The sequence below is a fragment of the Mirounga angustirostris genome, unplaced genomic scaffold (assembly GCF_029215605.1).
Source record: "Mirounga angustirostris isolate CCGP_5_RB_7025 unplaced genomic scaffold, mMirAng1.0.hap1 SCAF_1, whole genome shotgun sequence".
Taxonomy (NCBI): Eukaryota; Metazoa; Chordata; class Mammalia; order Carnivora; family Phocidae; genus Mirounga; species Mirounga angustirostris.
Genome location: NW_026991709.1, coordinates 204,464,944 through 204,516,453, shown reverse-complemented (window position 1 = coordinate 204,516,453; position 51,510 = coordinate 204,464,944). Strand labels below are relative to the sequence as shown.

General features: G+C 49.8%; 2 protein-coding genes and 2 pseudogenes across 3 annotated transcripts; 3 read left to right on the top strand and 1 right to left on the bottom strand.

The window, feature by feature from the left end:
• The first annotated feature begins 14,911 nt into the window (after positions 1–14,911).
• LOC135362331 (olfactory receptor 1f45-like) lies at positions 14,912–15,859 on the top strand (annotated as a pseudogene).
• A 7,747-nt stretch (positions 15,860–23,606) lies between these two features.
• LOC123841580 (RNA-binding protein FUS-like) lies at positions 23,607–25,948 on the bottom strand (annotated as a pseudogene).
• Positions 25,949–28,470: 2,522 nt separating this feature from the next.
• Positions 28,471–34,566, top strand: LOC135365673 (tropomyosin alpha-1 chain-like). The gene is made up of 2 exons (XM_064598465.1): positions 28,471–28,784; positions 34,389–34,566. The coding sequence occupies exons 1-2, from the start codon at positions 28,671–28,673 to the stop codon at positions 34,527–34,529; spliced, it is 255 nt and encodes an 84-aa protein (XP_064454535.1). The 5' UTR covers positions 28,471–28,670; the 3' UTR covers positions 34,530–34,566.
• Positions 34,567–34,774: 208 nt separating this feature from the next.
• Positions 34,775–50,210, top strand: TPM4 (tropomyosin 4). Of its 2 annotated transcripts, none has more exons than XM_045862794.2 (8): positions 34,775–35,074; positions 38,852–38,985; positions 41,014–41,131; positions 41,611–41,681; positions 42,615–42,690; positions 44,322–44,384; positions 44,471–44,540; positions 48,796–50,210. In XM_045862794.2, exons 1-8 carry the CDS (start codon positions 34,943–34,945, stop codon positions 48,876–48,878), a joined length of 747 nt encoding a protein of 248 aa, XP_045718750.1. In that variant the 5' UTR covers positions 34,775–34,942; the 3' UTR covers positions 48,879–50,210. The 2 variants fall into 2 exon arrangements, with proteins under 2 accessions (XP_045718750.1, XP_045718751.1); XM_045862795.3 differs by lacking the exon at positions 48,796–50,210 and adding an exon at positions 45,575–46,460.
• The last annotated feature ends 1,300 nt before the right edge of the window (positions 50,211–51,510 follow it).

The window sequence follows — 51,510 nt, the reverse complement described above, 5'->3', positions numbered from 1 at the left end:
GGGCGTCATCTGGGTTCAGTAGTGAGCTCAGCCTGCACTCGGGGTACCGTGGAAATCTGGGCATTAACACCCCCAGGAGTGACTTTCCGCCGGCAGAGGACCTGTCCTTGGTGGGTGACTCCCCTGGCTTCATCACTCCTGAGTGAGGCAGTTCTGAGGTGTGTTCTCTTGGGGATCCCTAGAAGGATCGCCCCTCAGCTGCCCCAAGTGGGAATCTGCTCATCTGTGCCTCCCTTCCCCAAATGCTCTTTGGATCCCCTGGGATTACCTCTTAAACATAGGATTTGCACTCAAGTCCTTGACTCAGAACCTGCCTTCAGGAGAGTCCAAAGTAAGACTCGAGGATTTGAGAATTTCTTCCATCTTCGCGAGAATCACGTTCAGTTCATTTGGGGCTCAATAAAGAAAATTTATTAGTTAATGACAAAAGATGAAAAGAACGTCGTTATTAAGTGTCACACTAAAGAACACTGGAATAATAAAAAGTTCCGGGAAAAAATTGTTTTATGTCAAAGTAGTTGGTAAAGCAGACAGAAAGCATTTAGAAAGCAATATGGCTTTTAAAATACTCTGGTGTATGGTTAAAAGTCACTGAGACTTTTCAGATACAAAATAATTAATAAAACATCCAAAACCGTAATATCGATATGGGTATGAGAACTGCCATTCAGACTTGTGGATTCGTCTGTGGCAAAACCCATTTCCTGGAAAGAGAAAACAGCATTGTGAAAAATCACTCAAGTAAGGAAAACCTCAACCATGATCGGTGTCCCTAAAGTTGTTTCCGTAATTTATTTTAAAAGCGAAATTCACAGATGTAAGTCCAGAGTTTTGGGCAAAACTTGCAGAACTTTCCAGATGTTTTAATTTGGTATCATTCAAGTCTCTTGGTTCAGCTTTTGCTGGATGATTCAAAAAAGATACAACAAAAATGGAGCACTTGAAATATGCCTCTTAAAACCTTACATATGCCACCATGCGTCCAATAAACACAGAGATAATAAATCAATGTTCTGAAGAGCTGGGGATCGAAATAGAGAAAATTGGAAGTGTATTTGGACGCAAACCGATAAACCGAGGAGCTGAGGCTGCAAAGAACAGCCTGGAAATCCTGTCAGGTCTTGTAAATTTTTCTCAGTAATAATTGTGGGAAAGGAGTCAGCATTTAGAAAATAAGTGTGTATTTTTTGGTTTGTTTTTAGATTTTAAGAGTTGGCCTTAATAAGTGCAATTCTAGGGGCACCTGGGTGGTTCAGTCAGTAGGCATCTGACTTGGGTTCAGGTCATGATCTCAGGGTCCTGGGATCCAACCCCATGTGGGGGGGGCTCCTGGCTCTGCTGGAAGTCTGCTTCTCCCTCTCCCTCTGCCCCTCTCTCAATTAAATTAAATTAAATTAAATTAAATTAAATTAAATTAAATTAATAAAAGCAATTCTAACAGGGACATTAACACTTTATCGGGTTTTACAAGAAAAGAATAGTTGGGTTACTAAACCTGATGACAATTTAATATATAAAAAGAACTGAACACATGAAAATAAGTGAAAAGAACCTGACTGAAACAGAAGTGTGAGATATTAGAGGAATGGAGAAACGTGGGATGCTACCTGAAGTCCAACAAAATAAGTATCGATCCCCAGATGAGGGGCCTGGGAGACTATTTGGGGGTCCACGACTAAATTTCATGAAAATGAAATTGTTGTTTGATGACAAGAGTAAAAAGAAATCCCTTTATTGAATCCTATGAGTTGATCAAAGTATATCCGTGAAGCTCTGTGGGACAAATATTAATAAAATCAAGCTCTTCAAATAAATAGGACAATTAAATCATTGCTAGAGCTTCATCGAGTGGAAAGGTATCCAATATATAAAAATCTCAGACGGGACTACAAGAGCTAGGACGTTGCTTTCAATTTAAATTGTTTGTTCAAAAAAAAAGAGTTTGTTCAGGAGAAGGTGAGAGAGGACTTTAGCACCTTGAACAACAGTCTTGATGTTAAGAGGAAATCTTGCCCTTTGAAGTTGCAAGTGACCTAAAGGACATCACCTTGAACTGTCCCTCTCTCCATCTTTCCCTCCTCATCTCTGATCTCACCTCCTACTCTCCATTGCGCTCATTCTGGTGTCATTGATGGTCCTTGAACAAGCCAGGCATGCTCCTGCCTCAGGGCCTTTGTACTGTCTGTCCCTCTGCTTAGAACATTCTTCTCCCCAGATAGCCACGTGGCTCTGTTTTCCACCTTAAGCCCCTAAAATAACATCTTCACGAAGCAGGCAAGAGGAGCTTTTTACAGAAGTTAACTAGATCTTGTCCTTCACATAGCACCCTTCTCTCCATGACATGTAGAGGGTAATTCCAAAGCCTGGTGCGGCCACTATGGAAAACAACATGAAGATTCTCAAAAAAACAAAAAGGAAATGAAAACAGAATGTCTGAGAGCTATCTGCAATCCCACGCTCCTCGCTGCATTATTCGCAGTAGCTGAGCATGGAAACAACCCAAGTGTTTGTCAAGAAAATGGGGTGTATACACGATTAGAATATCGTTCAGCCATGGAAAAGAAGGAAATCCTGCCATTTGCGGCAACACGGACCTTGAGGGCCTGGGGCTAAGTGAGATAAGCCAGATGGAAAAAGACAAATACCGCATGCTTATCACTTACGTGTGGACTCTAAAACCAAACAAACAAAAAACAAATCTTACCGAGTCTAGCCCCTGCTGACCTCCCCGGTGTCTACTCATGTCACGGTCCTCCAGCCACACAGATGGTCCAAGACTGGCCCTTCCTCAAGGACTCGCTCTTTCCTCTGCCTCGAGCGCTCTGCCTTTAGGACCCCTTTGCAGATTTCAAGACCCACCCCAGATCCTTCCTTCTCCCCCAAAGCTCAGCCCACAGCGGCTGCCGTGTCCTCTGTCCTCCCGGGACTGTGTTCTCTGGACCTGAAGAGGAGCCTCCTCCCTGGGACCCTGTGCCCGCTGCCCCGTCTCTCTCCTCCCCTGCCCAGGAAGTGAACATGCCGTGTTCCACTTGCTTGTCGAGTCGTTGACCACCGACGCAGCATCTTCAGTGTGGCATTCCGCAAGCTGTGGATGGGAATTCTGAGATGAGGGCAAACACAGGGAGCCCCTCCTGACCCTGCAATTCACCACCGAGGAATTCTCTAGAAGGAGCGATGCGTTCAAGGACGTTTGGAACGAGTAGTGCTCATCCACAGTGTGGGTGCATACATCCATCGGGTCACCCTCACTCAGGGGACATTTCTGTGTCCCAGGAATGGTCGAAACGGGAAACTGCTCTCACCAACCTGGATGAATCTCAAAAGCAGGGGCAGAAGAAAACCACAGAAGGATGTGCAGAGAATCACGTTGCTCAGGGAAAGTTTAAAAACATGCAACAGGGTTCCATGGATCGTTCGTGGATACGTCCCAGCTAGTAAAGGTGCAAACATGTGTGGGAGTGATCGATAACTAGTGGTAGGATGTCGGTTATCTCAGAGCCAGGGGAGGGAGGGAGAGGGAGGGAGGGGTGCTACACACGCATATGGGAGTATGGGAACGGAGGGGGCCTGTACAGGGACGTTTTACTTCTTAATCTGGAAGATGAATGCAAGCCAGAATCCAGCTTGAAGCATGATCTATGCTTTTTTTTTTTTTTTAAGATTTTATTTATTTATTTGAGAGAGAGCTCAAAGCAAGAGAGAGCACAAGCAGGGGGAGGGGCAGAGGGAAAAGGACAATCAGACTCTGGGCCAAGCCTGGAGCCTGACACGGGGCTCAATCCCAGGACCCTAGGATCATGACCTGAGCTGAAGGCAGACGCTTAACCAACTGAGCCACCCAGGTGCCCCGATCTATGCTTTTTTGAATGCCTGCAATCTCTCTCTCTCTCTCTCTCTCTCTCTCTCTCTCTCTCACACACACACACACACACACACACACCATCTCCCCTCAAGGAACTCATAGGAGATAGAGACCCGGGTGGGTGCGTAAGAAAATGATGGATTCCATCTCATCCTCTGGCCAGGGTCACTGTGTCACCTGAGGTCCCATCCCAGGTTCCAGACGCCCCACCTTTGCTGAACTTGCCCTGGGTCCCACAGACCGTGTGTGAAGCCCAGCTCAACGTCCACCCCCAGGCCCGTTCTTCCTCTGTGCCCAGGCTGAGCGCTGGCCCCGCCGACCACCCAGGCACCTGGGTCAGAGATGCGGGCGGCAGCGCGGTCTCCTCCCACCCCCTCGCTGCATCCTGATGCTTCTACCTGAGCTTCCTCTTCTTCCTCTCCTCCCAGGGCCCCACCGGGTTCTCGTCTTGTCACTCTTCAACTTCAACCCTGCCCCTTCTCTGGGCTCTTTGGGGCCAGGCTTCTTCTTCTGGTTGAGCCTCCATAATGGCCACCACCACAGTGAAATGACCTCTCCCTTGCTTCGAAGGCTGCACTGGCTCCCCATGGCCCTGCTGCTAACGGTGAATGTGTCTTCCACACCTCCTGCGCACCTGACACCCGGCAAGGAGTTTGACGTGCTGTGTCTGACTCAACCCTCTAAGAGGGGCACTCTTACCTCCGTTTCTAGGATGGAGAAGCTTGGGGACCCTGTCTGCGTCCCTCTCCCCCACTCAGCTGTGGAAGGTGTCCCCTCTGCTGCCGAAATGCCCGGTCGGCGGAGAGCCGGCTTTTGCCGGGAGAGCCCTGCGGGCTGCAGGTGACATAGAGGCAAGTCTTGGCCTCTTTGGCCTCCCAGGAGGGAGCTGGAGGACCTGCCGGAGCCAAACTTACCCTCCATCCCACTCCTCGGGCCCAGTCCCTCGTGTCTTGTTAAGGCACCTGCTAATTGTCCACTGCACTCTCTGTCCCTGCTGGCCTGCCTCTTTGGGGAGGAGGCCGCCCGCAGCCTGCACCGGGCTTTCCCCTCTACCCCTGAGCTGGGAGGGGAGGGTGGTGCAGGGGCTCTGGGCCTGTTCGGGGGACCTTCCCCGTGGGGCCTGCGCCCAGCACATTCCCCAGCTCGGCTGGGGCTGCCTCACCGCTGGGCCAGGTCCATGGCTTCCCATCAGTGGGAGCAACAGCCTACTGACCTTTCTTTCTTCATTAAGGTGAAATTCACACGACACAGGATTAACCGTTTGAAAGTGGACGCTTCCACGGCCTGCAGCATATTCATGACTTCGTGCAACCACCACCTCTATCTCGTTCCAGAACATTTGTATCCCCCCAGAAGGAAACCCCGTCCCCGTGAGCAGTCACTCCCCACCCCCCTCCCCCAGCCCCTGGCAACCACCAGGCTGCTCTCTGTCTCTGTGGATTTACTCATTCTGGACACTCCCTAAACATGGGATCCTACGGTGTGTGGCCTTTTGTGTCTGGCTCCTTTCCCTTAGCGTGATATGTTCACCGTTCACCTGAGGTACAGCGTGAGTCAGAGCTTCATTCCTTTTTATGGCTGAGTAGTGTTCCGCTAACGGATGTCCCTCGAATGTTAAGGGAGTACTATTCCGTCGTAAGAATGAACCACGATCTGTTTATCCATTCGCCACGGACCTTTGGGGTGTAGCCCCCTTTGGGCTGTTGTGAATAGTGCTTCTGTGAACATCTGTGCACTGGCCTCTCTTCGGGTCCCTCTTTTCAGTTCTGTGGGGATTATCCCTCCGTGCAGAATGGCTGAGTCATGTAGCAGTTCTAGGTTTAACCTTCTGAGGAACTGCCAAACTGTTTTCCACAGCGGCTCCCCCATTTTGTGTTCCCCCCCGCCCCCTGCAGTGCACAAGGGCTCCGATTTCTCCACATCTCACCGACCCTTGTCCAACCTTCTTATGAGCGCCACTAAGCGGCGTGAAGCCTTATCTCATTATGGCTCTGACTTGCATTTCCTTGCATGAGTAATCAAGTTGAGCATCTTTTCATGTTCTAAATACTCTTGAGCTTGCACATGTACTGGTAAAATATATTTGGGCACATACTCCTGCTATAGGAATATTTATTTAAAAACTACGTATTGGGGGCGCCTGGGTGGCTCAGTCATTAAGCGTCTGCCTTCGGCTCAGGTCATGATCCCAGGTTCCTGGGATCGAGCCCCGCATCGGGCTCCTTGCTCCGCGGGAAGCCTGCTTCTTCCTCTCCCACTCCCCCTGCTTATGTTCCCTCTCTCGCTGTGTCTCTCTCTGTCAAATAAATAAATAAATAAATAAATAAATAAATAAATAAATAAATAAATAAAATCTTTAAAAACTAAGTATTGTACCACCATGGAATGCCATGAGCGTTGTGAAACACTCCTCCCAAACTGAAGTTAAAAAGAGAAGCTCTTAGGATGAAATAAACTCTTGGTTACTTCTAATCACCCTGACAGTAACCCTGACAAGAGCTAGCACTTCAGGTACGCTGGGGCCAAGTTCATGGCTAAGGTTATGGTAGAAACTCTTATCAGGAGATACCTGGGTGGCTCAGTTGGTTGAGCACCAGCTCTTGGTGTTGGCTCAGGTCATGATCGCAGGGTCCTGTGATCGAGGCCTGCATTGGGGTCTGCCACTCAGTGGGGAGGCTGCTTGAAGAGTGTCTCTCCCTCTGCCCCTCCCCCAACCCGTACTCGCTCTTGCTCTTTCTTTCCCTCTCTCCAAAATAAATAAATAAATCTTTAAAAAAAAGAAACCATTTCATGTGGGCTTTTTGACCATTGAAAAATGTTTGACTATTTCCAATCATAACTGATTTCTTTGTCATTGCCTTTCCCGGTCACAATGGGGCTGACAAGGAGTTCATTTTAGGGGTGGAAGTGATACCAGCAGCATTCTCTGGTTGGCATTGGGGTCCACGTGCACTCTTTAATGTCGTAAGCTCATTTTTGACGACTGGTTGATATAAAAATGGTTAATACAACCCGTAAATCTACTCATCGCACGGAAGTTGCATTCAAGCCGTCAAAATAGTTTGAGAGCTAAAGAGTCAAACTGGTGAAATAGAAAATATGAGCAAAGTACACTTCCCTTTTACTGTTAAACACTTTTTATTTCTTTTTTTTTTAACTTATTTATTTGTTAGATAGAGAGAGAGAGAGAACACAAGCAGGGGGAGTGGCAGGCAAAGGGAGAAGCAGGCGCCCTGCTGATGTGGGACTGATCCCAGGACCATGGAATCATGACCTGAGCCAAAGGCAGAAACTTAATGGACTGAGCCACCCAGGCATCCCAAACCCTTTTTATTTCTAAATAATCTTAGACTTACATAAAATTTGCAAACATAGATGAAGTGATCCTGTAGAGCGTTCACTCAGCTTCCCCCAAAGAAAGCATTTTATAATTATATGATTATATATAAAAACATATTAAAAATAATTATATATTACATAAAAATATATATAATTATAGATTTGTATATATTTATTAGTATATAATTATGGTAATTTTTAAAAACCAGGACAATGACAGTACCACAATACTATTAACTAAATATCTTTTTTTTTTTTAATTCATCACTTTTTATATGCACTCAGTTGCTTTGAAACGCTTCATGAAATTGCATAGATTCATGTAATTACCATGACAGTCAGGAAACAGAACTGTTTTATCATCCCAAAGACACCCCTGTGCCTCCGTTTTGTAGTCAACACTCTCCTCCCTAACCCTTGGCAACCATACTCTGGTCAATATAACTCCCCTAATTCTGATGTCTCAAGAAAGTCATGTATATAATATCATAGAATATGTGACCTTTTGAGATTGGCTTCTTTTACACAGCACAATACCGTTGAGAACCATCCTGGTCGTCACTTGTATCAATAGTCCATTCCTGGGGCACCTGGGTGGCTCAGTCGGTTGAGCGTCTGCCTTCAGCTCAGGTCATGATCTCAGGGTCCTGGGATCGAGTCCCGCGTCAGGCTCCCTGCTCAGTGGGGAGCCTGCTTCTCCCTCTCCCTCTGCCTCTCTCCCCAGATTGTACTCTCTCTCTCAAATAAATAAATAAAATCTTTAAAAAAAAAAGTCAAACATTTTTCAATGGTCAAAAAGCCCACATGAAATGGTTTCTTTTTTTAAAAGATTTATTTATTTATTTTGGAAGGAGGGAGAGAAAGAGCGAGAGCGAGTACGGGTTGGGGGAGGGGCAGAGGGAGAGACACTCTTCAAGCGGACTCCCCACTGAGTGGCAGACCCCAATGCAGGCCTCGATCACAGGACCCTGCGATCATGACCTGAGCCAACACCAAGAGCTGGTGCTCAACCAACTGAGCAACCCAGGTATCTCCTGATAAGAGTTTCTACCATAACCTTAGCCATGAACTTGGCCCCAGCGTACCTGAAGTGCAAGCTCTTGTCAGGGTTACTGTCAGGGTGATTAGAAGTAACCAAGAGTTTATTTCATCCTAAGAGCTTCTCTTTTTAACTTCAGTTTGGGAGGAGTGTTTCACAACGCTCATGGCATTCCATGGTGGTACAATACTTAGTTTTTAAAGATTTTATTTATTTATTTATTTATTTATTTATTTATTTATTTATTTATTTGACAGAGAGAGACACAGCGAGAGAGGGAACATAAGCAGGGGGAGTGGGAGAGGAAGAAGCAGGCTTCCCGCGGAGCAAGGAGCCCGATGCGGGGCTCGATCCCAGGAACCTGGGATCATGACCTGAGCCGAAGGCAGACGCTTAATGACTGAGCCACCCAGGCGCCCCCAATACGTAGTTTTTAAATAAATATTCCTATAGCAGGAGTATGTGCCCAAATATATTTTACCAGTACATGTGCAAGCTCAAGAGTATTTAGAACATGAAAAGATGCTCAACTTGATTACTCATGCAAGGAAATGCAAGTCAGAGCCATAATGAGATAAGGCTTCACGCCGCTTAGTGGCGCTCATAAGAAGGTTGGACAAGGGTCGGTGAGATGTGGAGAAATCGGAGCCCTTGTGCACTGCAGGGGGCGGGGGGGAACACAAAATGGGGGAGCCGCTGTGGAAAACAGTTTGGCAGTTCCTCAGAAGGTTAAACCTAGAACTGCTACATGACTCAGCCATTCTGCACGGAGGGATAATCCCCACAGAACTGAAAAGAGGGACCCGAAGAGAGGCCAGTGCACAGATGTTCACAGAAGCACTATTCACAACAGCCCAAAGGGGGCTACACCCCAAAGGTCCGTGGCGAATGGATAAACAGATCGTGGTTCATTCTTACGACGGAATAGTACTCCCTTAACATTCGAGGGACATCCGTTAGCGGAACACTACTCAGCCATAAAAAGGAATGAAGCTCTGACTCACGCTGTACCTCAGGTGAACGGTGAACATATCACGCTAAGGGAAAGGAGCCAGACACAAAAGGCCACACACCGTAGGATCCCATGTTTAGGGAGTGTCCAGAATGAGTAAATCCACAGAGACAGAGAGCAGCCTGGTGGTTGCCAGGGGCTGGGGGAGGGGGGTGGGGAGTGACTGCTCACGGGGACGGGGTTTCCTTCTGGGGGGATACAAATGTTCTGGAACGAGATAGAGGTGGTGGTTGCACGAAGTCATGAATATGCTGCAGGCCGTGGAAGCGTCCACTTTCAAACGGTTAATCCTGTGTCGTGTGAATTTCACCTTAATGAAGAAAGAAAGGTCAGTAGGCTGTTGCTCCCACTGATGGGAAGCCATGGACCTGGCCCAGCGGTGAGGCAGCCCCAGCCGAGCTGGGGAATGTGCTGGGCGCAGGCCCCACGGGGAAGGTCCCCCGAACAGGCCCAGAGCCCCTGCACCACCCTCCCCTCCCAGCTCAGGGGTAGAGGGGAAAGCCCGGTGCAGGCTGCGGGCGGCCTCCTCCCCAAAGAGGCAGGCCAGCAGGGACAGAGAGTGCAGTGGACAATTAGCAGGTGCCTTAACAAGACACGAGGGACTGGGCCCGAGGAGTGGGATGGAGGGTAAGTTTGGCTCCGGCAGGTCCTCCAGCTCCCTCCTGGGAGGCCAAAGAGGCCAAGACTTGCCTCTACGTCACCTGCGGCCCGCAGGGCTCTCCCGGCAAAAGCCGGCTCTCCGCCGACCGGGCATTTCGGCAGCAGAGGGGACACCTTCCACAGCTGAGTGGGGGAGAGGGACGCAGACAGGGTCCCCAAGCTTCTCCATCCTAGAAACGGAGGTAAGAGTGCCCCTCTTAGAGGGTTGAGTCAGACACAGCACGTCAAACTCCTTGCCGGGTGTCAGGTGCGCAGGAGGTGTGGAAGACACATTCACCGTTAGCAGCAGGGCCATGGGGAGCCAGTGCAGCCTTCGAAGCAAGGGAGAGGTCATTTCACTGTGGTGGTGGCCATTATGGAGGCTCACCCAGAAGAAGAAGCCTGGCCCCAAAGAGCCCAGAGAAGGGGCAGGGTTGAAGTTGAAGAGTGACAAGACGAGAACCCGGTGGGGCCCTGGGAGGAGAGGAAGAAGAGGAAGCTCAGGTAGAAGCATCAGGATGCAGCGAGGGGGTGGGAGGAGACCGCGCTGCCGCCCGCATCTCTGACCCAGGTGCCTGGGTGGTCGGCGGGGCCAGCGCTCAGCCTGGGCACAGAGGAAGAACGGGACTGGGGGCGGACGCTGAGCTGGGCTTCACACACGGTCTGTGGGACCCAGGGCAAGTTCAGCAAAGGTGGGGCGTCTGGAACCTGGGATGGGACCTCAGGTGACACAGTGACCCTGGCCAGAGGATGAGATGGAATCCATCATTTTCTTACGCACCCACCCGGGTCTCTGTCTCCTATGAGTTCCTTGAGGGGAGATGGTGTGTGTGTGTGTGTGTGTGTGTGTGTGTGTGAGAGAGAGAGAGAGAGAGAGAGAGATTGCAGGCATTCAAAAAAGCATAGATCGGGGCACCTGGGTGGCTCAGTTGGTTAAGCGTCTGCCTTCAGCTCAGGTCATGATCCTAGGGTCCTGGGATTGAGCCCCGTGTCAGGCTCCAGGCTTGGCCCAGAGTCTGATTGTCCTTTTCCCTCTGCCCCTCCCCCTGCTTGTGCTCTCTCTTGCTTTGAGCTCTGTCTCAAATAAATAAATAAAATCTTAAAAAAAAAAAAAAAAAAGCATAGATCATGCTTCAAGCTGGATTCCGGCTTGCATTCATCTTCCAGATTAAGAAGTAAAACGTCCCTGTACAGGCCCCCTCCGTTCCCATACTCCCATATGCGTGTGTAGCACCCCTCCCTCCCTCTCCCTCCCTCCCCTGGCTCTGAGATAACCGACATCCTACCACTAGTTATTGATCACTCCCACACATGTTTGCACCTTTACTAGCTGGGACGTATCCACGAACGATCCATGGAACCCTGTTGCGTGTTTTTAAACTTTCCCTGAGCAACGTGATTCTCTGCACATCCTTCTGTGGTTTTCTTCTGCCCCTGCTTTTGAGATTCATCCAGGTTGGTGAGAGCAGTTTCCCGTTTCGACCATTCCTGGGACACAGAAATGTCCCCTGAGTGAGGGTGACCCGATGGATGTATGCACCCACACTGTGGATGAGCACTACTCGTTCCAAACGTCCTTGAACGCATCGCTCCTTCTAGAGAATTCCTCGGTGGTGAATTGCAGGGTCGGGAGGGGCTCCCTGTGTTTGCCCTCATCTCAGAATTTCCATCCACAGCTTGCGGAAAGCCACACTGAAGATGCTGCGTCGGTGGTCAACGACTCGACAAGCAAGTGGAACACGGCATGTTCACTTCCTGGGCAGGGGAGGAGAGAGACGGGGCAGCGGGCACAGGGTCCCAGGGAGGAGGCTCCTCTTCAGGTCCAGAGAACACAGTCCCGGGAGGACAGAGGACACGGCAGCCGCTGTGGGCTGAGCTTTGGGGGAGAAGGAAGGATCTGGGGTGGGTCTTGAAATCTGCAAAGGGGTCCTAAAGGCAGAGCGCTCGAGGCAGAGGAAAGAGCGAGTCCTTGAGGAAGGGCCAGTCTTGGACCATCTGTGTGGCTGGAGGACCGTGACATGAGTAGACACCGGGGAGGTCAGCAGGGGCTAGACTCGGTAAGATTTGTTTTTTGTTTGTTTGGTTTTAGAGTCCACACGTAAGTGATAAGCATGCGGTATTTGCCTTTTTCCATCTGGCTTATCTCACTTAGCCCCAGGCCCTCAAGGTCCGTGTTGCCGCAAATGGCAGGATTTCCTTCTTTTCCATGGCTGAACGATATTCTAATCGTGTATACACCCCATTTTCTTGACAAACACTTGGGTTGTTTCCATGCTCAGCTACTGCGAATAATGCAGCGAGGAGCGTGGGATTGCAGATAGCTCTCAGACATTCTGTTTTCATTTCCTTTTTGTTTTTTTGAGAATCTTCATGTTGTTTTCCATAGTGGCCGCACCAGGCTTTGGAATTACCCTCTACATGTCATGGAGAGAAGGGTGCTATGTGAAGGACAAGATCTAGTTAACTTCTGTAAAAAGCTCCTCTTGCCTGCTTCATGAGGATGTTACTTTAGGGGCTTAAGGTGGAAAACAGAGCCACGTGGCTATCTGGGGAGAAGAATGTTCTAAGCAGAGGGACAGACAGTACAAAGGCCCTGAGGCAGGAGCATGCCTGGCTTGTTCAAGGACCATCAATGACACCAGAATGAGCGCAGTGGAGAGTAGGAGGTGAGATCAGAGATGAGGAGGGAAAGATGGAGAGAGGGACAGTTCAAGGTGATGTCCTTTAGGTCACTTACAACTTCAAAAAGGCAAGATTTCCTCTTAACATCAAGACTGTTGTTCAAGGTGCTAAAGTCCTCTCTCACCTTCTCCTGAACAAACTCTTTTTTTTTTGAACAAACAATTTAAATTGAAAGCAACGTCCTAGCTCTTGTAGTCCCGTCTGAGATTTTTATATATTGGATACCTTTCCACTCGATGAAGCTCTAGCAATGATTTAATTGTCCTATTTATTTGAAGAGCTTGATTTTATTAATATTTGTCCCACAGAGCTTCACGGATATACTTTGATCAACTCATAGGATTCAATAAAGGGATTTCTTTTTACTCTTGTCATCAAACAACAATTTCATTTTCATGAAATTTAGTTGTGGACCCCCAAATAGTCTCCCAGTCCCCTCACCTGGGGATCGATACTTATTTTGTTGGACTTCAGGTAGCATCCCACGTTTCTCCATTCCTCTAATATCTCACACTTCTGTTTCAGTCGGGTTCTTTTCACTTATTTTCTTGTGTTCAGTTCTTTTTATATATTAAATTGTCATCAGGTTTAGTAACCCAACTATTCTTTTCTTGTAAAACCCGATAAAGTGTTAATGTCCCTGTTAGAATTGCTTTTATTAATTTAATTTAATTTAATTTAATTGAGAGAGGGGCAGAGGGAGAGGGAGAAGCAGACTTCCAGCAGAGCCAGGAGCCCCCCCCACATGGGGTTGGATCCCAGGACCCTGAGATCATGACCTGAACCCAAGTCAGATGCCTACTGACTGAACCACCCAGGTGCCCCTAGAATTGCACTTATTAAGGCCAACTCTTAAAATCTAAAAACAAACCAAAAAATACACACTTATTTTCTAAATGCTGACTCCTTTCCCACAATTATTACTGAGAAAAATTTACAAGACCTGACAGGATTTCCAGGCTGTTCTTTGCAGCCTCAGCTCCTCGGTTTATCGGTTTGCGTCCAAATACACTTCCAATTTTCTCTATTTCGATCCCCAGCTCTTCAGAACATTGATTTATTATCTCTGTGTTTATTGGACGCATGGTGGCATATGTAAGGTTTTAAGAGGCATATTTCAAGTGCTCCATTTTTGTTGTATCTTTTTTGAATCATCCAGCAAAAGCTGAACCAAGAGACTTGAATGATACCAAATTAAAACATCTGGAAAGTTCTGCAAGTTTTGCCCAAAACTCTGGACTTACATCTGTGAATTTCGCTTTTAAAATAAATTACGGAAACAACTTTAGGGACACCGATCATGGTTGAGGTTTTCCTTACTTGAGTGATTTTTCACAATGCTGTTTTCTCTTTCCAGGAAATGGGTTTTGCCACAGACGAATCCACAAGTCTGAATGGCAGTTCTCATACCCATATCGATATTACGGTTTTGGATGTTTTATTAATTATTTTGTATCTGAAAAGTCTCAGTGACTTTTAACCATACACCAGAGTATTTTAAAAGCCATATTGCTTTCTAAATGCTTTCTGTCTGCTTTACCAACTACTTTGACATAAAACAATTTTTTCCCGGAACTTTTTATTATTCCAGTGTTCTTTAGTGTGACACTTAATAACAACGTTCTTTTCATCTTTTGTCATTAACTAATAAATTTTCTTTATTGAGCCCCAAATGAACTGAACGTGATTCTCGCGAAGATGGAAGAAATTCTCAAATCCTCGAGTCTTACTTTGGACTCTCCCGAAGGCAGGTTCTGAGTCAAGGACTTGAGTGCAAATCCTATGTTTAAGAGGTAATCCCAGGAGATCCAAAGAACATTTGGGGAAGGGAGGCACGGATGAGCAGATTCCCACTTGGGGCAGCTGAGGGGCGATCCTTCTAGGGATCCCCAAGAGAACACACCTCAGAACTGCCTCACTCAGGAGTGATGAAGCCAGGGGAGTCACCCAACAAGGACAGGTCCTCTGCCGGCTGAAAGTCACTCCTGGGGTGTTAATGCCCAGATTTCCACGGTACTCCGAGTACAGGCTGAGTTCACTACTGAACCCAGATGACGCCCTGGGGCACGGAGGTGTAGGGGGTGAGGTGAGAAATGGTCCACGTGCTTGGCAGCTGTCCACCCATCCTGCAGGTGGGTTGTGGGGAATGGATGGTGTGTCACTGATGGAAAGGATGCAGCAAACAGGTGGGTGGGTGGGGGGTCCTGTTGCAGGAGAGAGTGGGCAGAAGTGATGAATGACTGAACCAACGAGGGGAGATGAGATCAGGGTGCAGTAGAAGGGCTGGCCGTATCAGGACCCTGGACAACTCTTGGATGTCCTTTCTGATTGATCCAGGATGGCCATGGAAAAGGCAAATGTCACCTCGGTCTCTGAGTTCCCGCTCCTGGGCCTCTCAGAGAACCCCAAGCAACAGCAACCGCTGTTCATCCTCTTCCTGACTATGTACCTGGTCACGGGACTGGGGAACCTGCTCATCTTCCTGGCTATCGCCACTGACCCCCGACTCCACACTCCCATGTACTTCTTCCTGGCTAACTTGGCCTTTGTGGACATTTGCTTCACCTCTACCACCATTCCCAAGATGCTGGCCAACCACGTGTCAGGGCACAAAGGGATCCCTTACGCGGGCTGCCTGACCCAGATGTTCTTCTTCATCTGGTTTGCTGGCTTCGATAGCTTCCTGCTGACTGCCATGGCCTATGACCGCTATGTGGCCATCTGTCACCCTCTGCACTATGCCAGGTCTGTAAAACAGCACAACTCTGCGGCCTCTGGTGGCTGCATCCTGGTCTGCAGCCTTCGGGAATGCCCTGACCCACACCGTATTATTGACTCGCCTCTCCTTCTGCACCCACAACCGCGTGCCCCATTTCTTTTGTGACCTCAGCCCTCTGCTGAAGCTGGCCTGCTCTGACACCTTTCTCAATAATGCAATGGTATACACTGTGGGGGCCCTGCCCACTGTCACCGCCTTTGTGGGCATCTTGGTCTCCTACACACGCATCTTTGCCACGGTGCCGAGGATCCCCTCCACCAGAGGCAAGCAGAAGGCTTTCTCCACCTGTGGCTCTCATCTGTCTGTGGTGTCTCTGTTCTACGGGACACTCACTGAGGTTTATTTTAGCCCCACATCCTGCCACACAGCCCAGAAGGACACAGCCGCTGCGTGATGTACACCATGGTCACTCCCATGCTGAACCCTTTCATCTACAGCCTACGCAACAGTGACATGAAGGGGGCCTTGGGGGCTCTCGTCAATAGGAAGCCAGTTTTTATTCAGTGACCATAGCACTGGGATGTTTGAGTGCTCAAATCCAGTGCCCATCTGTACGAAATGTCCTCGTACGCTCCCAATGTTCCATGTTTCCTTCGTATCGCTCTTGGTTCTCTGTGTATTACTTTATTCTTCCAGCAACTATTTCTTGAACATCTATTATATTGTAGATACTCTTTGAAGGGCTGAAGTTCTAGCAGGGAACAAACAAAATCCCTGGCCACGTGGCGCTCACACTGCAGCCTGAAGAACACATCGCAGTTAAAAGGAAATGCTTGGGAAACTAGAGAGACCAGGACACAAGCACACTTTGCTTAAGGTTCAGGTTAATCTGTATAATAAAAAGATACAAATGCAGAGGCTCAAAAGTCATAAGATCTTGCTGTTTCTGTGACAACATAGTTCCTTCTAGAACCTTAGAGTAGACAACTGGTCTAGTTTTTTCTAGTAAGTTCCGTTGTGAGGCACCAGATCCGATGTGCTTTCCTAGCCAGAATTCTTATGTTTATTGATTTTGTAATATTTGTTTCCTTGAACTACCTACGTTTGGTCACTCTCAGTTAATGGTCATCTGAAACAATAACCTTGGGTAGGAGGCAAGATCCTTATTTATACTGTTTTGAAGAGCAGGAAGCTGTTGGCTCTTCTAACCTCATGATGTTTCTGGCCTTGAAAACTGGCCAATTCTTGTCTAGGACCATCTCTTTCTTGTGATTCCTTGCTGCCAAGCAGCGAGACGCAGCCAACTCACAGTGACATCATAGCTCTTTCCAATCACTTCTAGAAACACAGGCTCAGTGAACATATGATCCACCTTCCAGGTTATCACCGGTGACGGTATTAGCAGATGATGTTCTTTGGCATAACAAGGTTCTCCAGCTTTTCATCCTGCATTTTTTGTGTCCTCACCACCAGACCACTCAGCTCATGGCAACTAAATTTTCATTTTTGTGATATCAGCATCTCATTTCTGGTACCAGTTTCTGTATTAGTTTCCTGGGGATATTGTTAAAACAAAACAAAACCAAACCAAACCACAAAAGAGGTGACTTACACAGAAATTTGTTGTCTCACGGTTCTGGAGGCCAGAAGTAGAACATCAAGGTGTTGGCAGGTGGGTTCCTTCTGAGGCTGTGAGGGAGAATCCATCCCAAGCCTCTCTCCTAGCTGGTGGGAGCTGGTGCTTTGCTGGCCATCCCATTACTTGCAGATCATGCCTCATCTCTACATGGCATCCTCCTTGTGTGCATGTCTATCTCCAAATGTTCCTTTTTTAGAAGGACACCAGTTCTCTTGGATTAGGAGCCCACCCAACTCCAGTATGACATCATCCTAACTATTATATCTGCAAGAATCCTATTTCTAAATAAGCTCAAATTCAGAAATACTGGGGATTAGGACTTAAGATATGAATTGAGGAGGGGATGTAATCCAACCCTTAACGTTTGCTTAAGAAAAAAAAAAGGACTCAAAAAAAATATGGCTTGAGTAAGGTAAAAGTTTATTTTTCTCTCATGTGACAGTTGGTGTTCTAGGTCAGTGGGTGACTCTGCTTTAAATCATTCACAGACCCAAATTCCCCATGTCTTATTTCTGCCCCATTTCCCAGGTATTGCTATCACAATATTCTTACCAAAACATCTAATCAGAGAGCACAGGGGAGGCAAGTGCCTGCTCTCAAAGCACCACAAATGTCTCCCACCCCACTCCAGGCTACACGTAGCTGCAAGAGAGGCCAGGACACGTGGTGTAGCTGGCCAGCTGTGTTGCCAGGCTCTGATTCTGTTACTACAGAAGAGGGAGAGGGTAGAGTTTTGCAGAGAGCTAGCAGTCCACCTTCCATCCCTCTAGCCACCAATTACGTGAAAGCATGTTTCTGCCCCACTCAGAGAATCCACCCAACACCCCACCCTGAAGACATCTCGCTGATGCAGTCAACTCAGTTCAAAATCTCTGGCTGATACACAGCCTTCTTCATCATGGTGGAATGTTTCCTCCTGACCCAATAATTTGTAAACTCAAAGTCCATTGATCTGGCCCTCCCCTCACCCAGTGTGCAATGGGAGACCAGTTGCTACTGCATAATAATGATCAAATCTCATGGGGCAGGATTGATTTAAGAATGCCCTGCTTGTGAAGTGGAATACGTTTTTTGGCTGGCTGGGGGAGACTCTATTGTCTGTTGTTCACTGTGGTCACCTACTGATAGTGCTTCTCTGGCCTGAGGCCCTTGGGTATTTGTGGGAGTCCCCAAAGACATTTCCAGACCAAGTCAATATTGTGGTGGGACCAGCTCTCCTGGTGCTTCTCCTGGGGGCCACGCAGCAAGGCTGTGGGGAGACAGAGAGAGAGCACAGACCTCGGGCTCTGCGGTGGATGAGGTGTCTAGGGTTTCAGGGTTCACTCTATGTTGACTAATTTAAAGCATAAGAGCAGGGCTGCCTGGCTGGTTCAGTCAGTGGAGCATGCAACTCTTGATCTCAGGGTTGTGAATTCGGCCCCATGTTGGGTGCAGAGATTACTAAAAAAATAAACTTAAGATTTTTTTTTTTTTAAATGAAGCATAAGAGCAGGAATTTGGGAGTGGGAAGGGTAAGGCGGTGTCACTCAAGAGGTCAATACCTAGATTATCCAGAGCTTTCTAAAAGGGGAACTTCATGGTAAGGGTGGCCTAATTCCTTATCTGGTTATTCTGCTAGTAGCTGCAGATGGCAATAGGTTTATTGAATTATTTGGCCCTGAAAAAGAAGGAACTCTTGCCATTTGGGACTACATGGATGGCCCGTGGGCATTATACTAAGTGAAGTAAGTTAGGCAGAGAAAGACAAATACTGTTTGATCTCACTTGTAAGCAGAATCTGAAACAAAACAAACAAAAAAGGAACAAATTCCTAGATTGAGAGGACTGATGGATGGTTGCCAGAGGCGGATGGTGAGTGATAGGGAAAGTGGGTGAAGGGGGTCAGAAGCTACAAACTTCCAGCTATAAGTTAAATAAATCATCAGGGTGTAGTTTTCAACGTGGTGACTGTAGTTAACTATATTGTATATTTGAAAGTCGCTGAGAGAGTAGATCTTAAAAATTCTCTTCATAAGAGAAAGGAGAGTATACATTTATATGGTGATAGATGTTATCTAGACTTACTGTGGTCTTTCACAACATATACAAATATTGAATCATTATATTGTACACCTGAAACTACAAACAAACAAACAAGCAAGCAAACCCTACAATCTGAGTTAGGACAAGAGTCAGGAGGCTACAGCCTATGGGCCAAATTTGGCCCAACATGTGTTTGGTAATAAAGTTGGATTGAAATACATTTAAAAAATGGACGTATTTTGAAATGGATGCCTCAGTGCTTAAAAGCTTAGGGTCAGCACTTACCCTGCAGAAGGCAATGCCCTCCTTACCGCTGTTTCCAGAAATCAGGATCATGGGGCTTCTCCAGCCCTTTGAGGATTCTCAGCTGTAGACTTTTCTATCTCTCTAGGCCAACTCTTGTCCCACCGCTCCCCACCCCCTGAGTCCACATCTTTCTTGTAATACTTTGCACAGATTGGCAAGGAGCCACCAACTCACAATGATTTCTTGCTCCTTCTGATCACTTCCTCTAGAGATTGGGCTACATAACCACTTGAGCCATCTTCCAAGTTCTCAATGATTATAGTTGCACCTTGGCTTTGACCTAAAGAGGATATCCAGCTTTCTAGCCTGAAATACTGTGTCCTCACAACCCAGCCACTAAGATAATGCCATCTACTGTCATGGCAGCATCCTACTTCTAAAACAAATTAGTACCTCAAGTTTGCACTAAGATGAGGCCAAAGAAGTTATTTGAGTTTTTTTTAATAAAAACAATCCTACAGCATTTATTGTCATCTAGTAATAACGTAAGGGTAATCAAAACAATGTGAACAAATGTTTTAGAACCATACTCCCAACAAGGGATATCTAAAAAACCAAACTGTGTTGTCTTCTCAACAATGTCTCACTTCATTGTTCATTTCTTTTGTTTTTTTCAGTTTTATTTATTTAAGTTATCTCTACACAGAATGTGGGGCTCGAACTCATGACCCTGAGATCAAGAGTCTCATGTTCCACCTACCAAGCCAGCCAGGTGCCTCTGATCATTTCATCTGGAGCAGAATAATATCATCTTCTTTTAGCATGATCCGACCCAGTTGTTCTCTTGACTTTGCTTTGGAATGAATCTCTTTGCACTATCTAATACAAGGTCCCTATACTCATCAAAACCAATGATACCGCATATTCACTGGCTTGTAAAGCCACTCCTGAATCTGAGATCTCTCTCACAAATATCTGAAGGTGATGGGCTGCACTGTCACCTTCGGCATTTTTGGCTCACAAAGACCACACTAATCTGCCTGAGACTTTTTTAAATGATAGACTTAAAGAAAAAAAAATCAAGCAAATTGTAGTATCTTTGGTACACATGCCCTTAGCAGACTGGTGATGGCTCCTTCCCTGTATTCAACCCATGCATAGTTCACCTGCAGACGGTTCCCATTACATGCCTAGGATTTCCAACATGGAGTGTTCATGGCCCTGCATGGGGCAGACCAGAAGCACCAGGGCATTAATGCCTAGAGGGGAACCATCAACCAGTGATGGTCAACTGTTGGTAGGCAACTGCCCCTAGCTTCCTGACCTCCCGTTAGATAACTCTAAACTGTCTGTGGAGTGGAAGTCAGAAGTCGCTGAGAATATCCCAAGAGGAACCAACACCCAGTTGCCTGTAGCAGTAGCCTACTCATGAATGAAACTCCCCTCCCTGTCTCCTTTCTCCATTCTCTCACTGGGCTCCTACGACCATCTCCCACAAATCCTTTTTGGGGTCTACTTTTTGGGAAACCCAAAGTAAGACATGCACAAAAAGGTAGAGCTGATATAGGAATGACTGAAGTTTGTAAACCCTGAGATAATGTATCTAAAACACTCAGTGCCCGGCACACAGTAAGTACTCAACAGATGTTATTAATTGTTGTTGTCATTACTTTTAAAAATTGTAGTAAAATATACAAAACATGAAATTTACCATCTTTACCATTTTTAAGTGTTCAGTTCAGTGACATTAGCAGATTCACATGTTGTGCAACCATCTCCACCAGCCATCCCCAGAGCTTGTTCATTTTGCAAAACTGAAACTCTGTCCCCACTAAACGCTGACTCCTCACTCTGTCCTCCAGACCCTGGCACCCACCATCCTACTTCCTGTCTCTATGAATCTGACTCTTCTAGGGAGACCTCCTATAAGTGGGGTCAAACAGTATTTATGCTTTTGTGACTGGCTTCTTTCACTCAGCATGATGTTTTCAATGTTCATCCACATTGTAGCGTGTGAATTTCCTTCCTTTTGGAAGATTGAATAATCCATAGATATGCCATGTTTGTTTATCCATTCATCTGTCAATGGACACTCAAGGGTTGCTTCCAGCTGTTGGCTATTGTGAATGATGTTACTATGTACATGGGTACACAATGCTGTTGTTACTTTTTATCATTAATCCATTCATTCAAAGTCCCAGGAATTCTGATATGCCAATGTTCAAACTGAGGGTATTTCAGGAATCATTTCCATATAATGTGGGAGTATAGAGGGATTCCTCAAAAAAACAGACTTCCTAAGTCAAAGAAGGCAGCTTTGCTGGATGCCCAAGATGTTGGTTCTTCCTAGGAGTGGTTCTCAACAAGGAGGACAATTTAGACTGCCCCACAGGAGGTATTTGGTAATGTATGGGAACATTTTGGGGTTGTCATGACTGGGGGTGGGATGTTAATGGCATCTAATGGGTAGAGGCCAGGGATCCTGCTCCACATCCACTGCACAGGACAGCCTTGTAATATGAAGAATGATCTGGTCCCAAATGTCAATAGTGCCAAGGATGAGAAATAAGCCTTCAAAGGATGGCATTCTTTAACTCATCACCACCCCATTCTGCACCAGCTCAGAAAGGCAGCAGCAGAGGTGAGACTTCAACAGGTTATTCCAGGATCCCATGAGAGACACCTTGGTGACAGGTGGCATCAGAGAGAGCAAATAGGTATCAAGAACTATGAAGGGTCTGGGATTTCACTGTACTTGCAAGCTGACAATTTAACCTGCCACCGTTATGGATGCTGGCAGAAGACACAAGACTCCAGGGTCAGAGACAAAAGACTTTATTACTTGTGGTGCAGGCAGCATAAACTTCCTGTTTGTGCCAGTTCCTCCTAAGTCCCACAGAGACCATGCAGGTGAACGCAGATAGGCATTGGGTGAAAACTGTGTGCTACAGCCAAGGAATTCCAAGCTGAGAAATCCCAGTCTTTTCTAGTAGATTACAAACAAACCTGCTCTACGTTTATCTCAGAGGGAGGCATTATCTTTATTATATGGACAGCAAACAATCCTGCCCTTTGCTCTGCAGGAAGAAACTCTGTCTTCCATGGCTGTTTGCTATACAAACATCCTTGAAAAGATAGCCAGAAAAAAACACTGCCTACGCCACTGCCTGGGAGTTGTACAGAAATGCCGAAGTCTCAGAGAGTTGGTTTCTCAATAGCAGTAGCATGGACACTCAATGGGTGGTGGCCATCGTATGTAAGGGTAATTTGGGCTGGAGGTCAAGCACAGAAGGCTGCTCAGGATACAGTTTAGTGGCTCAATGGACAGACTCTAGAGCCAGACAGCCTGGATTCTGTTACTTTTTAGCTGGGTGGCCTTGAGCAAGTACTTGACCTCTCTGTGCTCCAGTTTCTTCTGCTATATAATGGAAATGGTAATAGCCTCTATCTCATAGGGTTATGTGAAAATTAATATATGAGCTTATATATATATGCAAGGCACTTAGAAGAGTGTGAGCAGATTGGTAGCCATGTCGGTGTTAACTATAATTATTATTATCATGACAATGTTGCAGAGCTTGTGGTCATGCCTGTTTTTCGGCATTTGTGGGCAAGCCCTGTAACCCACACAGTTCCCTTGGAGTATGTCTCAGAGATTTCTGGGAGGACACAAGGCTCTTTGCTCCCTTCTTCCCACATTGACTTAATAAACAGGGCAGGAGGGCTGGAGCGGTGGTGGTTTTAGGTCCCAGGGAATCAGACAGACTTAGGTTCAAATCCTGGCTTTGCCATGTGCCGGCTGTGTGACCATGGTGAGCAGCTTCCTTGTGGGGGGGGCCTCCAGGTTCTTACTACACAAGGATCTGGGTGAAGGGTCAGTGAATCTCCCCTCACACGGATACTACACACACATACACACACACACACTGCATGTGACCCACCCAGCACATACTCTGGGTCATCCTTAGCCAGTGCCACTTTGATTATCATTGTTGTCATATTATTATTCAACAAGCAAGTCTCCATAGGATGCAAGATGAGATCTTTGCTCTTTTCCACCAATATTAAGTTCATTCTGGCCTCCTCGCTCTCTCTGCATGCCTCAAACTCCAGAAGATACATCAGGGGCCCCCATTCTCTCCTCTGTCACCTGACTCTTGTGGGCTCATCTCCCACCAACCATGCTCTTCCCACCTGTCTCTCACAGTCAAGGCATACTCACCCCTTCTCAGACCCTGTCACCTGTGGTCTCCATATATGCAATACCTGTATCTACCAGCCCACCTTTCGGTCCTCCTTCTGACCTCACTTCAAATGCCACCTCCTCAGGGAAGGCTTTCCTGACTTCCATCCAAGTCCAACCAGGTCCCCATATTGTATATTCCATTAACATTTTTTTTTAACTAAAACGATGGTTTTTAATGGGAACCAGAGGTATGGTTACAATTACATAGTCTGACACAAAAAACCCATGAGTGATCAGCAGTTGAAAGATTACAAAATAATGAGGGTAACACTGGGTACAAGAAGAAAAGCTGTTGCAGAACCTCAGGAGCCAAGCTAATATGGCCTCTCCCTGCGATCCTGTCTGCGCTCACCCCTGGAGTCCATCTTGCCAGGGCCAAAGCCACCTCTGTCCCCACCACCCTGGCCCCCTCGGAAGCCCCCACGGTCCCCGCCTCGGCCTCAGTAGCTGCCCCAATCATAGCCTCCTCTGCCACCACAACGATCATCTCCATAGTTACCCCCATATGAGAGCCTCCTAGTCCCCCTTCCTGGGCCATCTGGTTTAGGGGCCTTACATTGGTTGCATTCATTCCTCCAAGAGAAGTTCATGTTCTCACATATAGGATTAGGACACTTCCAGTCACCAGCTCGCTGCTGGCCGCCACCACCACCCCCTCCACTGGGGAATCCTCCCCGGCCACCGCCACCACGGCCACCACCTCCATAGCCTCCACGGCCGATGGGTCCTCCTCGCCCTCAGCCTCCATGACCATTGCCACCGCCCCGGTTGAAGTCTGCTCACCGAGTAGCAAATGAGACCTTGATGGGATTCCCAGAGAATTCTTTACCATCAAACCAGTCAATAGCTGCTTTAGCAGAAGGTGGGTCATCAAACGACACTGTTGCCTCTCCCTTCAGCTTGCCCGTTTCCCTGTCTGTGTACAGATTAATCATGGGCTGTCCTGTTTTCTTATTTGTCTTAATAATACCAATCTGCTTGAAGTAATCAGCCACAGACTCAACTGTAACATTTTCACCCAAGCCTTGCACGAAGATGGTGGTGTTGTCTGGATTATCCTGTTCAGAGTCATGACGTGGTCCCTGGTCCCGAGGGCCACCAAATTTACTGAAGCCACCATGGTCACTTCCGCCCATGCCGCCTCTGCCTCCACGGCCACCTCCACGACCTCTGGGTTCATGGCCACCGCTGCTGCGGTCGTAACCACCGCCACCGCCCCGGCCGCGGCCCCCACGGTCCTGCTGGCCATAGCCTTGAGGGGGGTTATGGGAGCTTTGCTGCTGTCCACGATAGCCAGACTGCTGGCCATAGCCCCACTCTGGGGCTGCCCATAGCCGCTGCTCTGAGAAGCACTACCATAACTTCCCGAGGTGCTGCTAGGAGCTGGCTGCTGGCCATAGCCAGGGTAAGAGGACTGTTGCCCATAAGATGACTGAGAACTCTGGCTACCGCCATAGTCACCGGTTGAGCCATATCCCTGGGGACCTGACTGAGCGCCATAGCCTGTGTTCTGGGTCTGTTCGTAGGAAGAACCATAGCTGCTCTGGCCGTAGCCTGAAGTGTCTGCTGACTGGCCGTAACCACTGTAACTCTGCTGTCCATAGGGCTGATTGCTCTGCTGGGAATAGCCCTGCCCAGGCTGGGTGGGGTAGGCCCCATAGCTTCGGGTTGCTTGTTGGGTATAGTCGGTTGAGGCCACGTCCACACACACGCGCACAGGCCGGCAAGCAACAAGATTCCAACACCACAGAGCACTGACACCTCGAGGACTCTCTATATTCCATTAACATTTTATCTGAAATGCTCACTGCCTACCCAGGGGCCCTTGGCTCCCACTGTTCCCCCTGGCATGAAGGGCTTCCTTCTTCCTGAACCCACATGGGGGTGGGGTGGGAAGGGTGCCCCACACTGGAGCACCCCCCCCCCACACACAAGCAGCCTTCAACCGAGGAGGATAGGGATTGGTGGATAAATACCCCAGCTTCCCCGCCTCTCGGCCCTTACAACTCTGAGGAGTGTGTTCTCTGCTGCGCCCCCACAGGTCCCCAGTGGGACTGCGCCGCAGTTGTCAGGAGAGGTAACTGGCTTCAGTATGGCAGCCTTCCTTTACTGGCCTCCTTCCCTTCCCCGTCTAACTTTCTCACCCTCTACTTATGTCTCCTTGGGTGGCCTCCCAAATAAATAACTTGCCCTCAAATTCTTGCCTCAGCATCTCCTTCTGGAGGAGCCCAACCTAAGACAGCAGTTTGCCCTATTATAATGAATTCCCTGTTTGCAATTATTGGTCATCTCTCTCCCTGGGCTGAGTCAGGTCCACCACCATGTCTTCAAAGCCCATATGGTGCTTGGCATGTAGTAGATGCTCAATAATGACCCCAAGTCTCATGGCCGTGAGGTGGCCAGGATGGCAGTGGTCACTCTAGGCTCACCACCATCCTCCAAACCCACTGTTGGGACGGGAGTTCACTCCTTCTGAGCTATAAATGGCAACTTCCACCCCCATCATGCCCCACAGCCTGGACAGCTGGGACAGGGTCCCCAGGAGCCCTGGATGACCCTTCCAGCCCTGGTCAGCTCTCCTCAGGTGTCCCTGGGGCAGATACACAGAGAGGGCACCAGTCCCGAGGCTGCAGGGCAGGGGGCACAGCTGGACTCTAACGCCATTCCTAGCCTCCTTCTCCCCTCCCCAGCATCAGATTCCACCTCCGGGAGCTCCCTGAGCAAGAGGACATTCCAGTGACAAGGGTCTACCTTACAAGGCCACCGAGCTAGCCGGCAGCTCCTGGGGGAGGGATCCCTTTCCTGAGCTGGTGGTGTCAGGTCTGGAATTAGCCACACCACCTGCGGTAAGGCTGGTCCCAGGGACTCCCAGGAGGTGGTGGCGGGGGGAGCGCAGGGGGTGGAGGGAGATGACCTCTGATGACTCAGCCTGAGGCAGAGGATGGGAGAAAGAAGGCAGAAAGACATGGCAGGGTGTCTTAGGACCTCTCTCCAGCTCTGTCTAGAGGCAGCTGGGTCAGGTTCCAGTTCTGCCATTCACAAACTGGGTGACCCTGGGTGGGTGACTCTGGGCCTCTGCTTCCTTCTCTATAAATGGGAACAAATCCAGTCTTCTACCTCTTAGGGTTCAGGGAGGCGGAAGTGAGATGCTTTGAGTGGAGTGCTCAGCAGGGCACCAGGCACAGCACTTCATTATCTATCCCCAGTCTTTCAATCATCACTGACATTCTTCGAGATGCATGATGGTCTGCTTGTGTCCTAAGAGGAAACCGGGTCTTCGCAGCCAGGACTTGGGGAGGGGTGGGATAAGAGAGAGAAAGATGGAGACAGAGTTGGGGAGGGATCTGGGCCGAGTCCCCTTGATTCCTGAACATGGGGAGAAGCCAATATCCTTGGAGCATGAGAAAGTTTCCAGAATGTTCCGTTGCTACTTTTTGGGCTCCCATGCTGATGGGGGAGGGACAGGACTTCTCAATGTGACAAAGCAAAGGAAGCTGGTTTAAGGGGGTCAGAGGGAAGCAGGGACTCTATATCTGGGCCTGACCCCCGTGCTCCCCAGCGGTGCTGGCCACTGCCCAGACTCCTTCTGTGGTCTTGGGTAGGAAACACAGAAGCTTCACTCCTTATACTTCATCCCACATAGAAGCTTTGGTGCTGGGGCTGGGGGGCCAGGGCTCTGTCTAGGAACCCAGGAGGGCGTTCTGGAGGAGGAGCCATCTGATCTGGACTTTAAAGGATGAATAGAGTTTCCCAGTTGGAGAAGTGTGTGTGGGGGGGGGGTGAGGGGTGGTGTGAGAATGTGTGTGAGAGAGCGTGTGGATGTATAGGGGTAATGGTTCACTTTAATAAGGGTTCTCTGATCTTCTGGAGGCCAGGTACTGAGGGGCCACAGATAAGACTGAGGCACAGGCCTGCCCCAAAGCAGCTCAGGGTCCAAAACTGATGACCAAATAACAGTAATAGTAAAAGGTACCACGTTCTGAGCATGTGCTGCTGGGGCTCAGCACATGAAAGGCTCTCCGTGTTCATCACACGAAAGAATGAGTTTCTGAAGGCAGATTGCTGGAGGACAGAGGGGAAGCGTAACGGGGAGGCTGGGGGTACCCTACTTGGAAAGGCCTGGAGGTGGGGAGACCACAGCCCTGCCTGGGAAACACTGCTGTGGAGAGTTGGGGAGTGAGCAACGGGCAGGAGTCTGAATGACAAGCTGAGCTAAGGCCACCTCCTATTTCAGTGGTGCTGGGGAGCCACAGACGGATGCTGAGTGGGGAAGAGAGCGTATGCCATTTCAGGAGGGCATCAGGGCCTGGTCTGGGCCTGCCAAGAATTTCCAAGAGATGATCCAGGTCAATCTTGCCCTGGTGATGCTGGCCCGCGGGGGCAGGGGAGATGACAGAGAGACAGACATAGGAGGAGACAGATAGAAAGAAGGACAGGGGGAACCTGAAGGGATAGAGAGAGAGAGAGACAAAGCAATAGAGAGAGAGTCCAAGAGAACAAGACCAAAAGAGACAGGGAGACAGGGAAATGAACACACCAACTGAGAGGTGGGAAGACACAGACAGAGAGATGGAGAGAGACACAGACAGAGAGAGACACAAAGACACTCATCAGAAAGGAGACAGAGGGAGAAGATGATGAGTCAAAGATTTGCCAGAAAGAGGGGGGTAACGCAGGGAGCCCCTGGGGCAGAGCAGGAGATGGGATGGAGTCCTGACTCCCAATACCTGGAGGCAGGACCAGAGGGGAGGAGAAGGGAGGACAGGCGCCTCCCCACCCCACCTCGCCCCTACTCTGCACCCACACGCAAGCCCTCTCTGTGCTCCGCAGCACAGACAGGGAAATTGAGGCTGGCCCATGGTCCACCAGGGTCCTGCTGAGCCAGCGCTATGCCCGCACACCCACCAGGGACCTGTGTCACCAGGTTAAAAATGGAAACGGGTCGGGCTTTTTCTTTCCTTTTTTTTTTCCTTTGAGAAAATCCTAGGCCCAAATAAGGCGAGGGCTGTGGGGCGGCCGGTGAGCTGGCCAAGTCCTCCTGAGCAAGCGAGTGGTGGCTGGCCCGGCAGCCTGGGCTTGGGCCTCCTCCAGGTCTCGCCCGGCAGCGGGGCGGTGCGCCTGGGAGCCTATAAGGGCCTCGCCCCCGCCTGGCTGCTCACTCGGCCCCGGCCCGCAGCGCAGCCCCCTCCACAGAGTCCTCTGTGCCCGCGCCCCACCGCTCAGCCATGGAGGCCATCAAGAAGAAGATGCAGATGCTGAAGCTGGACAAGGAGAACGCCATTGACCGGGCGGAGCAGGCCGAGTCGGATAAGAAAGCCGCTGAGGAGAAGTGCAAGCAGGTGAGGTGCCCAGTGCCCTCTGTGGGGTGCTCCTGGCCGGGAGGCCAGGCTCTGGGACCTAAGGCGGGAGTTTCAGCAACCTCAGTGCCTGGAGTCAGGGCAAGGGACAGGGGGTGATGGCTGAGAGTGAGGGGACCATTGTCTTTCCAGGGTCCCTGAGCTGGGAGAGAGAGGTGACTATACCCCAGCAGGGCCAGGGTGAGCAAAGCGAGAGAGAGAGAGAGAGAGAGAGAGAGAGCGAGCATGCGCGCTTGGGCAAGGGAGGGGTGTTTGTGTGCACTGGATGTGTGTGCAAGCTGGAGTGTGTGTAGGGGTGTTGGGATGAGGGGATGAGCGTGGGGGGTGTGTACTAGATGGGGTGGTTGGTGGACACCGTGTGTGAGAGTGTATTTGTGTGTTTGGGCATTTCTGTGTGCGCACAGGTGGGGCGTGTGTGTGTGTGTGTGTGTGTGTGTATTAGTGTCCAGGTGAGGGTGGCGGCGCCCGGCTACGTGTGCACGTGTGTGCGTGTGCACACGCGTGTGTGTAGTGGTGAGGGTGGCGGTGCCGAGCTGTGTGTGAGGGTCACCCTGTACCCGTGCCAGGACACACCCAGGTGGGACTGTGCAGGAAGGGTGGCCGAGTGTGGGTGTGGCCGGGGCAGCTGGGTGAGAGTCAGGCCTGGGGCAGCTGGAGATTTGGGGGTGAACCTGAGGATCTCAGTGCATCTCTGCATGTCTCAGGTTCGCCCGCCGTCCCTGCTGGGAGCCTAGAGGGGAGCGGTGGGGGTGCCAGTGGCAGGCAGAGGCCTTGGACCTGGAGCTCTGGAGACAAGTTTCGCAGAAGGCTCCGGCACCAGGGTACACCAGGGGGCTAATGCAGCTGGTGGGCAGAGGCCCAGGCTGGACAGTCCCAAGGCCATGCTTTGGAGCAGAGCAGAAGTCAGCTGTCTGGGTCTGGGTGGCCAGATCAGCCAGTGGGAGGAGGGAAGGGGGTGCTGCTCTCTCCGTAGCACCCTGCCCCCCACAGGATTCAGCCGCACCGCTGGGGTTGACCACCCAGCCCTCAGAAGCATCAGGGTCTCAGATAAGCCCCGGGAGCTGCCCAGGACAGCAACACTCCGTGCCGAGCCCTGCTCAGCCCATACACCAGGCCAGCTTGGAAGGTAAAAAGGACAGGCTCTGAGCTCAGACTGGCTCTGTCCACGCTGGGTCACTGAGCGCCATGGAACAAAGGCCTGTGCCTCAGTGGCCCCAGGTTTGAGATAGGAAAGTGACACCATGGAAGGATTAGAGGTGACTGCAGGTGGAGCCCTTGTCCTGGTGCCTGGCACGGAGTAAGCACTCAATAAATGCAGGATTATTTCCTGCCCTGCCCTACGCCCTACTTCCTCTGTGGGCCTCCCCATCCCCCAGTATCCCGGGGCTTCCCTAAGAACCTGTGACACATTCTCAGAGGCCAGCCCCACCCCAGCACTCCCTGCCACATTCCCTTCCTCCTTCCTCCCTGGCAAACACAGACACCCATCTTGTGCTGGGTGCCAGGCACTGGCTGATCTGGCCACCCAGACCCAGACAGATGACTTCTGCTCTGCTCCAAAGCATGGCCTTGGGACTGCCCAGCCTGGGCCTCTGCCCACCAGCTGCATTAGCCCCCTGGTGTACCCTAGTGCCGGAGCCTTCTGCGAAACTTGTCTCCAGAGCTCCAGGTCCAAGGCCTCTGCCTGCCACTGGCACCCCCACCGCTCCCCTCTAGGCTCCCAGCAGGGACGGCGGGCGAACCTGAGACATGCAGAGATGCACTGAGATCCTCAGGTTCACCCCCAAATCTCCAATTTTATTGCCTGAAGGTCAAGATCAGGCCCTGTGGAGCTGCCCACTTCCATCCATTATTTAGCCCTTGCCATGAGAGGCTCGGCTAGGGATTCAGAGCAAAGCAAGTTTATGGCTCTAATTTTCACTAAGGTGTGAGTGACTGATACAGCATACTCTCCCAAGGCGACACACATTCAAAAGGGAAGGCTTCTCAAAGCCTTCAGCCATCGGTATGGCCAAAAAGGCAGGGACAGGTTTTCTGGCCTCCAGCTGGATATTCATTCTGTTCTTGGTTTTCCATGAAGCCACCCACTGGGTGGACTTGTACTTGAATCCAGGCTGGATCTTCTTCTAACTTTGACTCAGGACACATTGCTGCCCCTTTCTGAACCCTTAGTGTTCTTATCTGTGACATGGGGGCACGGGCCCCCCTCCTAATGGCCAGGTGTGGAACCCAAGATTCCAGAGGCCCAAAGCAGAGGCCACATTCTTAAGGGGCCGATGGCCTGTCCCACCTAGGAACGGAGGCAGGAGGCAATGAGGGACTTGACTTACCTGGAGTGCCTTACACTTCATGAGGCCAGAGTGTGGGTCCCGGGACCAGCCTGCCCCTTGGGGACCTTGCAGCAAAGTCTCAGTTCTAGGCCCTGTTTGTCCAGTGTGGGAACAGGATCGGGAGGCCCTGCCCTCCCAGCTTCCTGCCCACTCCCCTCCCAGGGCAGTGATATCCGCCACAACTGGACTTTGACCCCACATCCTGCCTCAGCCCTGTCCTAAGGCCCCATTTACAGGGACTAAGGTGTGCACTCCCTGACCTTCCCAGTCGTTTTACAGCAGGGAAACTGAGGCCCAGAGAAGGAAGTGACTTGTCAGAGACCATACAGAGCCAGGGCAAGGCTACCCTCCTCAGCAAGGTGTCATACACCAGCACACACTTTGTGCTTAGAAATTGGGCAGAGGGAAAGGAACCCGATTTGTGTCAGTCTTACTGATTTTTCCTACCTGGCTCCAACCACTGAAGCGTTGGGTGTGTCATTGATTCATTCTGCAAACCTCCCCTGGACTTCCTTGGTGAGGACCGGGCCTAGCCCCATGCTGAGTGATGCTGGGGCTTGGCTCAGGGTGACCTCAGCCCGGCCCTACTCCAGAGGAGTCAGGCTTGGAGAGACAGAGCCAGACATGGAGAGGGCTGGGCTGGAGGCGGGGACAGGGACTGGGAGGGCCCAAGGGGGTGGTGAGGCTCTGCCCGGGGCAGCAGGGTGGGCTTCCCAAGGGGAGGGGTACTGGTGCTGGGTGTGGAAGGTCAGTGGAAAGCGGGTGGGCAGTGGGCATGCATAACCTAGAAGTCAACCGAACCAGCTTTGGAATCAGTCTGACGAGGGTTCAAACCCCCTATCTGTATGGCCCGGGGCAAGTCCCTTCCTCCTGCTAGGACTCAGTTTACCCTTCTGACATGCAGCTTCAGTGAGACAGTATGTGTCGTGTGCCTGGCACTTTCTAAATGCTTCATAGCCCCCGACCCCAGTCCCGACCAATTGTTGTCCAAACCTTGCTGGAAGATGTCATGAAAAACCTAACCATCTTCACACCTGGATGAGCCCAAAGCTGCAGAACTTGCTCTCACTCTGTCATGTTAAGAGAGCGCTGTGCTGGGCATATAGTTGGCACCTAGTAAATGCTACACCCCACAGATCCTTCCAGAAGGAAGTCAGGTGAATGTTGGGTCACGCTGACCTGTCTTCAAGGAAACTGGATCATTTTCTCAGTCAAGGCAGAAGTTTCACAGCAGCTGCTGGGGCACCCAGAGACCACCACGACAAGGCTTCCATTTTGCAGATGAGAAGACTGAAGCCACAAAAGGGGACAGGGGTCACACAGCTGGGATTTGGAGCCAGGCATCTAGGCTTATTGCCCGAAGGTCAAGATCAGGCCCTGTGGAGCCTGACATAGGCCTGAGCTGCTGTCACCCTCCTCCTCCTCTGAGCCCCACCCCCTCCCCATTCCCTAGCTCAGCAGTAGGACACTCGGTGGCCTTGAAGATGGGACAGGAGACCTTTTAAGAATTTGCACGGGGGACGGGGGGTGGCGTACAGTTGGTTAAGCGTCAGACTCTTGGTTTTGGCTCAGGTTGTGTTCTCAGGGTCCTGAGATCGAGCCCCGTGTCGGGCTCTGCACTCAGTGTGGAATCTGCTTTGAATTCTCTCTCCTTCTCCCTCTACCCCTCCCGCTTGTGCGCGCACTCTCTCTCTCTCAAATAAATAAATAGATCTTAAAAAAAAAAAGAATTCGCACAGACATGCGCACACACACACACACACACACAGAGCATCTGGCACATTTTACACATCATCTCAGGGGTGAGTGTGTAACCCAGATCAGACTCAGAGCTTGACCTAGAAGCCACATCAGCTCTAATAACATACCTTCTTCCGGATGTTAAAGAAAAGAAGGAAGTCAGAAAGGGACGTAGGAAAGCAGGCCTGGCATAAGGGCCTGTTCAGAAGTGGGTTCAAACCCTGTGCTGGGTGACCTGGAGAAAGTCACTCCACCTCTCTGGGCTTCCTACTGGGAAGAGGAAGCAGGAGGATGAAGCAGGGCCCAGGGAGGGCTCCTTGCCCACCCTGGGAACACGGACTGGACCACAGCGTCAAACTATCAGAGACAGAAGTCAGATCAAAGCATGAGCTGGACTGACCAGAGGACCAGAGTTCAGGACAGGGGAGGGAGGTGCAGCCTGGAGGTGACAGAGAAGGCTTCCTGAACTGACTCTTGACTGGTGTGGTGGAGCGCAATGGAGATGGACCAGGTGAAGGGGTTTGTGGTTTGTATCCCATAGATCTGAGCTTTTCAAGCTGGGAGGGCCAAGAGAGGGGCAAGGCTCCCAGGATAAACAAAGAGAACTGAAAACTTGGGAACGTGGGGGACATTTTTATTAAAATGAACATAAGCCAGATGTGCAGTAATTTTAAAGATTTAACCTTAGCCTTCAAAGAAAGTGGTCTTTGAGGGGTATCTCTCTTCTAGCCAAGACCCCCAAGTACAGGAATAGGGTGGGCCTTCAGAGTATTTCATTTTATTTTTTGAGAGAGAGAGCATGGGGCGGGGGTGGGGGCAAGGGACAGAGGTACAGGGAGAGAGAGAATCTTAAGCAGGCTCTATACCCAGCACCAGCCGAACTAGGGGCTCAATCTCACCATCCTGAGGTCATGACCTGAGCCAAAATCAAGAATCTGAGGCTTAACCTACTGAGCCCCCCCAGGTGCCCCAACCTTTCAGAGTATTTTGTGGGAAAGTCAGAGACCCAATCTCTTGGGCAATGGGGAGCCAGGGCAGTTTTAGGCAGGAGGAGGGCAAACATACATTTAGAAAGTTTTTCTAGCTGCCAGTGCAGGAGGCAGGACTAGAGAGGGACAGCCTGGGGTTTGGGGGAGATCTGGGCCCAGAGGATGAGACTCCTATTTCTGCTTAACTCGGGATCACCAGCAGTCCGCACCCCTGAAACTGGGATGCAAGACTGAACGTGTTTCTGGGAAGTGTGTCGGGACTTGTTTCCCAAAAGCTGTAATCGATTCTGAAAGAGTATCCAGGACCCCCCCAAAGATAAGCACACACAGCTGGTCCCAAGAGATGGGAAGAAGGTGCAAATCATATTAACAGGTAGCATTTGAGTGGTGCACGGTATCGTTATCCCTGTTTTGCAGGTGAGGCAACTGAGGCCCGGAGAGACAGAGGACTCTTGTGAACGTGGGAGACGCCACTCCGCCACGGGTACGTGGTCCCCAGACTGACAGGTCCCCCCATCTGTCCCCAGGTGGAAGAGGAGCTGACACACCTCCAGAAGAAGCTGAAGGGGACGGAGGACGAGCTGGATAAATACTCCGAGAATCTGAAAGACGCCCAGGAGAAGCTGGAGCTGACGGAGAAGAAAGCCTCCGACGTACGTGCGCAGTAATGGGGGCGCCCGCGGCTGGGCCAGGCGGGAGCCCCGGGGCCGGGCAGGCGGGAGCCCCGGGGCCGGGCGGGGGGGCGGGCAGCGCCGGAGGAAGAGGAGGAGGAAGAGGAGAAGGCGGTGCCTCCCGGCGCTTTCTCCAAATAAGTCCCGAAAAGGGGCACTTTCCAGCAGCTGTGGCCAGCGGTGCCGACGTCAGGCCCTCCCCCAGCGGTGCTGACGTCGGCGGCCGGGCCCGGTGACCTCATCGCCCCGACGGCGGCCGGGCCGGGGGCGGGGAGAGGCGGGGGCGGCCCCGGCGCAAGCAAAGGCTCGGGGGCCGGGGCGCGGCTGGTGCAGCTTTCGCCGGAGCCGAGCCGAGCCGAGTGCCCGCCGCTGCCCGCCGCCCGCTGCGTGCGCCTCCGCGCCTCCGCGCCATGGCCGGCCTCAACTCCCTGGAGGCGGTGAAACGCAAGATCCAGGCCCTGCAGCAGCAGGCGGACGAGGCGGAGGACCGCGCGCAGGGCCTGCAGCGGGAGCTGGACGGCGAGCGGGAGCGGCGCGAGAAAGTGAGAGCCCGCGCCCTGGCCCCGCGCCCCGGCATCCCCCGGCCCAGGGCGCGCTCCTTTCTCCCCTTCTCCCCGCGCCGCCCGCTTCCCGCGCTCCCCGCCCGCCCTCGGCGGCCGCTACCCGCTTCTCCATCCCCCCCCCCCGCGCCCCTTGTTAGCCCGCCTTCGCGCCCTCTGGCCTGGCGGCTCCCGGATCGCGGACCCGCAGCCCCCTCCCCCGGGCGGGCTGCTGAGACCCCCCTTTCTCCGCGGTCATCCTCCTTCCCCAGCCTGGGACGGGGGAGGGGGCGCCGCATCCGGATCGGGCGTGGCCGGCCGAGCGGTAATGGGGGGATGGGGCCGAGGAGGACGCACGATCCTGGAGTGGGGAGGAGGTTGTGGGGGGCGCCGCACTGCCATCTGACTCTGGGCTGGCGCCGGGGTGCTGGGCGGGGGGTGGGGTGGGGGCCGGCCACTGGACCTTGGAGCGGGAAGTGAGAGTGGAAACATTGAGCTTCCATTGTCTGGGGTTGGACTAGCCAACTCGGACTCTGGGGGCGGGGGGGGCGCGTCGCACTTTCTCCCCTCTTACGCGGCTTCCCGGCTCCAGCTGAACTTTCCCAGCTGTTCCCAGGGGCGCGGCGGCGACGTGTCCGCCCCTGGCGGGGGGCGGAAGTTCAGCCCGGAGCCGCCGGCCTTGCCCTCCCCAGCTGGTCCCTTCGGGAGCGACCGGCGAGCGACGGCCGCGGGACCCCGCCTTTCTCCAAAAGAACTTAGGAATGTTAGCTCAGGGCCCTCGACCCAAGGTGGTTCGGTGTGCCTCCGCTCCATGCTGCGGGGCCTGAGACATATAATGGGGCCGACGGAGGAGGGCCCTCTTCGCCCTCCCTCAGTCCTCGGACTGCCCCTCGAGGCAGGACAGATGGTGGCAACCCCTGGGGCTGGGGAGAGATCCGGATTCTAACGCCATCTCCTACCACTTGGTACTTAACCCCTAGCAGCGTGTCTCCCCATCTGTAAAGCAGCCGTGACCATAATGCAGATCCCCTAGGATAGCTGGGAGGGTCCGGGGAGTAAGGGCACATAGTAGGTGCTCAGTTCCTGGGCTGTTTTTCCTCCCCTCCCAGTCACCTCAGAAGAGCTCACAGTCTGATGGGTGTGAGGGGTACAAATAAGGCTGGATAGCATTGCAGAGGGGGTCAGTGTTCTGTTGTGGGAGCAGGACAGGGGAGCAACCCCCCCACCCCCGTGGGGTAGGCTTCAAAATGGAAGTCGAGCAGTCATTATTATAGAATAAGAGTTTGCTGGGAGAAGAGCCCTAGGTGTGCAAGAAAGTTGGAGAGGGTGGAAGCCCAGGGCCTGGGAAAGCTGGAGTGTTGAGGCTGAGGGTGGGGACCCCAGAAATGGAAAAGATGCCCAAGGTGTTGACAAGTCTGGAGAAGAGCCCCACACTGTCCCAGTGTTGGCCTGAGTGGAAGCATTTAGTCTTCCACTAGGGTTGCTCTGGCGTGAAGAGGCCTCAGAAACCTGGTGCAAGCCTCAAACAGTAGCTGGTTTGGCCTCTTTCACACAAGGAACCGGCAGAACCCTCCCTCTGATCTCATCCCAAGTCATCTCGCTGGAGGACAATTACTTCTGCTTAAATATGGCCCTCAGCTTCGAGCCAAGACTTAGGAGTAGGACCATCCAGTTGGGAGGAAAGATGTTTTTGGAAAGTTGTGGATTTCTTAAAAAGTTTGCTTTTCAAAGCATTCTCCTCTTGGTCAGGATGGGGAAGTCTGAAGAAAGTGCTCGGAGAAAGGAACTGAGCCCTGGGTGGGGGGGCGGGGAAACCTTTCTCAAGTCTCTTGTGGAGAAAGCCAAGAGCCGGCGTGTGGCAGACTTCTGGGTCTGCCTCCCGACAGCTGGTTTCGTTTAGATTTTTGTGTGATTAACCGACATCTTCCTGTTCCTTTGCCACATGTATCTAGCAAGCCTCTTTTACCTTATAAGGGAAATCCTTTGTAGAGTGTAGAAGCTTTGATTGCAGGAAGGGGTGGAGCCCAAAATGACTAGCAGTGACTAGCAGTTTTTCAAAAATACATATATATGTATGCACGTCTATAGTCGTGTATATAAGCGTTCTTTCAATTCCAGACAGTTGAAAATGTGCCAAAAGCATGGTTATCAGGATTCAGAATTCCCCACAGAAGGAAAGTCCACTTTCGTTTTTTAAAGACAACTCATGAATAAAGCACCTTTGTATGATCTTAAAACTCAATACCTTGACTGCTAATGGGGATGGGGTTACTTTGGGGGGGGGGTGATGAAAATGTTCCAGAATTAGGTCATGGTGTTGGTTGTGCAGTTTTGCTAATGTACTAACTATTGGGGGGGGGGATCCATTCCTGCCCCTGTTGCTGAAGGAGTTAAAATTCACGTTATTAAAAAGAATAAAAGGCACCCACTCATTAGAAGGAGTGGGTGAGTTTCTTAAAATAGTTCATCGGTGGTTTTAATGTAGTCTCCAAATTGGTGTTTCAGAGGAAGTTGCGATCAGAAACACCTGGGGGAGTTTTCCCTCCATCTGCTGCTAAGACTCTGGAGCTGAGCAGTTTCCTGAGTCTCTGTTTTTCAGCATCTCTGGCCTCATTCTTCTACTCCATTTTTTTGCTGTATAAATTCAGGGGGTTGGGGGGAGGGGAGGAAGCAGTTTCCTACTAATTTTTATGGCCTTCCCCAATTCAGAGATTGACTTGATAGGAAGAAGCCAGTGTAGCTTTATACGTCTTCCCTCGGTTGAGTCAAATTTCACCAACTCTTCAGTATTTCTCAAAGCCTCCACAAGACTCAGCAGGGTACAGACTCAGCCAGGGAAGAGCCATGGGCTGGGTTTCCTGAGGCCAGTTCTGTTGACACTGGACAGAACCACTGCCCCTAGCTGGACCTTTCCATTTCCCCATCATAAAATACCGGAGGATTAAATGAGGTGAAATCCTGGGGCTTCCCGCATGCCAGGTGCAATGCCACACCCTCAGTTACAGTCTTCACGGTGCTGGGGCTGGGATGGGGAGGCCCAGAGCAGTGAAGCAGCCTGCCCGGTGCCACGCGGCTACAAATTGGCAAAACAGGGATTCTGACCGAGTGCTTTTTGAGCCCAAAGTTCCTGCTTTCATGTACACCGCCATATTGCCTTCCTTGTAGGTGCAAATACCTTGAAAAGCCAGTGTCACCATTCAGACATCCCTTCCGTGCCTGTAACCACGTTTTCTTTCCTTTCCTCACTTAGATATTTTTGTCCCATCCTCTCTGGGCCAGACTTAGTTCAGGGCTGTGTTCTGACAGGTGCTGCCCTCGCTTCCCCACGTTGTGCGGCCAACATTTAACTGAGGCTTCCATACTCTTACATTTATCTTACCATTGAGGTGACTGGGAGCAGAGCTTTCTATATGCCAGGGTGAGCCAGGGCACTGGTGGCCTTACCCTCTAGGAATCCCAGAGAGGCCAGCACTGTCTTCTCCCAGCATGTGGTGTGCTTGGCACTCGACCGTGTTGACTTGACTGCCTGTCCTGTACTGGGATACACACCTTTCTCATTGAGTGGTGGATGTTCTCGGACGTTTTCGGGGGAAGAACATATGGAAAATTCACATTCTCCAGATGAGAGTGTGAATTCCTTACTGCCTGCATTCCCAGGTGGGCTCTGTCGGGCAGGGGGAGAGAGGGAAGTGTGTTAATGGAAGGAAGAATGCCATGAGAGTTGGGGATGCTGGGCTGGCCTTTCACGTCTTAAGCCGGCTGCACCTCTGACCTCCCCAGGCCGAAGGGGATGTGGCAGCTCTCAATCGACGCATCCAGCTTGTGGAGGAGGAGCTGGACAGGGCTCAGGAGCGACTGGCCACAGCCCTGCAGAAGCTGGAGGAGGCAGAAAAGGCTGCCGATGAGAGCGAGAGGTAAGGATGACCTGGCGGCATCAGCGTGTGCTTCTCAGAAGTGGGGGTGGTGCTGTGCGGCTGACCTCCCAGAGCCGGGGTGCGACTGAAGGAGAACTCCCAACTGGCAGAGAAAAATGTAAAAATGGGTAGATGTAAGCCTGTGAGTATGACTTGTCACTGGCCACCAGTTTGCAGAAGGCTGCTTTGCAGGTTCTCTGAGAGCCACTCTGCATCTCGCTGGTGTTCTCACGATACCAAGTTCCTGGGGGATGGGAGAGGAGGATGGGAGATGAAAACTTGGAATGGACCATTTGCACAGACGATTGTTAAGCCTGCTGGTCAGTGACAACTGTATGTATGTCAGGGACACGTGCAAACCAGCACCATTAACAGACTTGAAACTGACAGCGCTCCTCACCTCGGTGGCATGCACTCCGCATTTGGGCCTCCAGCAGGATGCTCCGTCCTCCGGCGCAGGATAATTCATGCTTTGGCGCAGGCTCTGGAGGACTGAGGTCAGATTGTGTCATTCACAGAAGCAGCTGTCTCTGTGTGGTGGTAAATGGGCTCCTTGTGCGGTGATGGTGTGGGCTAGGCCAGTGGTCATTGTGTATCTACCCCACGATCACACCAGGACGCTTGTTTCACCCGTCCGCCATGGTTTCCTGGTATGAAGTCCTCCAAAGGATTAATTTCTGACTGTGCTGTTGTGAGATTAAAAACCAACCCTGGAGATGGACTTCGCCTGTTGCCCCTTTGGGAAATTTCTTCTGGTGCAGTGTAGAACAGCCTGTGCCATGGGGGGGGGCCACAGCCCAGCAGAGGCTCTGCTTCAGCCACCAGGAAGTGTGAGGGACCCAGTCACAAGTTGCTCATGGCTGTGCCTGGATTCGCTGCTGCCCATGTTCACGGGCAGACCGGGCTGGCCAGACGTCCCGTCTCACCTCCAGGACCTCGCCAAACCCAGAGAGCCTGGGAAGGCCCCTCACTTCTTTGTGTCATATCACCGGAGGCCTTTGGCGACACCCTTATTGGGAGACTGCTAGTTTTGGTAGAAAGAATTCTCTACTTGGGAACTGGAGAATCTAGATTCAAGTCCTTCCACAGCCGCTTACTTCACGTTGGGCAAGTCACTTGGATCTCTCCAGTGCTGCGAAGATTTCCCAAGCTTGCCTGGGTGCTGAGGTTAAGGCTTTGTACAGATGTGAAGGGGTCTTGACAGTGAGCTACGAACGCTAGTGACATATTTATTAAACAACAAGACATGTATGGTCCTCCACTCTGGGCAGACATGACACACATCAATACGTTATCCTTGGGAGGTATCTGGTCTTACCTAGGGCGTTCCAAGCAGTGCAGGCCAGGGTGAGCCAGCTGTGCTGTAGATATCCAGTCATTCCTCCCCCTCCCCCCCCCCCGGACACTTGTCCTTTCCAAACTAGACCTATCCAGTTCAGCTCCTCCTCACCCCTCACCTTGAGCATACATACCTGTCTCTTACCTGGTCTTCCCATGGCAGTCCCTTTGTCTTTCTGGTTTCTGTTCCCTCCTGTTTCTGAAACCCTCCTGTGGTTCCCTGTGTTCTCTTCTGGAAAGCCTCCCAGGACACATACACAGCTCCGCCCCCAGTGCAGTAGAATTCATCATTCCCACAGCCAGGCTGGCCCCGACCTCCATCACACTGTGGTCACTGTTGGCGTACAAGTACTTATTACTGGTCAGTGAGAGGCCGTATAGGATGGGAGCATGGGCCCTGGAGCCAGATCACCAGGGTTTGAACCCCAGCTCTGCCACTTACGAGCTACACAACTTTGAGCAAGTTACTTGGCCTCTCTGTGCTTCCATTTCTTCGTCTGTAAAGTGGGGATGGTGTACCTCATAGGGCAGTTGTGAAGTTTGAGGCAAAGGGGAAGTGAATGAGAACTGCTCTACAATTTCCTCTTTGGAGCATGGTTCTTGGAGAGGAGTTTGGATGAGCAGACGTGTGGAGGTGTATGATGAGCCGTAATCGGTGTGTGGAGATAATGACGAGGCTGCTCCTTGCAGAGGAATGAAGGTGATAGAAAACCGGGCCATGAAAGATGAGGAGAAGATGGAGATTCAGGAGATGCAGCTCAAAGAGGCCAAGCACATCGCCGAGGAGGCCGACCGCAAATATGAGGAGGTCAGTGGGGCTGGCGGAGGCCAGCAGCAGGAAGTGGGGAGGAAATGGATCTGTGATAGGGAGGGCCCTGGGGCTGCCTAAAGGAAGCTTTTGGTTAGTTCAGCTGTCCTTCTGCATCCCCATCTGTTCTTCCAGAGACGGCCACTTGGCTAGGAAACCATATCTTCCATGATGCCAGGAAGGCCTGGGGAATTCTGTGGCACTTGTCTAACTTAGGAGACCACATGATCAGATCACTTTTATGTCCCGTAGCTGGGTGTTTTGGCTAAAATTGGGAATCATGGGTCTTGAGACCATGAAAGGTCAGTTGCTCTTCTGCTGGCCTCAGTGGTCGGCTTCCCCTCCCGTCTGCCTCATTCCTGGGGCCCACGTCCTCGCGGATGGTCTGGGCAAGGCCTTGCCATCTACAAGGGTCGGGGGGGGGAGGCATCCTACTAGACATGGTTGTTGGGGTCTCAGTAGATCCTTTCCGTCTGCAGGTGGCTCGTAAATTGGTCATCCTGGAAGGCGAGCTGGAGAGGGCCGAGGAGCGTGCCGAGGTGTCTGAACTGTGAGTGGCAGAGCGGGACCGAGAGGGGGCCCAGCTCGGCTCCTGGGGCCAAGTTGGGGGGAGTTGATCGTGTAGGGAATTGACCCTCTTTAAGGCCTCTGCTCAAGTGGAATGAGCAGCTGGGACTCATAGCTCAGCCCTTCCTCCTTGCCTCCATGGCTGAGAGTCTTTGTTCTTTCTGCCCTGGGAAGCGCTGCCTACATGTTCGCTCTTCCCACAGAGGTGTTGGGAAGTAGACGTGAGACAGACCATAGCAGAGAAGCCCGGAAGTCCCGTTTTCCCAGAGAGGATATCTCAGGAGGCTGCGCCTTCTTAAGAGAACACTTACCTGCGGAAGGCAGGCTTCTCTGTCAGCGTTTCTGCCTTGTTCTTCATGTCATTGTTTGCCTGTGACTCATTCCTGGGTGTTTGTGGGGGGTGGGAGGTGAGAAGCTTGACCACAGTCCTGCAAGCTCCGAACACACAAAAAGCCTCTCCCCCTTGGCCTCGGGTGAGGAATCCAGCTCCGAGGAGCATCCCGTGGTGCTGAGAGAGAGGATCCAGTTTCGCAAATCCATTCAGAGTTTGCCTCCTGGAGTGTCGGGTGCAAACTGATTGTCTCCCAACCTCCTGCGCCCCGTTTCATTCTTACACCTTCCGGAGGCAGCCTCATCAATCATAGATTTCACAAGGCCCTGTTGCCTCACCCTTGGCGAGAGCCCAGGAGTGCTTTACAAACCTTCCTAATACTCCTCGGCCTGCTGTGCCTTTGCCAGACACGATAGGGTTTGGATAAGTGCAAGGCACTACAGCTCAGAAAGAAGCCGTTAACATTTTTCCCCCGCATTCCTTCCGGGGGCCCTAGGCAGCGTGGATTCCTCTTTTTGAAAGCTTTCAGGGGAATTGCCTGCTCTAAGGGGGGACAGGACATAAATTTCCTTTGTCTCTGCACAGAAAATGTGGTGACCTGGAAGAAGAGCTCAAGAATGTCACTAACAATCTGAAGTCACTCGAGGCTGCATCTGAAAAGGTTGGTGGTTGGTTTGCGCTGGTGATTTGCTGGACTTACTTTTCTTCCCCATGGTGCATGGGAGTATATGCCCAGGGTGTCGGGGATCTGACCTATATTTGTTAACAGTGGCTTTGGTGCCCAGCAGCAAGGTTTTTCCCCCCCACCAAAAAAGAGAGGTCCAGCAGTTAGAGTTCCTTCTTCAGTGGGGTCTTCGCACCATCTTTTATCTCTGCCTTCGAGGAGGGTGGAGAGGGAATGAGATTTGTACCTGGTCAGGCTCCTCTTAAGGAGATCTGAGCCTAACTGTATACAGAGCCTCACTCTCAGATGAATCCCCTGGATCCTCCATAAAATACACTCTAAAAGATCGAGCAGCAGATAGAAGAGGCGGAATTGGGCTTTTTAGGTTGAAATAGTTCCCAAAGCAGTCATTACCAGAGAGAACCATGTTAGGAACAATGCACACACTCTTCCATAGCCTGCCCTGTGAATTCGCCATCCTCCTCGATTCCTCACTCTCCCCACCTCCTACTGCCCTCCAGTTGCATTTGAACATCTAGGTTAGGGGCTTCTCAGCTGTATAGCCCCGCCTACTTCTTTTCCTATCATGATCACATTTGTCATAATTAATTACATGCCTTCCTTGCTCGATGGTAAGTTTTAAGGACAGGGACTGTATCTGTCTTGTTTAGAGCTATGTCATTAGTATTAACAGGGAATCGAGGATATTTGATGAGCGAACGTGGCTTATCACCTGTGCATGCCAAATTAGCTCCTGTGGGCATGGTAAATGCTGTCCTAGGCCAAGGGGTAGATGTTACAGTGATAATATGGCTTCTGCTCTGCAAGGGCTCAGAGTGTAGTTGAGTAGAAGAGACTGACCCAGTAATAAAGTGCTTTGAGACTTCAACAGAGGGACCTTGGAAAGTTGGGGAATGTGTCATGAGGACGTGATGTTTAAAAGGGCTGTAAAGCACAAGAGGCCAGGAGCTCAAATTCCAGAGTCAGGTTCTGGTCAGTCACGGTGTGGTCACTTCATAGCCATGTGACCCTAAACAAACTACTTAACCTCTCTGATGCTTCTACTCATCTGTAAAATGGGATTGAGGATATCTGGCACCTAGCAAGCAGCTGTAAAGGTTAGCTGATACTAATCTGAGTCGAACCTTGCAAGACAAAAATCCTTTCTGGCAGGTAGTCAATGGGGAAAGGAACATCCCATGCTGCTGGGGGCGGGGGGGCGGGGGTACTAAGGCTGGGAGATTGGAGAGTGCACAGAACGCGTTTGAGAACGATGGTGGGAAGCGGGGTGGGAAACATCAATCAGGCCAACTGTGGAGGGCTCCACGTGGCATCATTTCCGTTCAACCATCTGCTCCGTCTTGATCACAGATCCATCTCAAGTTAATCCAGCCCAGGCCTTCAGCTCAGTCCCACCCCAGAGGGCTCCTCTGCCGATTCTCTTGAGTTCTGTGCACATTGCTTCTATCTGGAAAGGTGCTCCCTCCACTTTGCTTCTTAGAAATGTTCATAGTGCTTCATGCACATGCTTTTCTCCAAGGAACAGAGAACCTACATTCTTCTATGCTTTTTTTTTTTTTGCCCCCACCCTCTTTTTTTTTTAAGTGCTGTTTTGGTTTCTCCCACAGTATTCTGAAAAGGAGGATAAATATGAAGAAGAAATCAAACTTTTGTCTGACAAACTGAAAGAGGTGAGCGTGATCACACCCAGCTAGTTCAGGTTTCTCTCTCGGCTGGGTCTTGAAGCAATCATAGTGACTCCTTTCTTTTCTTCTAGGCTGAGACCCGTGCAGAATTTGCAGAGAGAACGGTTGCAAAACTGGAAAAGACAATTGATGACCTGGAAGGTACGAAACTACCATCTAATTACGTTTGCTCTGCCTCCCCCTTCGTGACAATCTGCTGACAGTTGGGAGGAGTCTCTGGAGGGGCTGAGTTGGGCTTTGTTCATCCTAGGAAAGTTAAGTACAGAGTGATGGCACATCTGGAGGTCTGGGGCACTGGAACAGGACAGTGCAAGTCAAATGTAGACCTGAGTTGCCATTTTTCCAGAAGTAAAAGCTCTCTGCTTAATTGGCTCCACGTGTGAATACAGATACCCAAATATGGCTGATTTTGTTTTAAGTCTTTAGAATGTCCTTCAATTTGCTCATTCCTGAGAGACGCCTTGCATTTTTAAAATGCCTTACATTTTTACAGAAGCTCTCTCCCAGAGAACTCAGAGCTTATCACAGTATGAGAAAAATGAAAATACAGAGAATGTAGAGACTGAATAAAGACTCCAGTCTGAAAGTCTTGTGCCCACATATCCCAGAATCTCTTGAAGAGTTCCCACTTAAAAAAAAAAAAAGAAAAAGAATTCTGTCCTGTGTTCGTCATAAAATAAACTGGGAAATTCTAGCATCTTGGGATTCAAACAAAATCTCCTAAAATTATCTATCTCACCCAGAAAGGGTGCCAAACTTGTTCCTCAGACCATGTGTCCCAGTGTTTGGTTTGGGAGGTGAGGTTTCCATATAAGGGAAAATATCGCATTCCAAAGTATAACCTTTGGACTGGGTGACATCACTGCAAGTCAGAAATAACTTGGGGTGGGAGGTTGGGGGTAGAAGCTGTGTCCATGTCTAGTCCCCCTTTCTTTTAAAGATTCATCATGGCTAATCCCCTGCAGAGCCTCAAGCCACTTAGAAACCACTCCATTGATCTTTTGCTTCCTCATTTGTTTTGCATAGGACACAACTTTCTTCTAGTTCATGCTTTGTTTTCTCACTTTTGTTTTCTTCCTCTCGTTGTTCATCTGTGGCACTCCATTCCGACCCTCACGTTCTGTTCCCTGTACCTCTTTTTCCAAACTCTCTCCCTGGGGACCTCCGCCCTCTAGACGAGCTATATGCTCAGAAGCTCAAGTACAAAGCTATCAGCGAGGAACTGGACCATGCTCTCAACGACATGACCTCTCTGTGAGAGGGAGCTGGGGTGCTGCCCTCTGTCCTAGCAATACCGAAGTTGGCCTCCTCACTGTGGTGCCTGCACTTCCCGTGGGCTTCTAGAAGCTCGTTTCCTGCCTCCTGGTTTGGTCTTTCAAGCCTTCCTCTGCTGTGTCTGTGACTGTGTGACTGAAATAAAGACAGGCGCTCCTCGTGCCCAGGCCCTCATTTTCATTTTCTTCCCTTGCCGCTTTTGAGCCGTAGCTGTTGGTTCCCTTGACCATGGCTACAACAGAGAGTGGGTGGTTCACATGAAGAGCTCATTTCAAAAGGAAAATGATGCCCACGTGATTGTTTCTGCCTATATGGAAACAAAAGCCAATTTGGCAGGAGCTCTCAAATATGTGCTAGCTAAATATCTGCATGCCAATAGCAGTTTTTCCTTAAATAGAAATTGTTTTTGAATGGAGACTTATCCAGCCTCTTAAGCAGCTTGATAGAGTCAGCAGAACTTGCAAAAACCGGCAGGCTTGTGTCTAAAAAGAGGCTCCTCTTGAATGGGGTTTGACCTACGGATTCACAAAGCGGCAATGGCATTCTGGTCTCCTTATTCTTCCTTTTCGCATTTGTTTTCTCTGTGTTACACCCTGAGAATGGTGTCCGGGGTTCCCTGTGTCTTCACTGTTCATGGAACATCTACCCAGCCCTTGGTCCTGGGAGGAAGTTCACCAGTGAGCCTCACCTCTAGCCCCTGCCCTTAGAAAACAACTACACAAGGGATGAAAGCACATCCCATTAGCAGGGAAAGGGGGTGGAAGCTGCTGGAAAGCCAGACAGAGAGAGTTCATTCCCGAGTTCCAAAGTTGCCTGAGATGCTAACGTCTGTCTCCTCATACTTAACTCGAATCAGGAACCTTGCTTTGGTTTGGTGAGAACTCTTAAAGTTAGCCTGTGGGTATTAAGAGATCATGCCTGTAGTGACCGAAAGCTCATAGATTTTTCCATAAGAATCCAAATTTTAAATATTTTATCCACTTTTCCCCTGCACCCCCCCCACCACCACCATAAATCATTCCAGAAACACTGCCATTTTGCTGTCCACGCATGTCTTTTAGACTGCCTCTTGAACCTGGGAGCAGCATGAAGATCGCCAATTAGATTAACAATTTTTTTGTCACCATAGCTTATTATTCCTCATCCTATGATTTTATTCAGGTGGGAACTTCTGTCCCAGTTCTTTATGTTCATCCCTCTAAAATCCATCTCCCTTAAACTATTCACACCCTGGGCGCCTGGGTGGCTCAGTTGGTTAAGCGACTGCCTTCGGCTCAGGTCATGATCCTGGAGTCCCGGGATCGAGTCCCGCATCGGGCTCCCTGCTCAGCGGGGGAGTCTGCTCCTCCCTCTCCCGCTCCCCTCTCTTGTGCTCTCTCTCTCTCTCAAATAAATAAAATCTTTTTTTAAAAAAAACAACTTCACACCCTTTCACCCTCAGCCTCTCCCTGGTTTGCTATCATCCACCCTGAACTTTTGCATAAACCACTCCCCTCACACACTGCCATACTTATGACTCTGGAAAGGTTAGACTATGAAGGGGTGGGTGTTTTTTGTTTGCTCACTCTATATATTTGTTCCTGGGATTTTTCCAGATGTATGTGGCCTCCACCCTTTGAAATAACTGCAGCCCTGCTTATCCAGTCATTCTACCTAACTAAGCACCTAAGTGGAACTTCATTTACGGAGAGATTTGGGCTATCAGGATCTACTACCACCCGTGATGGTCTATGGGCCTGTCATACTTCTTGAGGGCAATTGATACATTAAGGGAAAGATTTTTTTTTTTTTAATCTCAGCTCTAATACAAAGTAGATGCCAGGGAATCCAAGTGGCAAGGTGGAGTATGGTCAGGATTTGTAGTGGGGAAACCTGGGTTTGAATCTCAGCCCTGTGGGACCTTGCACAAGCTGCTTAGCTTTTCTGCAAAACAAAAGTGGTGGCTCCGTCAGTGAGGATTAGGTGAGACCATGGAGAAACTGGCTTACACGGGGTGGGCACTGTCCATCCACATTGGTCAGGCCCAGGTCACTCACTGTTCTTTTCTCTGACAGAATCCGCCCCGATCATAGCAACTTGATGTTTTTAAGTGCCTCCTCAGATGAAAGGGTCAGCAGTTCTAGTTGAAAGACTGCCGTCTTTGCAGTCATTTTTTTTTTCTTTCTGAAAATTTCCAAGCTGATCCTATCACAGTTTATGAGGCATTTGCTTTCCTGCAGTATTTTAATGATTCTTGGCCTAGTCTCTTATCGGCCATTACTCACTGCAAACCAGTTCCATCTTGGTCGCTGTTGTGCCTAGCTCTAAATGGCATCTTACTTTTCCAGGTTTTGAAAATTTATTTTATCACTTAATAACTCACCTGTAGTCTGACTTAGATTTTCAGTCATGCTGCATTTATCTAGGGTTTGACTACATGGCTGTGGACACACAGACACAACAACACAGTTATGCCTGGAATTTCAGTGGCCGTTCCCAAAACCCCCAAAGGAAGAACGGGTTTCAGGATTATGATTTCCTAGCAAAGACTAATTAACTAGCACTAGGGGGGAAATGTGCTGTTTCCCATATCTAGGACTAAAGTCTTATGTTTGCAGCACTTCCTAAGTTCTGAAGCGCCTCTTGTTTGTTCCTTATGGTAATCCCCATGCCCCATATTGCTGTTGTTATCCTTGACAGATGGGGAAACTGAGATTTAACAAGGTTAAATGGCGTATTTCAGTGGCACAACTGGGGTTTAAGTCCAGGTGTTCTAACTCTAGATTGCCAGATTTAACAAATGAAAACAGGACACCCAGTTAAATTTGAATTTCAGATAGGCAGTGAGTAATTTTTTGGCATAAGTATATCTCATGCAACATTTGGGATATACCTGTCCTAAAAAAGTATTTGTTGTTTACTTGAAATTCAAATTTAATTGAAGACTCTGTATTTTATCTTGCAGCCCTGACTCCCATATTTGATACTTGATCTCTATTATTCCATGGTATTCTGCTATAATTAAAATGTAAAGTACCTTCTCTGCTATGACTTTCACCCTGACTGTAGAGTTTAGAAACTTTTTTCTCCTTAACAAAGATGCTTATTAATTTATTTTTCTCCCACTCTTAATCCTCACCAGAAAAACTTGCCCAGGCCAAAGAAGAGAATGTGGGCTTACATCAGACACTGGATCAGACACTAAACGAACTTAACTGTATATAACCAAAACAGAAGAGTCTTGTTCCAACAGAAACTCCAGAGCTCCATGTCTTTCTCTTCTCTTGTAAGAAGTTTCTTTTGCTATTGAATCTTCGCTTTGCTGGAAATGTCAAGCAAATTATGAATATATGACCAAATATTTTGTATCAGAGAAGCTTTGAGCACCAGTTAAATCTAATTCCTTCCTTTTTTCAAATGGCACCAGCTTTTTCAGCTCTATTTTTATCCTTAAGTTGCATTTATTCATAAGGTAGGCAGGGTATTTCAGTGAGCATACTCTCTTAAGACTGAGGGCATTTGGTTCCTGGGAGAATAGACAACCCTACACTTTTCAAAAACAACTCCAGTATCTAGTCATGGGTCAACTTAAAAGGCCGAAGAATATATACCTTCTGGGCCACTGTTGGTCACATGACAGGTAGCCAGGGACCATCACATTAAAATATGGGTAGGGATTTTCCATTGAGAGCAAAAATTAAAAAAAAAAAAGCCAGGGGGAGGGGGCTGGCTTTGTGGGAAGTCGTAAACCATAGACAGAATAACCTAATCATCTTGGCTCTTTCCCACGCTCCACCATGCAGAACAAACATCCTCTGAGCAGTCGGCTTGAGAATGCTTGGGAAATAATCATAATAATCACCCCGATATTTTCTGGATAGATCCTTGATGTTACGCTCTTCTACATGTTCCTTTCATTCTAAAATTGTTCTCTGAGGAGCAGATAGCTTATTCCAATAATGACCAGGAATGAATGTGGTAGAATTCAGTCTTATTCAGAGAAGTCCTATCACGAAGACCACTAGCCATCAATAACTGAGCAGTTGTTAAGAAATATTGGGCAGAAGGGGCCTCTCTGCCAGCAAAGTAGAGATAAAGTAATCAGCCTAGCTTCATCTCCTTTATACTTCAGGGAATGGCAAACTGAAGATTTACTTGTGTAGGACTTTAATTCCTCTTTAGGACCAAGTTAATAAAAGACCAAGAAACTCCTGATTAAACTGGATATGGAGTATTTTGTAGGCAGGGCTGCACATTTTGGCTTTGTTATATTTCTGCTTTCTTGGTTAACATCTCAGAGCTAAACATTCCACATTCCCCAGCAGTGTGGGGGCCAACTCAAGTTTACAATTCTGACAAAATCACCCTGCTTCTAGCTTATCCAAATCCTCTGCCCCTCACTCCTATTTATTAAGCATCACACTACCCAGAAGGGACACTAGCAAACTGCAATTGAATAAAACCCACACTTTTCATTTAGATTCTTGCAACTGTATCATATGTAATAGTATCACTTTTTCTACATTTTCGTCAAATAAATTTTTACATAAACTATAATTTGTGTGAACTTCAGAATGTGTTGGAAGGTACTCTGGTTCAGTGAACGCTGATTGGATGGGAGGGAAAGATAACTGTGCCAAGATCATTAACAAATGTTACTTGCTTTATACCATGACTTCCTGTGAGGATTATGATCTCTATATTCAGGTGAGAGCATTCTGCCTCTAATTCAAAAGCTCCTGTCCTTTGTTATACCCAGTCCTGCCTGAGCCAGGCTGTGAAGAATAACTAGGATTTTAATAGATGAACAGGGAAAATGGTCTCTGTTGCTTGAGTCAGGAAAGCACAAGGCACTGCATATATAAAGGAAGGAAGTAGGAAAGCTGGAAGGTAAGCTGTGTCCACACTGATGAGAGCCTGAACTTAATTTGCTCAGGAGGGGAGAGCTGCTGAAGAGTAATCAACAAAGAAACACATTAGGAAAATCCACTTAGTCATTTTCAGGAAGGACTAGAATGGGAATAGACTAGAGGCAGTAAGGCCAGTTAGGAGGATGCTTCCATTATCCCAGGTAGTGCTTGCCATGGAATGAAAAGAAGTGATGTGGAGGAAGTAATCTTAAGACAGCTGACCAGCTGGTAGGTAACTTAAAGAAGAAACTGTCAAAGATGACTGCAGTTTCACTACCTGAATTGCTCTGATATCTGCCTCAAGATCTGATCTTGGGGAAGTGGGGTAGGGAATCAAAAAGAGAAATGAAAGCCTTTAAAACATTAATGTGGTATGCAAACATTTTGTCACCAAGTACAATTAAGAACATTTCCTTCATATTAATTCAACATTTAGCTGATGCTGTGAGCTTGTTTAGATGGTAGATGCAGGGAATATCAATGACTAAAGTATAAGGGCCCTACCATTACTAGACCGAAGCTGCTCCTCTCCCTCCTGCCTACCCCCTTGGGCTGCAATCTAATCTCAGGATACTGTTAGTCAATCTCGTGCCTCTGCACTTAACAGAAGTGTTCAGTGTTTATTAAACTGATCTCAGATCTCTGGGGTTCCCAATCCCATGAAGTGTATGTGGAACACAGGGCGAGCTTAGGGCCAGATTGTGAAGCCCTGATCCTGACAGACCCTGCATGGGTACTGGATAAGTGTTTGAGGGTGAGTACACTGCAGAGTGAAATCTAGATTAGAGAACAGAATAATCAGGAAGACCAGTGGAGAGAAGAACAAGGTTCAACTATCTGGAACCAAGATGTGAGCGGATCAAATAGCTGTGTCAAGGATGACTTCGGTTTCACTCAGAAGGTAATTCGGGCCAGGCTAGTTTGAGTGGAAGTTAGCACGTTCAGTT

Excerpts from the sequence above, each read along its gene's own strand:
- LOC135365673 (XM_064598465.1), top strand. The coding sequence starts at position 28,671 with ATGGAGGCCATCAAGAAGAAGATGCAGATGCTGAAGCTGGACAAGGAG. Across the intron at positions 28,785-34,388 it reads CTGAGGAGAAGTGCAAGCAG|GTGGAAGAGGAGCTGACACA; the intron begins GTGAGGTGCCCA and ends ATCTGTCCCCAG.
- TPM4 (XM_045862794.2), top strand. The coding sequence starts at position 34,943 with ATGGCCGGCCTCAACTCCCTGGAGGCGGTGAAACGCAAGATCCAGGCC. Across the intron at positions 35,075-38,851 it reads AGCGGGAGCGGCGCGAGAAA|GCCGAAGGGGATGTGGCAGC; the intron begins GTGAGAGCCCGC and ends TGACCTCCCCAG. Across the intron at positions 44,541-48,795 it reads GACAATTGATGACCTGGAAG|AAAAACTTGCCCAGGCCAAA; the intron begins GTACGAAACTAC and ends AATCCTCACCAG.